Below are 72,089 nucleotides of genomic sequence, written 5' to 3' on the forward strand. Positions count from 1 at the left end.
GATATTAGTTTTATTGATATACGCATTTCCCCCCTGGTTTCGCGAAGTTACTTTAATTTATTTATGCTACATTTTGTACTGTGACCTCGCCCGTCTTGGTTTTTACAATATTGCATTTCATTAGTCCTTCTTTCCATGCACTTTCTGTTTCGTACTATGCCTTTTAACTAGTTTCATTTTTGTTTATAGTTGTGCCTTCCTTTTTACATGTGTTACATTTTATCTATTATCCACTGTTTTTTTTTAGTCGTTTTTAGATTCCTGACGAATATCCTTTGTGCAGGACCGAAACATAGAAATAAAAATGTTTTTAATTCAACCTCATTTGGAGTAAGTTCTTGTTATTTCATATCAAACTCGTATCTATCTCCTCAAAGTTTTAGTCTCCTCACGAAGTGTACATTCTCTGTAGTTAGACTGATTTTCGTTTGTTCAACAAACTCATGTATGTATACTTGATTAACATTTTAGCACCGGTCTATGATGCCTCTAACCCGACCAAAGCACACAACCTGGGAGACATACCTAACTACTTATGAGAAACACAGACACCGGAGTCTCGAAACAGCCCTAATCACTCTATGTGAACGAATCAGACTGGAATTCAAGGGTGTACATGTACCATGATTGCTTTCATAATGATCATTTTAAAACACTTCGCGTTATTACGCACCTTTTATCGGGCACATGGATACATTACCTACGCGTGGATATCGAATAAGCGAACAATATCAGCGGAACTATATCCCCTCAATACAAAACAACGTGTTGTCTGCCTTGACCAACCAAAAAAGTGTTACTCGCTAATAATTGAAAAACAAACATGTAGAAAACTAATATAAAGGAGCTCAATCGGTTGAAATTTAACGAGACGATAATTGCAGTCACTATTGGTATATCATTCAGGGGATATTTATATATAATCTCCCGGTATTTCGAATGAGTGCTACGTCATCGATGACGAATGATTCCCCTCCCCTCGCCCGTATCCCTCCGAGCCGATAGGTGACGAGGGATACATACATAGGGGAATCATTAGTCCGAGATGACGTAGCACGAATGAAAAATACCGGGAGAGTATTTATTTACTACAAACATAGACCCATTATTTTTTTCTATTATAATGACAATTTCAAACTAAAATATTATCAAACGTACGCTGAACGCGCATTAATTTTATGAAGTGGTGGGGCTACAGCGCAGCGCTCAGCTCTTATGTACATCCGATTTTCAGAATGTAGTCGCCATTGCGACAGCTGCCGTACGTACGCGTCGCTAAACTACGTACTACTAACGTATATATTGAGATCAGTAAAATTACACCACAGACTTTCAGGTAGGGAACATTTTGCCAAAGGCGGGGCGTTTGTCAAGAGCAGTGATTAATTCTTTGACAAAATATAGACACTTTCATCGGAAGAAATGAAACACATCGAGAGACTGACTGACGAACGGATGCCTACACCGTTTACGCTTAGAACTCAGCTCAGAGTCATACGCTAAAAACATCAACACTGGCAAGTTAAAATGTCGAAAAAATTGTGAAAGTTTCAAAAACACATTGTCAAAATTTGTTCAGAAATTCTATCAATAATTGATGATGATGATCGATGTTCGGCAATTCATGAATAGCAAGGAAACTATATTTTCAAACAACAACACGGTAACTGTACAGGTTGATGATGTTTGCAAATAATTCAAAGTAGTTCTGACCATATTACTATACTGTGACATCAAAGTAGAGTAAAATGACATGCATGGATTTCATATTACTATACTTTGATGTCACACCCTGGGAATATGAGGGTCTATGTATATAATGACAGATGTTATCGTAGCTGGTTAGCCATATACACTGGTTCAAATGTTATCCGCATTGGCCAACCACAACTGTTAAGTCACCAATAATAAACTAAAACATATTATACAACTAGTAGAAAGGAGCTCAATCAGTCAAAATCTATTAAATGACGACAATAGGGAACTTGCAAACCCGCCATGTTTAATGTTGCATCGTGGGAAATGTGATAATAAATACTAATGAAACGGTATTGTAAACATAATGTTACATTGTTTTTAATCACAAATAGTCAATTCTTAGTCACCATGACCATTGTGGGAGGTTTATTTTATCGGTAGCCCCGATTAGGTATTACGATAACCACAAATAATATCCCATAGTCCATTGCGACTGAGCATGCTCAGTCTCGATTACAAGTTTCCTATTGCAGTCACAAGTGAAAAAATTATTATTGGTTTTATTGTTATGGCTGTATACTTTGGTTTGGGGTTCAAGGGTGACAAATTTTGTCCACCTTGACTGACCACACCCGTTAGTAGCTAACAATTGGCTAAATACATGTACACAACTAGTAGACACCTGGGTGAAATCAGTTGACAACAGTTGTACTCACTACACTATTGCTTGTCATATACTGTTGTTTACTTAAAGGGTGACAATTACATTTATATCGGTGATATTTTGAAGTGTGATTTGATTACCTTATGTTGTTTCTTGGAAATGGAAAATTATAATAACATAGAAATTAGTTATACGACATATATACAACGAGTACATACTTTCGTAAAAAAATCAATACTCTTTCAGACAATTATATGAAGTACCTTCTCGAATCGACTGTATTGTATGTACACAATAACAATATTTTTACACACACTTTAAAATCTTTTTACAACGGACCGGATTGAGTTACAAGTTACATACACAGACTTCGCCTAAGTTGCTTCATGTTGTTTTTTTCTAACAGAGCTCGAGAACCACAGTAAACATTTAGAACAAATACCCATTTTCCATTAGTGTGACCACTTTAAGGAGAGGGAAAGACAGAAAGAGAAGGGAAAGAACTGACCGACTAAAAGAGGTAATTTCGACCCATGTAGATATAACCTTCAACATGTCGATTGCACGAACTCGCTCACTAAAAGAAAACATTTTTACTCAGAATACATTATCTAATACTTTTTGAGATGTGTTGACTTCTCAAGCTGATTAACCGGGTTTATACATTTTGTCCTGTGCGTTCATATATTTACAAAACTAACTTCGAATTCATGCAATGTTCAAGTTTAACCTGAGATAAGTGCTTCAAAAGGGCTAAACATATGAAACATGTGTGCTATCTACTATCAACGTTTGATGTTTGAGGACAAAGAATTTATCGCCGGTGAAGTCGAACATATTCTTTATATTTTATACTAGCACCTATTAATCGTGTTATCAGTTTACGACCGACTGACATTCATAGAAATCGTCGTTACACTGACCTAATTTCAAATTGTTACCAATAAAGTTATAATGAGATGTCTCGCTGATAATAATCAGCCAAACTAGATGAACAATTTGCACCATATGAACCAGAATCGAGAATATATGAGTGTAGCGACATTACGCTCTGCGACTTTCACACTTTACACACACAAAAAAAAACGTTAGGAATTCCGCGTGTGGTGGCGCTCTTACCATTGATTCTGACACCGATTTTGTCCTCACTCTCGTTCGACATCATTTTATGCCATATTTGTGAAACATTTGAACAAAGGGGAGGTTTATATTTTAGAGAAAGAAAAATGCTGGACTGCCAATTGTTTAGAAAATTGAATGGGTAACATTTAAGAAAACAGAACGGGCTTCACCCCCCGCCTTTTTGTAATTACTGACGTCTCCCTAATCTTGGGTGAAATGAATAGTTGTTCTTCATAGTGAACGGGTTCTTTTTTGTTTGAGAGCGTGTCTGGATTCCTAACAATCTCGCTTTCAGGGTCACTATGACGAGTTTCACCGGGACAAGAACCGTAGATATATCGGTTGATAATGACAATCCAAAGGTTGGGGCCTTGGCTATCATGAAACATATCAGACCAGACTGGAAGACTGATAGTATCCAATTTAAGGTGGGTCAGTGTTGGTGACGTGGCGTAGGTAACTGACTAATAAGTTGTTAGCACGACTGTATATGTATGTGCTGTGAACCGTTGGATATAGTTATGCCTTATACTATAGCATAGTATTCGGGAATATGTGGAAGTTTGCTATACACTACTTTAAAGATTTAGCTGTGGTCACACTACCTTAAAGATTTAGCTGTGATTACAAATTCAGTGAGTGAAATGATTGTGCAAAACGCTTCAAAAACTAGGTAGCTTAATGTTACTCTAGATCTGCACCTCACAATAGCTGTGACCTTAACCATAGTATGTCGAAACGACGCAAAGCAGAAGGCGTGACACGAAGGCATTCGGATACAAACCGTCATGCATTACAGCTGAAACAAAACGTATTTTCCACTGTCTATGATATTTCCGTTAATACACAGGTTTCATGTTTGTCGCTGATAGACAACGCCGACCATGATTTCAACGAATTACGCGATAAGAAAGGACGGTGTTTTATCGGACACACCGCGACAGACTATATAAATAATGTTGTACACTCAACGTGCATAATGTTAAGAAAGAACGAGGTCATTCGTATAAAAACACCCTCATTGAAAGCCAGACAACAACTGCGCTTACAGTGGGGACATATTAGACAGTCACACACCGTGAAAGAACGAATGTTTGTTATCGTCATTAGACACAAACTAACAATTAGAATATATATGCATCAGAGTACATGCCTAAAAAATCACGACCGTAAAGTTCAACACATGCACACTCGCATATTACCTACGATTACTAGTTATTCATCATTTTATGACAATTGCACTGTTTTAATCTACAAAAATGTAAACAATGAGGTTCCGAAACTTAATTTCATGGCATATGTTTTTTTTTTTACAATAAGTGTTATGATGAGGCTTCACCAGGCCAGGCATTTTTTTTTTAAATTCGCAACTTCAATGATTTGTAACATTGTTGCATATATTAGCAGTGTATAAAAAGGCTTCAAGATGTGATTGGTATTTCTATTCTCATCAAGCCATCTGAATCAATTGTCACAGATGATATATTCATATTTTCAGTAAACTGAATATTTTAACAACATCGCATGTCCTAGTTTGATTGAAAGGTCAACAGACTGTCTCAAGGATATCGGATTCAGACCGCACAAAATTCCAAGCGTACTCGAGTACATGAGACGACAGTCTACATTTCATAAATAGCTAGGATTCATAGTGATCATTCATCAATGTTTTGAGAGTACTTTTAGGGCATGTTAACGCCTTTTAAAAGTGTAATATGGATTGCATTCATTATTTGGTCATTAATTGGCCATGCGTTATGTAAATTTAGACTTTAAGGACGTCACAATAAAGAACACTTGGGACGGAGAGGCACTCACTTCGCAGGGACACTTGGCTTCGGGGGAAGTCAATGAACGAGGCACTTGCTTGGTGCTTGCCTTGGTTTCCGGTGTAGACTAAGCTTTTAAACACAAACTGTGTGTAGTCTGAGCTAATTCCCTTTAAAGTTCAAGTGAGATCCTGGTACGTACATACATAAGTTGAGTCGGATATGAGATATGAGAGTGATTCGAGTGTTGTTTCTTGGTCTGTCAGCTGTGTGCGAAGATCGAAAGTAACACAATATCTAAATAACATATGTATATATATTATGTATACAATACATAATGTGTGATATAAGCAATTTATAGTATATAAGGGTGTTTAACTTTTATCAGAAACTAACGAATCTTTTTTTAATGTGTTTTGGTCTGTATTGTGTAATGTATTTATATTTCTTTTAATTTCTACACATATTGTTTTAGATTATGTTATTCACTGTACACATTTTATTGTTTTTTTATAATTTTTTTGTAGCAGGTAACTCAATTACCCTAAAAGGGACTCAATAAAATTGTATCTTATGTTATCTTATCTTAATAATGTCAATATGCATGTTTCCCATCAAACCGCTGTCTTTAGCAAGTGACGTCATAGTCAAATATGAAAACGTACGCATGCGCATCCGATGTCATTTTGAGTTGCGCGAAAACGGTCACTACCACTCATTAATCACACATATACCAATTACAAGACAGGAAAAGTATTAGGTTTGCTACAAATATGTTAGTCTAATTGAACCATGTTGTCTTCCTACCAAGGTATTCACTGGGGGTATCACAAATAGAATGTATGGCTGTCACTTACCTGCCGATGAATGCAATATGGTCTTACTCCGAGTGAATGGAGAAGGGAGTGAATTGACGATAGACAGAGCCAAGGAGATTGAAACATTTCAAATTTTATTTAAAGCTAAATGTGGTGCTGAATTATATTGTATCTTTAACAATGGATTATGTTATCAATTCATGCCAGGAAATATCGTTGATTCAGACTCAGTCAGAGCTGACTTTATATTTCCGTGAGTATATCTTTCATATCTTATTACATAATTATGCACTTATTGCTTGAATATGAGGGCATTAGTAAATGACTATTGCCCCGATGGTTGGTATGGAGCAAGGCTGCTTTCCTAAGGCTGAGTGCAGAATAGATAACAGCAGGAGGGTTAATATGGCATCTACTAGTACCCATATAAGGTCAGGTAATAAGTGTTTTATAACACATCATATGCTACCATAGTCTCAGTCAGAGCTGACTTCATATTTCCGTGCGTATATGATATGATATGATATGGTATGATATGATATGATACGATATGATATAACATGATGTGTTTTATTGTCATATGTGTGTGTATGTATGTATGTATGTATGTATATATATATATATATATATATGTATATATATATATATACATACATACATACATATATATATAACTATATGTATATATATATATATATATATATACATACATATATATATATAACTATATGTATATATATATATATATATATATATATATATATATATATATATATATATATATATATACATATAGTTTTGGTAGTACTGGAACTTTGGTAGTACTGGTTGTAACTCGCATTCACGCATTGTGCGATCATCAGACAACTATGATCGCACAATGCGTGAAACTCCGAGTTACAATCAAGAAAGAGTTCCAGTACTACCAAAACTATTACGCTCTGCCACTGCGGTATAGAGCACTGTCTTAGCAGATTGATATTCATCGAGTTATATTGAACACATATTGCCTGGCCATGAGGGCTATAGCACCCGTTTATTACACCCGAGGGACTGTGAGTTACCAGAATCACATGCTATTTCCCGAGGCCAAAGGCCGAGGGAGATAGCATGTGATTCTGGTAACTCACAGTTACGAGGGGGTAATGAACGGGTGCTATAGCCCGAATATAGGCCAGGCAATATGTGTTTTATAATATACCTCATGCTGTGAATTCGCGGTGGCAGATGACATCGTCAGAAGCTGCCATTATGACCTGCTGTGAACGCGCGGTGGTCACGTGACCATGTAAAAGTTGATGGAACTATTTCCCTAGGGAAATAGTCATTCTATCTTCCTATCATGTGACTGATTCTAGCGAATCATGGCACAGCATTATCACTAGGTATATTATATATATATATATATATATATATATATATATATATATATATATATATATATATTTATAACTCGGTGAGTATCAATCTGCTATAAGACAGTGCTCTATACCGCAGTGGCAGAGCGTAATAGTTTTGTATATATATATATTTATATATATATATATATATATACAAAATGAAATGTGCATTGATTTTGCGTGTAATGAAAATTTACAAAAAAAACATTCTGTAGATGACTCCTAATACGAGATTGATGCGTTAACAGAGAACTTAAATATCTCACATATAGTATGCACCTTTTGTCTAGATATGAGGGCATTAGTAAGGTATATTGACCCGATGGTTGGTATGGAACAAGGCTGCTTTCCTAAGGCTGAGTGCAGAATATTTAGCAGCAGGAGGGTTAATATGACATCTACTAGTACCCGTATAAGGTCAGGCCATAAGTGTTTTATAACACATCATATGCTATTTAACGAGGCACATATTCTTTTTCAATAGTCAAAGTAAATCACCAACAGGACTCCCGTGCTACATGAATAGTGTCCTTGGGAAAATAGAATCTGAATAATGCCCAACGTTATGCAAATTGAGGTAACTATGTGTAAGTACCCTTACCACGTGACTCTAAGCCAATCACCAAAGCTGTAAGATACAACGGTGTGTTATAGAACATGCTATCGCCATAGCACAGTCATTTTGTGTGGCTGTGAAATTGAAAGCTTAAAAAATATGTATAAAGATTCAAAAGTGTATACATAAATTATACTTTGAATTAGCTATTACTCTATAACTCTTTACGTTTACAGAATGATAGCACACAAGATGGCAAAGATGCACGTTATGAAACCAATGGATAACAGACCAATACCAGAACCAAATATCTTTCCAACTCTCAGGGGATGGCTAGAAAATGTGCCGAAGAAATTGGAAGACGCTGAGAAAAATGCCAGGTAATGTTTTGTATGTTAAGTTTGAATATTAATTATCTATGATAAAGATTTATGATTTGTAATACAGCTGTAGGATATAGAAATAGCTTTAGGGAATAATTGTACTGGCAAGAAAGACGAAAAAATTGGTACATGATACTGGATTTGGAGCAAACTGATAAAGTTGAAGGTACTGTTTATATAGTCTCGGGAGAGAGAGTGACGGTAGGATGCTGGAGATGCAAGAGTGTTGGAGATTGAAAGAAAGGTTGTTCCAAGATATAGGGCTAATATGAGAGAAATAGCTATTACCAAAGGTCTTTGTAGTTACTATAGGAATACAAAAAAAGTTGAAAATAACAGAGGGACGAAGTTGTCTTTGTGGAGTATATTGTTGAAGAAAGTGAGTGAGGTATTATGATTTAGACCGAAATTGTACCAGATGAACGGAACGAGAACTAATAGGTAGACATATCTAGATGAGAAGGAAATAATACTTAAGAATTAAATAATTATATTTTACTTGTTCTGGGTTATGTGTACTGTAAGGTGTTCATAAATATGGCTAAACTGTGAGACAAACTTTTAGGATATTTTATTAACGACATAATTTACATATCACCGATCCTATTTACATAATACAATGTTTTCATACAAAATGAGGTAATTCGCCATCCGAAATATTTGTCATTTTTGACTATTTCATAGGTTTCAACATGATATGCCAACTCATGAACAACTTGGCAAAGAAATTGACCAATTAGAAAGAGTTCTCAAACCACTGAATTCTCCTGTAGTTTTTTGTCACAACGACTTATGCCTAGGTAATATCATTTATGATAAAGAAGGAGGTAAGTGACACCAAACAACTATATGTATAGTTTGATGGACAAGCCAATTTATCATTTTATGATGGTTTACCCAGTTCTCGTGATCATTAACAGTGCGAAAGGTTCTATAAACCCGATCAATGTATATGACGTCGACGTATATATCGTGTCATCACATAAAATGTTAGATGTCCAAACAATTTAGTACACAATATTGGAAATTAATGTTATCTATTCTTTCAAAATATTTCAGTTTTTAGTAATTCTGTTATTGCTTGTTTTTCAGATACTATATCATTCATTGACTACGAGTATAGTGCATATAACTACCAGGCCTACGACATAGGAAACCATTTTGCAAACTATGCGGGTAAGATGACCACTTTTACGAGAAGGAAACATATCATGCTATTTTAATGTGTCAAAATTGTTATGTCTCATGGATCTATGTATGTATGTATGTATGTATGTATGTATGTATGTATGTATGTATGTATGTATGTATGTATGTATGTATGTATGTATGCATGCATGCATGCATGCATGCATGCATGCATGTATGTATGTATGTATGTATGTATGTATGTATGTATGTATGTACTGATTGAATATGAATACACGCATTTGTGTTGTGTCTGTTTTTGTGTGGTGTGTGTACATGTTTGCGTGTGTATGTTAATGGCTTTAATATATTAACTTTATATGTTATCTCATTCATATTATTGTCTATATTTAGGAATTCACACAAATGATTATTCTCTATATCCTGACAAAGAATACCAAATAAAATGGTTGAAGACGTATTTTACAGCATACTATGCAATGGCAGGAATTGACAAACAATTATCAAGTACAGATTTGGATAATTACTACGCACACGTCAACAAATTTTCTTTGGCAAGTTTTAATGTATTGTCAACATTTGTTATCTAATTGATGTGCTAGAATACCTTTTATATCGCCAACTTTGCATGGCGAGTTAAAGTTACCAACGTCTGTGCTGTCTTCAGCTGGTGAGTTAGGATAAGGAGGTACACTATAACTACTAACTCTGTTTGGTGATTTTAGACTAAAGACTCTTTGGTGATCCTGTCAGTTGAAACTACTAGATTTTAGACTAGTGCCAACTTCAAAACGTTTGCTTGGTGAGCTTTGAAACCCATCATTATTGCTAAATTTGCCTTGTGAGTTGATATATAACTGTCACAGTTTACAGACTTTTCCACGTACGTTCAGACTACTGCAACTATTTTTAACATCACCTGCCAATCTTGCATCACTTTGAATAATATCTCACGTAATGCTCTCCATTGCTTAGAATTCATCATTCCAAATATATTGACACCATTTGTTTTTATCACAGGCAGCACATTTAAACAAGGGAATATGGGCACTTATTCAGTCCGCACTTTCCAAACATGAATTTGACTTTCTTGGGTAAGTACGTACAAGTTATACTCGGACCCATTGTTTCAACTGTGCTCTCAATTTCATTTAGCGTATGTATGTATGTATGTATGTATGTATGTATGTATGTATGTATGTATGTATGTATGTATGTATGTATGTATGTATGTATGTCTGTCTGTCTGTCTGTCTGTCTGTCTGTCTGTCTGTCTGTCTGTCTGTCTGGACATGATATCTCAAAATCTACTGCACCGATTCTAATGGAAATATATATCTTCCATATGCTAACCCCAAGAACTGGTTATATTTTGGTAATATACAACGAACATTAATTAGTAATTTGCTGTTGTTTAATAAGAATGTATATTTCAAATTCAACATAATTTGGTAAATGCATTAACAGTAACAAGCCTCATATGTCATACATAATTTGTTGGTGTACAATACAGTTGATATGAATAATTTGCATAATTAGGTTATATGTCAAGCTATATACATGTGTACTCACTTTCATTAAATTCTGTAACATTTGGTACATACATAAACCATAATATGGGCACATGTCCTATAATGTCTGTTGGCATAATATTAAGTTTTAATTAGTAAATTGCATGATTGGTAATTAGTCATACCTATAAAATACAACCTACAAATTTCATATAATTTGGTACATATATCAACCATAACAATGTACACATATCCTGTAAAGTTCCTTGACATGGCTTTGAAATGTTAATGCGTTATTTCCATAATTAATGAGTTTCAGTAATTAAGCTATATGTTAACAATATACTTCAAATTGCAGACAATATGGTACACTTATCCTAAAAAGACTCATCGTAAAGGTCTTAGTTTTAAAGAGTATTTTACATTAATTAATGATTTTCGCTAATTACGCTATATCTTAAGAATGCAAACTTAACAATTTCATTTAATTTGGTATGTATATCAACTGTATCAAATTATGAGTGTTCGATGTACTTTTTTGTAGGTTTTCATTGTGATGTGTAATTTGCATATAAAATAATTTTTGATAAAATTAAGTAATACATATAGCATGTTATCACAACGTTAAGATAATTTAGTATATGCTAGACATTAATATTGATGTTGAAGAAGTGCATGTCGTGAATTGTCCTTTAAAGCCTGTTGGTGTAGCTTGGATAATTTGCATAATTAAAGTATTTTCGATAATTAGGCAATATGTTAACTATACAAGCTCCACATTTCATATGGTTTCATATGATTGATTTTCTAATTATGGGGTACATCGTGTATAATAGCTATAACTCATACTTTTGTATTCAAATAATGTGTGTATGACTAAAAATCTATACAAATGTAGGTTTGTTTTTAAGGCATGTTCAACTCTCCGTTTGCGGTACAACACCATTGACACACTTTTATGTGTTTTTTTAATATATAGATATGGTAAAAATTGCTTTGATGAATATTTTAGAAGGAAAGAAGAATTTCTGGTGCTGTAGATCACGACTCATTTTATTGAAATCAAACCAACATGAAATAACGACAAACTCCAACAATAGGTCATCTGAGGACAGAAGACTGGATAGTGTCTCTATATTACTTAATTATGCTGGCTAGTGTCCAAAATTGAAATCGAAACTATACGCTAAGGCAAGGTAAAGGCTGTTTTGCTGAGCAAAGCTTTGCTATTAGTCCCAAACGAGGAATAATGGGTAATGGGCTTTGTCTGTACGAGTGTGCATGCATGTATGCATACATACATACATACATACATACATACACACACATACATACATTACATTACATTACATTGCATACATACATACATACATACATACATACATACTCATACATACATACATACATACATACATACTCATACATACATACTTATACATACATACATACATACATACATACATACATACATACGCACGCACGCACGCACGCACACACACACACACACACATACATACATACATACATACATACATACATACATACATACATACATACAAATCAAAACAGTAAAATATATTCATGAAAGTAGATGACATAATATCATGTCCGGTGTGATAATCACCCAGTAGATAAGAGATAAAGTAAATTGTCGAGGTAACTAATCGCTGCTAATTGTGAAGAGGTGTTTTAATTTAGAAAAGAGGAGCAGAATAGACAAGGTGTTATTATTTAGTAAATAAAGAGAGAATTATATAAAGTTGAAAGTAGCCAGGGAAATAAGAATTTTTTTAATATCACCACAAAAATAATTGAAGTGCACCATGTGTCGAACAAAATGAATTTACTTTCGATTCGATAAAAATAACTAAATACAAAAATAAATAATATACAATGAAACCAAATTTATAAATACTAAAGCCTAAGCACGCAATTATTCTGCTTGGTAGAGAGCCCACATAATTTAATGGCTGAGAGTGATTATAGATTTCGGTGTAGAAGTAACTTGAATGAAGTGAGATAGTCTGCAGTACTTCAGTTTATGCAACAGACGAAGTCCGAGCATTGCCTACATTAGAGTTTGACGGAGTTCAACTTGAATTTCAATGCCGTGAAGTTTAATACACAGACATGGCAAAATGCAAACACAATGACGTGGCAGATACCTTAAACTACTCACAGTAATTCGGCAGCACACGCACAGATTTGAACATCTATCACTTTTCATTACGTCACAATATTTCATTCCGCTGCTTGTGAATTAATGTGTGCACTCATACTCTTCGTATATTTTTGACGGCCTTCATCCATAATCACCACTCAAGATCTCCCTTCCAGCTGGATAGCAGTGATCACCACACGGTCGTTCAACAGCCTCTCCGGAAATCTCGAAGTACATTCATTTTATTATAGGCAACTTGACATCATATGTGTAATATTGACCTACATTCCAGGAACATCGCTTTTCACCTGGGCTAACAAGGGCGCTCTCCAATATGACCCACATCGCATGCAACAATGTCCCCGTCTATTGAAAAATGTATGTCTTTTAGTTTTGACCTTATGAATAAATAAATACATAACACCTTTGGACTTGAGAGCAATTTCTTGCATATTACATACACGGTAGTATTTACTCGAATCATACCAACATTGTCACATACAAGTAAAGTATTTGAGGAGGTGTTTCGTCTTCGAAGACTTGTTCCTATCTGTCTATTGCAGACGTTCAGGTTCAGAGTGGTACCAGTCCCTTGGGAGCTGAGGTGTTTTAGTGTCAGCATCAACAAATGGTTGGAGTGTGTTATTCGTTTTAAAGCAATATGTTCTCAACTTTTAGTTTTCATTTTTGATGGCGCCTTATATGGACATCCCGTTATTACTTTGAATGGCTTTCGTTAGCCATATAAGTAATTAGTACCGATTCCCAAATACACATAAAATACAATCGTCTTTAACTTACTAACATATTTTGTCCACATTTATCTTATTTTGAGCAACGAGTAGTAATGTACAAAACGAAAGTTAACTTCTTTGTCGTAGAGGGCGTGGCTTACTGTCACATTTAGCTAACATTGTGGATTGTGATGATGGCGACCTTGACCGGGCTGAGGACTGAACTTATATCAGTGGACAATGATAATCCAAAGATTGGGGCCTTGGCTATCATGAAACATGTGAGACCAGACTGGAAGACTGATAGTATCCAATTTAAGGTGGGTCAGTGCTGATGATGTGGTATAGATAACTGGGTGTCGAAAATGTAAACTTTTTGGGGAGAGAGACTTTAGAGAAAGGAAGTTAAGGGAGGTTCACTTTTTAGCACGACGGAACCGGGGGGAGAGTATAATTTATGCAAAAGCTTGTACCTAATTTTCCCTTGCCCTCCTCCTTGCATTTACTGAAGGTTCCCTTATGCCTTTATTATGCATGGTTTGTACAAGTGGTGTGACCATATATATATATAATTTATATATATATATATATATTATATATATATATATATATATATATATATATATATATATATACACACACATATACTATGTGAATCATTATGGATAAAAATAACTAGACACACTCACCAATGGCATCAATAGAAAACAGTAACATAGCAACCAGTAGTCACCAGTACTCCACGGCTGGCTGAGTATAATATTCATACCATTCCAAGACAAGAACACTATTTTGCATGACAATAACCACTGTCTTCAGTATTTAAAGTGTAACAGAACTTGACTTGCTTGACAGAACTGGAGATCCACCGATGAAGAGGAGCTCAGTCTCTTCAAAATATTTGAGTTATAACTGTATGGTTCATGATATTATTTATATACAGAAACTCAGTGTTAAGTTATATATATATGTGTGTGTGTGTGTGTGTGTGTGTGTGTGTGTGTGTGTGTTTAACATTTACTTGAATTGATAAAATGAAATTGACTTTACACATGGTGTATTCAGTACATATACAACCCATAGCACCAAAATAAAGCGTTTTCTGTATGTACCACAGCTGTTTATAACATCCATATCAAGTGTAAAATTATATTGTTTCATTTGCTAATTGACCACATTAGAAAAGCCACATGCTAGGCTTGTAAATAAACCAATTGAAACAGTATACTTTTACACTTGATATGGATGCTATAAACGAGAGTAGCACATAGAGAAAGTGCTTTACTTCAGTGTTACTGGTTGTATATACAAACTTAGTCAGACATCCTATGGTTTATGTCGTGCCGTTTTTTTACAATGTAAAAGTTGTATTCGCGGGCTTCTTGGCTAATCAGCAAACACACGAGCTAAATGCCTAAAATGGCGTATAAACATTCAGTTTAAATCTGGATTATGGTACTTGACCAAACCACGTATATAGTATATATTGTGACGAGAAACAAATGAAGTGAATCACCAAGTGATTACTTAGTGAGAAGTAGTTGTTCCACTATAGCTCCTACACGTGTAGTATGTATGGTTCCACATGATGACACTAACATAACAAGCTATAAGAGGGTGATATAATATGATATTGACTAAGTGTTTGTAAGCCGTTTATTTTCAAAAGAAAGTTGTTTACATTATTCTACTCTCTCAAAGAAGCCAGTCACCAAGGACGTACACTTGTAGAGTTCTATGCGAGCATTTAAGTATAGCAACACATGTTATAATAAAGGGGTGCCATACGATTTTCTTAAATTTGAAACGTGTTCACTTTTGTTCACCGATCATTGCTCGCTAATCTAGTCTCTCATTCATGTTACCTAAGACTGACTGTGTACCCATGACATGATGCATTCGATTACAACCTTTTAATATCGGGGAAAGTAGATGTCGATGTATTTAGCAACATGTCTGTAGATTGTTTCTAGTAGTATGTGTTATATGTCAATATTGACAAATTCTCTCAGAATGTTAAGATGCGAGCAAACACCATCTTGAAAACGTGTCCCATTAAGAGTTGTCATTGTAACTGTGTATCGTAGTAATTCATCTTCATTTTGGGGAGGGGTGGACCTATGCGATTTAGTAGTATTTCTGAGCAACGCATATTGTCGAAGCATAGACGTTGGAAAGACACTCTCCTCAACGTCTATGGTCTAAGTACTAGGCATATAAACACACCATTGACGTATTTTGGGGTAGGAAGCCATCATGTTTTTAATGACTATAGGGAGACAGGCGTCTCCGAGGCATTACGTCATCAGTTTTGCAGTCATTGTATTGATTTGAGTCACATGGATTCCACACGTATTTAGCGAAAAACAATACAAAATCAGTGACGTAGGCAGATTTCAAAAGAATGCGTCATTGACTTCAGTGTAAAGAAGTGATGTTCCATGCTCGAGTTTTCTACACGCCTCAAAAGAAATAGAGTAATACGAAAGATATTCTCTGTTCATGTTCATTCAGTGTGCCTGGATAGAATGACAAATTCGTTATACAGCCACGTAACTCTCACACACAAGTTCCTCACTTGCTATCGTAAAATGTGTATTAGTTGTCGGTGGTCTGCAATTCCAACTCTCCCCTTGACATTGTTGCGATATGCGTGTTGAAAAACTGTCGCCAAAATTAAATTAAAGAGGAACGCACGACAGTACCATAGCTGTATTAACACGAGGATTTCATCGTGCTATTAGTATTATAATACCTTCTGAGATAATCCGACATATCCGTATGGGATACTCGCGAATCGTAAACACGTCACCTTTTCTTCTCCCTTCCTTCTCTTTCAGTTTAAATACGTCATCAGTCGTTTTTGTCACGCACAGACGTACTAGGATTATCTAATAACAGGGGGCTAAACGTACATGACCAAGTAAGTTCGCTTTCACAGACTGTGAAGCAACTTTTTCTAATCTTAGCACCCGGAATGTAATTTCACAGAATATATCCGGGTTGTACATTAATAATTATTAGCTATATAATTTTAAGCATCGGTATTTAAAAATAATAACTGATAATTAGACAAATATTCTCATTACAAATATGATAGTCGGAATGAGGACAGGGATGTGACAACCACCTGTCTGTTTTTGAATGGGGAGTGGACCCCCTGTCAGCGTTACTCCTCATAACACTATTTAAGGGCTGCAATTCATCAGTGACGTTAGACAATATGACGGGTCCCACTGTCCTAACGTTAATTGTGTGCTGTCTACTTTTCGTAATAACCAGCAGTCGAAGTATTGACAAGGTAAGCTCAATCGTGTAGACACATTAATTGCGCAACTCTCAAAGTTTTAGTCAATTGATAGATATACTGTAAATGTATACTAGGGATTTGTTAAATGACTCCATGTATATAGGTACCGTGTTAAACTTATTGCACAAACCAAGGAGATTACACCTCCATGCACAAACTCTGACCCGGAATCATTCCAAGGTGTATATGGCCACGGTATGTTTTACTTACTAGGCAAAATCGCTGGTCTATAACTAGAGATTATTTATACCATAGACAAAATTGGTGGAGGGTCTATGTTTATATCATACACTGTGTTAAGATTTAGACAGACAGATATATCATTGTTATGAGTAAGGTGGAGTGCGTGTGAATGTGTACTCGGCAGACACACAATGCTAGATTTTGACGTTGTTATGCAAAGTCTACCAATGTAAACTGCATACAAGGAGTTGACGCTTTTGCTCTTTGATTGTGGGTGGAGGGTCTATGGATTGTCCGAGTGATCTGTGACAAAGGGCTGGTGAAAATATTGACTTAATTGTACAACACCGCATTGAAATGTCGATAGCCTTTGCCACCGTTTTACGTAAACTCTCAGATTAGTGGTCTGAGGTAAACTGTACTGCACCCACAACTTGAGTTTCTTGTTCTGATCGCTTTCTCCTGATAGCTTCTGAACCAATGTGATATGGTGAATACGGCTCGGCTGTTTGATTTACACACAGTACCTGTATACATTAAAGTCCTTCCTACTTTACTTCTATATCTTACATGGACTGTGATTTACATTTAAGTCCTTTTCATGTTGTCGTATATTTGTTGTCATCGGCTGTTAGTATCCATGGACATTTAATCTCGAGTAGATGAATCACAGTCCATATCACGTGATAGAAGGACTGTGATTGGAGTAAACTTAACTACTAGTATTTCCTTGAAGCACTTAATCACGAAATGTTACTTTTTTGCAGGTCCACTTGTCAATGTCTGAACATGAATTGAAATATCACTTTGGAGTGACGTCACATGCTGATGGTAGGTGTATCGCCAGGGTACTATACAACATCGTTAGCATCTAATGACATCACGATCAAGTGCTGATTTTTTTTGTGACGTAGTTTTTTTTGTCACTGACTACGCATGCATGGTAACCTTCAGTCCAAACATGGATGCATTAATACATAATACATCCATGTAATGGGTCAAGCAACACAAAGAGGTATACAGCCATGACTACATTGGATAGTAGGTGCAAACGAGATAGGGTCGCAGCATTTACACATGAATGGGTCTACAAGACTAGATTTGTATGGTCAGTGAATAGTCCTCTGGTTATGATTGTCTATGTACGTAATTGCTAATAAATTACTAGGTTTGTACATTGTATATATCCTAAATGCCCCTATACACTGTATGCATCATGAGGTAGGGTATTCTCTATGAGATGTATGTATTGGAATCCATGGTTTCACACCAGAGTCTAGAGACGTGGACAGTGGCTATTCATGTCAAGCGTCGACCATAGCAATTGAACTCTACTCTAACGAGAGATGCATGTATACATACTTGCTAGTTTGACCTTAAAGTGGGTGGAGGGTCTATATGGTTTGACGATGGATGTATCACCGATGATCATTTATTCGCCAGAAAACAAAATTGACACATCAAGTGAGGAAAATGAATTAGCTAAGTGAACACATCGGCAATGAAAAAAATAACTGTAAACGTCTGGCTGGACCACAAAAATAGTTTGTTCAAAGTATTTGAGTTTGTGGCCCAAGTAAAATGTATACAGTGATATATATATATAACATAAAAACAACAAACAAAAAAATACACAAAAAAACAAAACACATGCATGAATATATACAAGGGGCAAACGAGGGCTTTTAACAATTTTTTTTTTCAAAACAATGTTGTTGGCATCATACCAACATGAGACTACATTGTTAGCTATAGATATACAGGACAGGGGCCTATAAACCATTCCGGGTTCATCACCAAAAAAAAACGGATGTTGATACGTCACTCTAGGCGCTATTTATAGATATGCCCACGATCAATCCGTCCCTCTACAAAACGAATGTAACTTTTATACGATTAGTATCTGTCGTTAAGAAATTTCCCAAATTTTCTCAGTATCAAAACATCTACTAATAATTGGTTGCCATCACTTCAAACAAGGATCTCTCCTAATACACCCATGCTCCAGTTCTCGTACAAACCTTAATTACCAGTAGTTAATCCGAGTGGCGACTTTTTGTAAATGAAGTTGTTTTAACGAGTTTATTAAATCTGTGATTTGAATAGTGTCTTACTAATTCACCATTTTAAAGTTAATTGTGTAGTAGTGTCTTCACAATCGGCTTAGCAATTTCTTTGGATTCAGTCTCTTTATTTTGGATAATTCTTTTACAGTTCCCGAGTATTACGTAACAAGTCCCAAAGAGCTAAAGTCAGACATTACCAAGCGATCAATTGGTATTCAAACCTTTGATGTACAATTCTCAGTGGATATATTTGGCGACTCACTCCAATTACAGCTGATGAAGAACATCGGTAAGTGACATTAAATTGATTAGAATGACGTCGCGACTTAAGATGACGTAACCTTCTGAACAATGAATCATTGTATTTAAGACCTTTCACCACATTCACAAATTTACATGTTTTTAGCGAAGAATTTCAAAAGGGTGTGTGAAGGTAAACAGAAGCCCTAAGATTGACGGTTCTCGATCTGTTCCATACTTGGTTAGTACTCGGTCACTTGGCTGATCGATCCAACTGACTTGGTGCTTTTAAAGCCCAGGTTGGATTATATAGACAGTATTGTCAACTCCTACTAAATTAGCTATCAGCCAAGATTCGTTTTCATTCAAATAAGTAGTGATAGTGTTAGAAGTGACTCAAGTAAAAAAGAGCTAACATTTTCAAATCTTTATCAATTGTCAAAGATAAGAATGAAAACGAAGAAGCTGTTGGTATGTGGCTGAAGCAGGACTTTGAATAAATGAATAAATATACCGCGGGGTGAGAATCACAAACTAGACATCCAAATAATTGGCATTTACATGTATATATATATATATATATATATATATATATATATATATATATATATATATATATATATATATATATATATATATATATATATATATATATTCACAAATATGGCAGTATTTATGACACATTTGCTACTTGTTGGGTCACCATGCCACATGATAGTTGAACTTATGAACGTAGGCATCAACGTTTGTCGGGAACGGTAAGATCACCGTTTACCAACTGACATATATATTTTACCTAGCTACTGTTGCTCTATAGGCCACTTTAAAGTCTCCTACTACGTTTGCAAATATTGGGATCTAAACTAGAGTTTCCTACAGACAGGGAACTATTTCATGTAGTGCGCCCTCCCCGATAGGTTTGTAGTCCAGTACGGTATAGTACTATTTTCCGGGTCAATCACATAATAACACATATCAGTGAGGGCAAAAACACAATGTAGTACCTGCCTGAGTGTTGATACACTTTACCTCAGACCACTTTTAGTGGACTGAGTTTTTACCAAACTTTTGATGATACCAAAGTCAAGTGTGAAGGGAGTATCAAAATTTTGGTAAAGGGTGCCAGCCGGAGGGCAGGTGTTACATTGTGATTTTGCCTGAGCGCACGTGTAATTGATTTTATTACACCGTACTCTCAATTGTCCAACCATTCACATGTCTACCCATCGTTCATCACCATTTGGACATGGCATTACGTGTAGGAGTCCGAGTGCCCTCACAGCTCATTTGAAATCATATTTATTCAAATTTCTGCAAGAATTAAACTCGCGTGTTTCACTTTAGTGATTTTGTCATCTCGAGCGCGCAACACGGGTAAACATAATTTTTGCAGAATAGATGTGCAACTGTCGAATACTAGTAACTCCAGCGGGTAATAATGCCGGGCAATAGTCTCTGCACGCGCGGATATATCACCGCGCGGGCAATATCTAAGGAAGGCCGTGTGATTCAATTCTGACCATGACAGCTTGTGTATGAATTTTGAGATGTATACACGTTAATTTTTTAAAAAGATGTTTGAAAATAACACCCGATTAGAAGTTTTTCTTCACACCAATAATCAGAATTTTCTTGACCCTGCGACATCTATTTCAGATCTCCTTGTGCCAAATTTTGTTGTCCAGCGTATCGGTGCCAATTACACATCAACATATTCGTTTCCGAGAGACCATTGCTGTTACCATGGTGATGTCAAGAACAATGAAGCATCGAACGTGGCCGTGTGTACTTGCGATGGATTGGTGAGTATCAGCAGACTAGAGAAGCCATCTTAGGTCTGACACAAGTTTTTTTGGTTTCAAATGTATACATAAACACAATACATACACTGATAGCGCATGCATATAAAGTGATATATTTAATCGCTGTGAAGACGAATCAAAATCATTGTCGGAAGAGACTGACTCAGAAGATTCAAATACAACACCATTTATCTGTGTTCAAAGTGAGATAATTTTGTGGGTACGTACACGCTATTGGTGTCTCTATTTTGATTGTGTAATTCGTACCAAAAAATGTGTATACCATCATAAAAATCATAAACCGAATTAAAACTCCATACTCTCTTGATTTTGGTAGTACCTCCACCATTGTTATAATGGGTGTTTTTTTGTTGGTTTGACTGTCTTTCTTTCTGTATTGCTCTTGTAAATTAAATTCTGGAGTTTAAAGTCCATGTTGTGATATTATCCCTAGAATGGCATCATCAAACACAACGGTGACGATTTCATGATTCAACCCCTTCACGAACACGATGGACAGCGCATGCGCCGCAGTGCTGGCAATGTACATATTGTAACGAAACGTAGTGTAGATGAAAACACGAATGTCTGCGGAACCAGAGATGTGGGTAGGTGAAGATTTATTATCAGATAACTGGACAGAAGTCAATTGAAGTCAATTCATGGCGTGACTCATGAGTAAAGCAGTAAATATACACCATGTCTTTGCTAATATTTGTATGGGTATTTTTTAGGGGGGAGTCTAGGAAAACCTTCATACCAAATTTAATGAAGTGTCTCGTGAGTAAAGAAGTAAACGTACACCATGATTTTGATAAAGTTATGAAACCATTGTAAAGGGGGTAGAGAGAATCTGACAAAATTTGCATATATTTACATACCCGCATACAATCATTTTGGTGAGGAGACTGGCAAATAACTTCGGAATTTTGAGTAGATGTTACATACTTGCCAATATTAACAAAGTCAGTGTTATACTTATCGCCAAACTCTGACAATAGTAACCCTCTTACGCTTCAACGATGCTTACGATTTCACCTTGCCACCATTCGTCTTCACAATATTACATCGTTTACTGAATCATCCCTCGAATATCAGAAGAGCGCCACCCAGCGAGAGAATTACATATGCAATTTAACTGCGAACGGATTTCTAGTACAAAACGCAAATTTGTTAACATGTATTACTGTGTAACTCAACAACTGCATTTGATAAAGCATACAATGTGTTTTTGTCCCCATACTATACAGCAAGATCGTCCCTCCAGGATAACGTTATACGCAACTTACAAGTTCGTCAAGACATCGATTCACCAAAACATATGGAGACCCTTGTTGTGACAGAAAAATCAATGCATGAATACCATGGAGATGCATTGGAACAATATATTCTGACATTGATGAATGTGGTAAGTTTATTCTACTCTAACAGTCAGTGATTAGTACAAATAGCTTCAAATATCTTTTTTCACACGTCGGTTGGTTTTCCTAAAAAGATGAAAGGGGGAATCAAGAAGGTATAACCACACGAGAAATATTTTATGATTCTGAATCAGTGCACAGATCTAGAATACAACAAATCATAAATGTTGCAATCGCGTTATTACAATTATATCTCTGTGGTTTGCTCAGCCTAGTAAATAACTATATTAATGTATCCAGTCAATTTATTCTACCTTTTCATCGTTGGAGGAGAGGAAAACGACGACCTTACATTTCCCAGTTATGATTGTAATAAGTTACTGTAAACATGGACTTTTTTCATTTTTTTCACTTATTTCCCTGGATAACTAAAACGCAAAAATAAAATATTGACTAAATGCCTTCTTGAATGTACATGAACACAATGTACCAGTCTGGTAATTAGTAGAAGTTAGTCTTTAAGAACTAGATGAAGACTGAAAAACTGTCTAATGACGAAAATATTTTGGTTTGCAGTATATAAGAATGAAAGGAAACCATGTACAATTCACACTATAGACTCTTTTTTTACATAATAAAGTGATATTTTCACAAAGATCCCTGGGGTATAACTCAGAATGCAAAGTTTCCATTGATAATTAGTGGGTGTATAGCAAGTACATCATATATGGATAAGCATATGTCCATTTATTTGATATATTCAACAAAATATAACTTCAGATTTGATTATTTACCATAGTGATAAATTATGATAAGTTTTTATTATCACTGAATTATGAAATATGACCACGACCTTGTATTTTATTTTATTTTATTCTCTCAAAGGTTGCTGGTCGATTCAAAGATGGCAGCCTTGGTGCAGATTTCACCGTTCATCTCGCGAGACTTATGATCCTCGAGACTTCACAAGTAAGTTCATATCCCTTAAGCTCTAGTATGCTTTTCTAACTAGAGGATTCGAATCGATTTAGGGAGCTAAGGTGGGTTCATTTCAGGTCGAAGTAAGCAAAAGGCAAAATCGTACATGATATATAGTATGATACATGTTGTGTCTGATTAGAAGATCTGGTACAAAAATGAGAATTATAACAATATTTAACAGTTTCTGGAACGAATAGATATTGCCAAATGCTTTCAAAAGACACACAGAACTAAGTTGAGTACATTTCATTTTTCTTTTTCTCTAACTGTTTTTGGCCATACATATTTTTGTTTTAAAGACCGACTTGGTGGTAACCACGGATTCAACCGCTACTTTGTCATCGTTTTGTTCCTGGCAACGAGGAGTTAATGTAGACGATGACACAGATCCGTTACACCATGACGAAGCTCTTCTGATTACCAGGTAGAACATCCTGTAAAACTCCAAATATGTTGAAATCTTAAAAAAAGGAGGGGTGGGGGATGACACCACTCCAGAACATAAAGACCATTTAAGTAATCATGATTTCGTGAGAGTCATTTAATAATTTTACAGCAGTAATTAAGTACAAACGTGGCTTAAATATTCGAATGGTTCTCACCTTAGTGGGCTTTTCAAGAGGTTTGAAAAAAATAAAGTTTCATGATTTTTGCATTGCTAATATTACAATCCAGAGGAAAGTGTTGAAACTTGTTCCTCGTCCACTGTTCACTTTAGGTTCTTGCCATGGAAAGGTAATTATAATTTCCATCAGGATGAACCATACATATACCCAAAGTAAAATACTGATTGAATTTAACACAATTTTGAAATAGCATTTCTTGCTAAATAGATAAAAATAAACATTAAATACATCTTTGGTTTTCTCAGTTGTAACTTATTTGTACATGATCACAAGTCATGCTAGGTTATTATAATAGAGCTTCAATAGACTATAATTAAGATGGGGCCATTCTGTTTGTGTGGAGAGTATTTTTTACTATGCATAGGTTTTCCGGACGACGTTCTCTGCAAACAAATATTAATTCAATATCTACATAAACCTTTGTTATGGTTTGTATGTAATATTAGCACCATGTTTGATGATTTCAGACGAACATGGATAACTACCGGTTCCTTTGGACATTGTTTTGTTTTTGTTTCGATAAACCTAATTAAAGAAGGGAGTGGACACCAAAAGAATCTTCATATACATGGTCAAATATAAGTAATATGACTGATACTGGATAAATTAATAGCAGCCATGTTATCAATTGGTTGAAGTTGAAAGCAATCCACAATACTGCATACACAAGCCCAATTGTTTGTTATGATTTCTTGTGGTGTACCACAACTTACCCTCCAATATACACCCCTTTTCCCTAATATGAAATGTACACTTTTTAGTTTACATTGGAACCCAACGGAAAAATATAAAAAAAGAGACGATGAAATGAAAGAGAGCGTACTAATCAATGTTCCTTCTTCGCCAGACATGATCTTCACTCCGAAGGAAACTCTGGTGTGATAGGGAAAGCCTACATTGGTGGTACCTGTAACCCTGGTCTGCAGTGTGCTATCAACGAAGACACTGGTTTTGGCACGGCCCTCACCATAACCCACGAGGTGGGACACAAGTAAGTATAGGAATAAATGAGATCATGCTTGTTCAAGACCATTTTTTATAGCTCTGCTAGACATTGTTCTTTACATCTCTTAACCTAATTGGACTTTTAAACATTTTTGATATCAGTTTTATATTGTGTAATTTGAAAATGTAACTTTGATGGTTCAATTGAGGGAACATGGACACATCTTTAATGCATAGGACATGAATTGTGAAGATTCCTGATAACGCATTGTTTGTATGAGAGTGCAAGTGCAAGTTTTATAACTAAAAGTTTGGACAGCGTAGTTCACAAATTACCGATTTTGAATTTTTCCCGAGATTTGTTACTTCTGTTTTCTGGTTGCATTTATAAATTTGCCCCTTACTTTGTGGCTTAAATGAAGACTCTTGATCCCCGTTTTGTATATATTTGTAGCCTTTCTGCTTATAACATGAATCCTCCGTTGTACACGTTTACCTATTACCTAGCAAAACATTCCCTAATACCCCATACCCGGGTTACATTTCTTGTATTGTATACCACACTGTCTGACGGCATTTCGTTTTTAGTAACTAAAGAATTGGTTGATTGACTAATTGATTATTGCATGTATCTACATTGAGAAGGAGGAAGGCGCCATCATCAAACTTACGTTCGTTTTTTTTACATCCCTTCGTTTTTAGTCTAGGCATAAACCATGATAACTATGGAAACAGTTGTCCAAACGGTGTTAATATTATGGCAACATCAAGCGTACAGGGTTCTGGTGCTTTTGAGTGGTCAACATGCAGTGCCCAGCAACTCGACGATTTTTTGAAGTAAGTCTATTAGCCTCTTTGTGTTTATTCACGTATTTTTATACCATAAACATTAAATAGCATGGAACAGAAAAATCTGCACTGCTACAAATCGTGCTGGTAGTATTATTATTTATACATTTTATCGTCCAACTCTTACTAATACCATTACCGTTAAATGTTTACATTTTCGTTTGGCGCACTAATAACTTATCGAAATATTGCTTCGTTTGTTTGAGCGAGCTATTTTCGGTGACCGGTTCTGCTAGAAAGATTAAGGTGTTACAATAACTGCAGTTTTTAATGTGAATTATTGACGTATCGGGTCATACAGTACAGCAATTTTTAAAAAAAATGTGCCAGAACTTCGTTATGTTTCAGTTTAAATGGTTTTTTTTACATTGCATATCTTCTACCCATATTATTCCACTTTACACTCGTCTTCTAATTATATCTAAGGCACTACAAACTATTTCATCCATTTCTCGGTGCCAGATTCAATACGAAGTTCTTTCCGTTATTTAGATACCAGTTCACGTTTTCACAAATCACACACCCATCTAGAGAGTTTTACTCACAAGGGCGCCGAAGAGAGGGTGGATAAGTCCTGTTCATTTGTTTCAAATTTTGTTCTCAATCTTTGTTTTTCTTAACAGCACTGTTGGTTCGTCTTGCCTTGATGACAACCCGTCAGCTAATGACGTTATCGACATTGATAGTGATTTCCATCCCGGGGAGATCTATTCTGCCGATCAGCAATGTAAATTAGCGTATGGAGGGGAGTCAGTTGCTTGTACCTTTAAAGTGGTGAGTTTTGGTTACATCATTACTCTTATCTAAATTTGTCACTATTTTGTATATGTAATACACGTGCGTTGAGGCAGCTGCGGTCAATGTAACTTAATTGGAGGAAAGAAATAGTGAATAATCAAATATGAAATCTCATGTTGAGCGGTGATTCCGTATGAGAAGTCGCCATGATGTTTTGCGTATTTTCCTCACCGCCTGCATTCGATGTCAAATGTTATAAACGTGCAATCATAACAGGACCACATGCCGAATGAGTGTCAGTGCTAGTGAGGGTACTCGAGGGTATTTGCATGCTGACAATATTGTTTTTTTATTGCACTTTCATTCGCTATCATGCTCATGGAAGTATGGCCACATAGAACACTGTGAACACTCGTGCAAACAGCCAAAGTACACCGCACCTTCACTCAAATGTCATGGGGCGCTGTCATATGTAAATTTGCCATACTATACCTTGTTCCATTCTCTGATAGAACTAAGGTGAATGTATACTACAGTAACCTACCTGCAAATAGAATTTTAATTAATTTAGTTAGCAGATAGCATCTTAATTAATTTAGTACTATTTCAGAATGCAACCATTTATAAATAACCCACAAGGACCACAATCCTTTCCAACACCTTCATTAAAAATTGTCTCCTACTGTGATCAGAAATTCGGTGTTACATAACAGCTGATGTAATTAAGGTTGACAGAAAGGCCAAATTTGTACGCACACATTGTAATGATTCTTCTGAGATGCAACAGAAAGTACATGTATTAAATTTACTGTTATAACTTTTGTTTGTTGTACCTTGTCATGTCTAGTTAAATGTTTCTTATTTGTGATAGTTCCTATGGCAACCTGGAATGTTGTATATATACACCTACAAGTACATGTATGTTTGTTAGTCACTAAGGGATACAAACTCGACTAGCTTTGCTATTTCTTGATCCATTTTTGCCATGTATTCTGTAGATGTATCTATTTTGAGGTTAATTTGTATTATTATATTGGTGAATATACATTACTATTATCATTATTATTACATTTTATTTCAACAGGATGTTTGCGAGGCATTGTGGTGTCAAGCAAGTGCGACATCTGGAGGTTGTAGTACACAATACACTCCCAAAATGGATGGAACAGAGTGTGGCACTGGAATGGTAAGGAAGTGATCAGTCGTGTGATGTTTTTTAGCTAATATCATAAAAATGTGTTTTATTTGTGATAGTTCCTATGGCAATTTGTAATGTTGTATATACACACCTACAAGTACTAGTTTGGTTGTTAGTCACTAAGGGGATACACGCTTGACTAACTTTGCTATTTCTTGATCCTTTTTGCCATACACTCTGTTTATCAGTTCTGCTGAAAGATGCATATTTGGTGTGGCTGTGCTGGATGTAGAGTTGTGCATGATGTGCATATCATTCCAAGGATTTGGAGACTGCTCAAAGTTTGAAAATACACCTACCACAAATAATGCTACAACAAATAATACAGGAATGATATTTTCCAGTATTTCCATTCATTCATTTTATGTAGCAGCTGCAGTATGGATAAGAAATTAGTTTTTTTGTAGGTTTTAATGAATATAACAATGTTACTGTGTTTTTCTACTTGAAAAACAAATTCTTATATTGTTTTCATTCTTTGAATGTAATCACACTTAGTGGTGCATGCGTGCAACATGTGTAGAGTATGGTGATGAAGGTCCAGACGCAATCGACGGTGGTTTTTCTGCTTGGGATACCACGTGGTCGGAGTGTTCAAGAACGTGTGGGGGCGGTGTTGCCATCAAGAGAAGATATTGTACTAACCCAGAGTGAGTTATAAATTTAACATTTTCTGAATGTCACGGGGTGCATTCTATTAACTGGTTTGTGTGAGTAATATTTTAAAAAGAATAAATAAACTTGATTGTTATTTATTGTACTCAGTTTGTAAAACAGAACATCATGATGGTAAATTATATTTTGAAAAGTTATCTCACGTAATCTTTTTTTTTTTTAAATTCATGATAAAAAATAGCATACCTGTTTAGTCTTGAAGGGATTACGATACAAAACTGTTTCAGCTATCTTAGCTGTCATTTTGGGTTTGCGAATTTTCGCATATAAACATGGGAGTGTCAGAAAATGTCTGATCATAGTAAAGAGTTAAGCCAAAATCTCACCATTCTCTTATTTTCTCAACAGACCGATGTTTGGAGGAGCACCATGTAGTGGACCTGATGCACAATACCAACTTTGTAATACGGAGGTGGGTTACTAGTCTGTATTCAGACGCGGATTATGTGTTGTCGTATTCCTGGTTAAAAAGGCCCCTGAAATGTTATTTTATTTATTGCTAATCGGGTGTGCATATGTAACCTATAACATGCAGTAAATAATATAATTCAGATGCAATCTACCGGTACACGTATACACATAGTACAGCAAAGTTCCATGTAGGCCTATATTTTTCAACTCATCATCTAGTATAATTGTATTTAGAGTTACTAAGAAGTCATGACAGTTGTTGGCAGCCTTCCATTCGTTATTATTACATACCTCCCCAATTCACTAATAAATATATTACATATGTTTGTTACATTTGGTGTCTGTGAGACTCTCCTACTTGAAACGTTGTGTATGTAAGCCTCAATACGTTGGCATTGAAGGTAGTTTGAAGGACTAATCTTATCAAATCAGACAGCTTTGTACACCAATCCAATGAAAGCTGTTGCATTTCTGTTGACGTTGTAGTTATGTAATTGTTTTCTTTCTACAATAGGACTGTTCAGCTTCACAGGCTGACTTCATCGCACAACAATGCGCACAGTTTGATTCGCAACCATTCAATGGCGCCCTCTACACGTGGGTACCGTACTATAACGTTGGTGGTAAGTCACTTTACATATATATATATATATATAGTAATGTCACTACTACAGTACGACTATATATATCTCCACCTATTCATTCATTCGTTCATTCTATCATATACACACTCCTATTAATCCTTTTAAAGTGACAATTGCCCTCATTAGTGTTTACAATGTTGAACCATTCCAGAGGACGATCTCTGTCGCCTGCCATGTTATGCAGAAAGTGGAAACTTCTACGTGTATTACAATCAGATGGTAGACGGCAGTCGGTGTTCATTTGGTGTGAATCAGAAAGTATGCATTGACCAATCTTGTGAGGTATGTTTTATCATTTTCTGCTTATCTGCATATTTATTCATTGTAGTAAGGGTATATGCGCAATGAACTGATAACAGTTAATATGTCACACGCAGATAGTAAAGTCCGAAGCCACGCTTTCGTCCCATATCTCTGTTTTTAGACTTATTTGCTTAAAAAAGTATGTATAATCACTTCTCTGTAGTTGACCTTTAACCTAGTGGATACCAGTTGTACAGTTATTTTGCGAAGTATGGTAACGCTTCTGTGTAGCGCAAAATAAGATACAGTAATCAATGTTGCCATTCTTCCTCGATTATCCAGACTCACACACTACCACTAGGCCACCCTGCAGATGTAATGCCCGCCCTCAGCGGCGAGAGTCTGGATAAACCGATACTAGCCTTTCTCATCTATATAGTATTGATTTTTGACCCAGATAGCCATGACATAGTAGATAGTAACATATAAGTTCTTTGTTCTACATTGATTTCTTATAAACAGAGTTTTGGATGTGATAATGTGCATAATTCCGAAGCTATTTTAGACCGTTGCGGTGTTTGCGATGGGGATGGCGACACGTGTGAAATTGTATCCGGATCATACAGCGACGGGACGACACAACGTGAGTAAGCCTATATGGTATCAATTGAACACTGGTACATTGCGGCCATGGGAACAAAATGTACAGAAATAATTGAAAAAATTATGTTGTTTCAGTTTTGCTTCTGCTTTTCATAATTGTATGAACAATAGCAACTGGGCCAACTACGATTCATGTATTTAATATTTTCGAGCAAAGGTGCACGTATTATTGCTTAGATTGCCGTTTTCTTAGGAAAATATCATACGAATCCTGCTGCTACAAATGTATCAATCTCTATACTACGTAGAAATATTTTCCTTATATGTAGGAATATACAGTCAAAAGGTTGTTATATTTTGTCTGTAGGCCAGGAAAACAACAATAATTTAATCTAAGAAATATTACACGCCCCTATGTTTTCGAAGTGTTTCAAAGTTGTGAACTCTTGAAAAAAACCATCCCAGCCATTTTCTCTTAATTCACTATACTCTCCTAAATGTCAATGTTCTTTTATCTTGTTTTCTCTCGCAGAGTATTCAACAGTTGTAACGATACCTGTTGGTGCTACTTCTGTGACCGTTACGGAATCAAATTACTGGTGTCACTTGGGTAAGTAGTGTGAAATATATCACACGCATGCGCAAGCAAAGTTATATTGAATGCTTTAAACATTCGAACGAAACAAAGTGTTGTAGTTCTATAGCCACCAATGAATTCTTCATATTCAGTGGGGAAATACTAATGACATAATGGATTTGTCAGTTTTTGTCTTCAACTTCAACTTTGCCATACTCTGTCTGTCTGTCTGTCTGTCTGTCTGTCTGTCTGTCTGTCTGTCTGTCTGTCTGTCTGTCTGTCTCTCACTCTCTGTCTGTCTGTCTGTCTGTCTCTGTCTGTCTCTGTCTGTCTATCTGTCTGTGTCTTTCTCTCTCTCTCTCTCTCTCTCTCTCTCTCTCTCTCTCTCTCTCTCTCAAAGCTGCAAAATAGGACAGGGAAATAGAAAACCACCAATGTCACAATAACGTGCAAATTGGAACACATCTTATGAATGCATATCTATTCATCTGGCGTTGTATTCTTCTCCTTTTACAGCTGTAAAAGTTGATGGCAACTATGTCATCAGCGGAGACGGAAACAGAGCTTCTACAGGACAATATTCTCACAATGGCAATACAATGGAATTACAAAGTACTGGTCAACTTGAAACTCTCACGGTTGGGGGTCCACTGACATTTGAGATAGAATTACTGGTACGGTAAACAATTTAATTGAATCGCATATTAACAATAATACGCGGAATTCTGTAAAAAAAAAAACATCTCACGGTGATGGTGTTCCACGTCACAGTGTTTATAGTAATACTCGTATAGTGTATGCGCATCTTCAGATTAAGTTTAAAAAGTAGCGATATATTCAGATATGATATTTGGAAAGAAAGAGTGATACTAGAGATTTATGGCATATGGTGTCTAGTTTTAAACACCCCATATAGTGTGAATAGTTTTATAATTACATTTGTTCTGCATGTTATCTTATTCCATAGGTATATCGTCAGTATAGCAGCACTCAGTACTCAGGAGTCGACCCTGACCTCTACTATGAATATTATATCCCAACATCTGGGCAAGTAACATCAACACCTGTCACTTTCAGTTGGTCTATCGTACAAGGGGCCTGTAGTACTACATGTGGAACTGGTAAGTTAAGTGCGATTACATAACATAACGTACTATGCAGGGTAGCTATCTTGGGGTACTTCACACTCTCGGTCATTCACCTGCCATACTTACAGCTGCCGACATCAGACCGTGGACAAACGGAAACTGTAACAAACAGGGAAAGTAAACATATAAAGTGGAATAATAACACTTGGTTCAGCATGTTGGAATAGCAGAGATTTGTATTACATACACACCAAGGGTTGGTGAGAACAGTTTTATGAAAACGATACGCCAGGGGAACTAGAAATTTGTTTGTGAACATAAGTGGCAATAAAACAGTTCTTATCGAATGATGGAATGTAATACAAGTCTCCGTACTTCCAACATACTGTGCCAAGTGTTTTTAATCCAATTCACAGGTTCAATTTTCCCAGTTTGTAACATGGTCCGTTCATCCACGGTCTGATGTCGGCAGTTGTAACTGAGATTCTTCATAGAACAAATTTCAATGCATGCAATAATATCGTGATATTGCTTGGCAATGACGTTTGCATCTGAAGTTATTAAGCTGGCATTAATATTATCAAAATGTTTTGCTTCAAAGTGACCTTTACACAAAATCAGCAAAATAATATTACTGACCTTAGGGAGATATGTCTATAGCTAATATTATTTCGATATCCAGGTACCAAGCAAAATGTCGTCGTATGTCTGAGGGATGATGATGATACTCAAGTAGATGTATTATACTGTGACGGAAACACAAGACCTACTGACCCACAGCCTGTAACTTGTAACCTCCAGGACTGCACACCATAGTAAGTAAACATACTACGTGTCACGCATAATGTACAGCTTCAACCCAATGTAAATTGAAGACATATCCATTCCGTAATAGGGAATGGCATATCCAACTTACCTGACACATTAATTAGTCATTTTGTCTTTTCAAAATTTCTACCACACCACACTCTCTGGTAGTGTGTGTTGTGTAATAGAGATTGATTTGATTAATAATTCGACCAGAAAAATGCAGTATAAAAGTTTCACAAATGCATTCCAGTGCACATCTACTTCACAAGTGCAATTTTATCATTTTAATTGGCAAACCAGCTCACATTTTGAACAGCATTTTCTATATTTGATTGGCATGACAACAGTTTTCAATCACTGATAGTAGACCAATCACATTGTATTATAGCAATATTAGTGTACACAATTTACATCACGTGATCAGATAAGGTAAAATTCAAAGGGATTTGTGTTACAAGCTGACTAGTGATTTTGCATTGATTGACTGATACATCAGCTCCTTACAACGTGCTCCCCTAAACTCCTAAGATAGAATGCTCTGTTTGGATTCATTTTCGACAACATATTGTTAGTTTATGAATGTTAACATGGACATTTCTTCATATTGCCCCCTTGAACAATAACCCTCAATTTCGCTGTCGATGGGAAGGTACACATAAAATATATTGTGTTGCACACCCACATACAAATTAAGTGTATTCTGATATATTACAGTTGGTTAATTGGCGCATGGGGTGATTGTGACGTAGCTTGTGGTGGTGGTAGTAGACAAAGACAAGTGGCATGTGTTGTTGAAACAGAGCCTTTAGTACAAGAAGTGGTTGATGACAGTAACTGTGAAGATGACAAACCATCCACGGAAGAAGATTGTAACACCGAATCCTGTCCACCGAACTGGTCTGCTGGGCAGTGGTCCGAGGTAGGCGGAATGCGATAATAGATTAAATTTGAAAGCTTATAGATGGGTAATATGACAAGATATTGGTTATACAATACAAACTCCAGAAACAGGTTTTGAAATCGAAATGTGTTAGTTCATCAGAGGTTACTAGTATACTTGCCCATTGGCATAGGATCTCGTGTAGTGTGTGTTCTTTTATTGGCGCTGCTAAAATATGTTATTTCTTTGAAATCTTAGTGTCCAGTCACATGTGGCATCGGCCAGATAACACGAACAGTCGTCTGCGTTGCGGCCAACGACCCTAGTCAGACTGTCTCTGACGATGAATGTGATATCACTTCGAAGCCAACAACGTCTTCAAGCTGTGAGAGGGGAGAGTGTCCTGCTCCAGGTACAGTGATTGTTTTAAACATATTTTCTTTTCTGATTGTTTATTAACTGAAAGTTTGTATATTCAACATATCCCATAACATGTTCTTTGTAAACATGTTATATAGCGTATGTGAATCTCAAGCGATAAAAAAATCCAAATACATAAAGAAAATGTTTGGAAAAAGTTAATAATTAGATCCCAAGCTTAGGGATGTTTTAATAAACTTGTACCCTTATAATAATTAACTTTTTTCTATTCATTTTAAAGCACGTAGAATTTACTTTAATTATTCACCATAAACAGTTCTGTATGAACAATTGGTGATTACTAATGTTCCACGCAATACCAACACTAAAGAACACTTTAGAGTTCACAAATCACATAGAATGTTGCATTCCAAGCACATTGTCTGGAAATGTAGAATTCTATATTAAATAAATAATAACTTGTCCCTCTCGATATTTTTACATTCTAGTTTGTGATGCCACGTTAACAGAGGATGCTGGGATATTGTCATCACCAAATTATCCAGAGTTGTATCCTGCTAGCACAGACTGTACTATACAGATAACTGTCAGTCAGGGCAGCACCATTCGAATTACATTCACTGACTTTAATGTTGAAGACAGTAGTGATTGTGGTTACGATTATGTCAAGGTAAGTTTTCCCCTTATTGGAAAGTTTTCAAATATTTGTTTTCAATCCCTTGATATTTCTGTCAACTTAGCCGTGTACAAGGGTTCCTTTCCAGTAAAACCGAACAAAATGTTGGTGCTTATCGTTTTCAATGTGCATAACAACTGAGTAGATTTATTGTCCTACCCAAATAAGCACAGTTTTTAGTTGATTACATGCACTATATCTTTACTAAATTAAAGGTATAATCACATTGAGTATTCAGATAACGGGTAATCCCAATAAACATTACATCGGAATAAAATTACAAATGTCGTCATAACAGCTTCATTTGATCACTTTTGCAATGTACGGTATATACAGTGTAGGACAGGTCACATCATCACATACATAAAGAGGTTAAAACATACCTACCCACGTGCCCACCTACCTACCTACCTGTACCTACCTACCTACATACATACATACATACATACATACATACATACATACAAGTACTGCATGGTGTAAACATGTTATTTATACAACATATTCTGTTCTTTGTCCATAGATTTCCGAGACAGTAGATGGTACTACATCAACGAATACATATTGCGGTAATCAGAATGAGTTCTTTTGGGAATCCACAGGCAATTCTGTCACAGTCATCTTTCATAGCGATGGATCGCAGGGAATGACTGGATTTCATGCCGAGTATGAGGTCATTAGTGAAGAGCCTAGCGAAGCTCCTGGTATGTATGGGTTAATTAGCAGATATATCTATAGAATTATCATATTTTTGTTTTGTATCAACAACAACTGGCTCTCCTGGACAATTTGTTTGAAAACTGATATATCTGAACTACTGAAAACCTTGTCACATGAAATTTTGTCCGTGGTTTTTCTGGGACTGTCCTGGTCATGGAAGTACATGTATGCGAACAACTCCAGAATGCGATTTCAGAGGAAAGGAAGACATCATATAACATTATATACTACATTGTTGTATAGTGTAGTACAGTGGAGTGTGGTGTAGTGTAGTGTAGTGTAGTGTAGTGTAGTGTAGTGTAGTGTAGTGCGGTGCGGTAAAGTATAGTGTAGTGTAAGCTTAGTGTAGTGTATTGCAGTGCAGTGGAGGGTAGTGTAGTGTAGTGTAGTGAAGTGTAGAATAGAGTAGCACAGAGCATTGTATAGCTTTAAATGCAAGTCACATGAAAGGAGTCAAATGGCATATCAACACCTTTGTTCCTATTACCCTTCCGTATAGCCTGTGCTCATTTCATAATTACCTCTGATTTGTAGGATGTACCGGTGAAAAGCTGATCCTGACTGATGCCCGAGGTGAAGTGACGTCACCCCATCACCCTAACAACTACCCTGATAGTCAGGACTGTGAATATGAAATACGGGTTGAGGCTGGTAAACGAATATACTTGATATTCAGAACATTGGAACTCGAAGATTCTACAGACTGTGCTAAAGATTACTTAGAAGTAAGTTAAACAGCCTACGGTCATAGTGCTTGTGACTGTATGTATTAATTTGCCCGTACTGTTGTATCATGGAACTTCACTGAAAACTGCTGTACCCGCTAACTTGAATTTGGACATAACCGTCTTCGCCATAGCCTGTCTTCTGAGATAATCTGATCTGTGACTCAGAAAACTCTCGTAACTATCTGCTTGTTATAATATGTTTGATCTATCGGAGACACTGATCAGCGCAGTAGACAGTCGGCCAATTTTCTTTTGAAGAAATATTTGATGGCAATATATACTGCCTTGTACACAAAATTACTGTGTGTTAAAATATCATTATGCAAGGCGATGTGTTTTTACACGTCAGGTGGTAGAACTTCTGTTCTTTTGATACAGATTGGCGCATATATGATGACGTGACTTTTTTAAAGAGTAAACTGTTGCATGTCAAATATGAAGGACTTTGTCAACAAACAAAACATTCATGATCGTAATCCCAAACACTACGAGTCCATATCTACCCACCTACCTACTTACCTGCCTACCCACCCACCTATCTACCTAACTACCAACCAATCAACCGACCAATCAGCCTACCTACCTACCTACCTACCTACCTACCCACCTACCTACCTACCTACCTACCTACCTACCCACCCAGGTACCCAATTACACACAGGCAGACAGAGAGACAGACAGAGAGACAGACAGACACACACAGAGACACACACACACACACACACACACACATATTTACTGCTATATCATCACATTGGAATGGTAGTTTATAACCATTGTTACCAGTTGAAACTAATTCGAATTCAAAATGGATACAAATGTTTGCACAATTCACCATGTAACATTGTTTGTCATATTTCAGGAAAATAATTTATACCTATAGCTATGCTGTGTGATTGACAGGTGAATAGAGACTTGACAACGACTGCAATAAATATATTTTCATTTAACAGATCTTCGACCCTTTTAATGACAAGTCAAGAAAACTGTGTGGGAGCATTACTGATATGAAGTACAAGACCAGTGGAAGTCGAGTAATTCTTCGTTTCCATACCGACAGCTCTGGATCCGCCAGTGGTTACAAATTAGTGTATCGTACAATTAATAAAAAGATTCGAGGTAAAGGAAATTATTGTATTCTTCTTATCAACATTCAGGCACTTTAGGACTTTTCGTACGTTGTATACACTTTTCACGTACGTACGAAAGACACCGTGACTCTCCATGTGCATTCTATTATGTGATACGCTCTCTTTAAATGAACACCAACCTCTTATTTTTAGCATTCGCAATGTTCAATTAGTCGGGCTATACCTACTGCTGTTTCTTGACTTTCCTTTTACACTTCTCCCTCTTTGTTACCATAGTAATAATGACAGATGATGACTGCTCTCAAACTACCTCAATTGTTTTTCCAAATTTTAAGTAAGCGTGGGTTCCACGTCATGCGAAAATCTGGAGACAATCGGATTGGTAGAACCTGACAGTGCACTAATTTTTGAATGGTAGGCATTAAGAGTGCATATGATTGTGATTGGTACCTACAGACGTATATCTAATATTAATGTATATTTTATAATATAACCACTTCTGCTGGTGTTACACGGTCATCAAGACATATGACTGCAAACTCCCATTTTGTTTAATCCAGGTTGCCATGGCATTGTTAACACATCTCCAGCAACACTCGGTGCAGATAACTATCCAAACAGATATAGGAATCGTAAGAACTGTTTGCAGGAGATCAACGCCCCTGCTGGCCAAGTCATTAAAATTAGCTTCGAATACATCAGAATACAGAACTCCAACAACTGCTGGAAAGACTATCTGAAGGTAAATTGTTAACGTTTTTAAAATTATATCCTACATTTGGGAAAAAAAATCATTGAGAAATTTCGGTAGAAATGTGAGTCTTGATATTTCCATATATTTAAAAAGTACAGACAGACAGACAAAGACAAACTGACAGACATGCAGGAAGGCAGACAGACACAGATACAGACGAATGAATAGACAGGTGGACATAGAATGACCGACAAACCGATCGACAGACAGACAGACAGACAGACAGACAGACACAGACATACATACATACATACATACATACATACATACATACATACATACATACATACATACATACATACAGAGACAGGCAGACAGACAGACAGGGACGAACAGACGGATGCACTGACAGACTTAGACAAACAGGCAGGTAAATGGCTAGTCTTGCTGCTAGACGTTCGGGCTTTCTTTCGATGCTACAACTATAAGCGAACGAAGTTCGCATGTGAGGGCCTGCCGGATGTTCCATCCTCGATAGCGTTGTTCGGCTGTGTGTCGTATTTTATCGGAAGAACATCCGAGGGCTAGCTGATAGACTAGTAAATGGCTAGGTAGACAGATAGATAGACAGATAAACAGAGACATACATACATACATGCATGCATGCATGCATACATACATACATACATACATACATACATACATACATACATACAGACAGACAGACAGACAGACAGACAGACAGACGTGCAGACAGGCATATAGTCTATCTGCTAGACCTCGGATGTTCTTCCGATGCACTTTACGACACACGACCGAACATCGCTATCGAGGATGGAACATCCATGTTCATGCAAGCCCTCACTGCGAACTTCGTTCGCTTATCGTATCGGAAGAAAGCCCGAACGTCTAGCAGCAAGACTAACAGACATACATACAGACAGACAGACAGAGACATACATGCATACATCCATACAGACAGACAGACAGATAGATAGATAGATAGACAGACAGACAGACAGACAGACAGACAGACAGACAGAGACAGACATACAGACAGGCAGATAGACAGCGACAAACATATAGAGGGATAGTTGAATAAATATATAGCCCAGTTTATCTAACATCTTGATAGTCTATCTGCTAGACCTCGGATGTTCTTCCGATAAAATACGACACACGACCGAACATAATATTGCTTTCGAGGATGGAACGGGCAAGCCCTCACTGCGAACTTCGTTCGCTTATAGTATCGAAGGAAAGCCCGAACAAGCAGCTAGCAGCAAGACTAGCATCTTGATAAGTTAACCTATTTGCTTTCTTTTGGTTTACTTTTGTGATTACAACACATGACTAAACTCTGAGTTTCATGACTCGTCATTGTCAGTAATGTCATCTTTACATGACATTATATTGGTATATAAGTGTAAACGTGGGTGTACTGTGTTTGTTTGTTTGTTTGTCTGTGAGCGAGGGATTCTATGGAGACTAATTCTCGACTTCTCCTAGCCAGGGGATCTTGGTACACTCGAAAGACAGTTGCATGCATGCAGCGGAGAATCATTTAAGTTACACTGATTTACAACATCAACATGTAACATACACAGTACTAAATACTGTGTTTGCCGTCCTTGAATTTCCCCAAAACAAACCAGGCAAACAGGGGGAAAAACAAAGACCGGAGAAAACCCCCCATAATGCTAACATGTCATGTAAAATTCACTTCTCTGTTGCTTTATTTTCTGTTTGTACCTTTTAAAATCAACTACACTGGTGAAATATAAATGTCAAAATTCAAAGCTTGATTGTCTTAAACAACTATTTACTAGATATATGTATAGTTATTCTGAAAATATCTGACAACCTGTATTTGCAGTTACAAGAACGGTATGATATACGGCCTTCATCGGAAATTTTGAGCAAATGAACTGTGTTTGTCTTTTCAAAATCTGCCACAAACTTACCAGCACGCTGGCGACAAAGAAAGAATTTAACTGGTGGGGCGAATACAGACGTACAGAATACCACTGCCGTATTTGTCATTATATGTTATGAGTGGTGCATGCTGGTTGTCTTCTTTAATGTGTAGCGTTTTTACTATTTTTTGAGGATACATCATACGACGTTCTCTCTATGTTTCGAACTGTGGAATATTTTGAACAATGTTCGACTGATTGTGTTATGCTTCTCCTTCTTGTCCCCAGGTTAAAGATTTCCAAGATGATGGATCGGTTGCTGAGGTCACTTATTGCGGTGATTATGAAGCATTTGAATGGGTTTCTACTACCAACCTGGTTGTGCTTAAATTCCATAGCAACGGTAGTGTAAGAGATGATGGCTACGTCGCTAACATACAGTTTGCCAATCAGTGACCTCTCTGACGCATGACCTCACAGGACGAATGACGTCATGTTTGAACGCCTCGACCTCGTTGTAATCATTTATGTAGTGAAACTTATCTCTACTTTTTTAATTTGTGTATTTCATAATTTTTTTAAATTTGTCCTACATTTTGTACAATTTATATCGAATATGTCATTTTAATAAGATGTAACTGCAAGAAATAATTTGAGTGTTTATGTAACTATGTATGTATGTATGTATGTATGTGTGTGTGCGTGCGTGTCTGTGTGTGTATGTATGTATGTACAATGTATGTATGTATGTATGTATGTATGTATGTATGTATGTGTGTATGTATGTATGTAGATAGACAGACAGACACAAACAAACAAACAAACAAACAAACAAACAAACAAATACGAAACAATCAGCTGGGTGTAACACCTCGTTCATTCGCATCATCATTTCTGGCAGGTAATAATGACAAACAAGATGAAATTTCGGTCGTACCCAGATCTTTTTCAAGCGCATACATACAACGAACATGCACGGCTACACTAACAATATGTCCTGGAGAGCAAAACATACTTTCTCAGAATTTGTTTACACTGATACACCAGCTCTGAGACACTAATCCATAACTCAAGTGTGCATCTAATGAATAATGATATCAGTAAAAACCCACGAATGCCACGATGCTGTTAAATTTTCCGTTCCTGTAAAATACATTATCAATCTCTCATTACGTCTAAATACGCATCTCAGAGAAAAAATAAAACAGTCACTCATATCAAGAAACATCTCTTTCAATACGTTTGTCAGGATTTTCGGAGATTTGAGAGATTTAATCTCGAATGACTAGCTAGGGTTTCAATTTCTAATACTCCCAAATTAGCTATCTTATTATTGGAGCCGCATAACGATCATATGGCATTATTCTTTTGTTTTCGACGAACTTTTTTGTATCACTGCCAGAAAACTGTCTTTCACTGATTTCACACCTTTTTGTTTTAATCCCAATCCAAAGTAGACATTAACGAAACCATATTTTGCCCGATCAATGACCTTATATTAACTTTACACAGAGTCGGACGGTTTGCGATCGGTTGACCGGCCGATCGCGAGTTGACAAAAAGTCAAAGCAAGCGTACACGTGCTTCGTGTCTGGTAAGCAAACGTACACGGTTGAACCTGAAACCATGTCCATATAGTAAACAAAGTAATGAATACAACTTTCAAAGTATACGTTTGGTTCCGATCCTTGTACACACACATCTACACGATTGCATAAACAATCTCACTGCTTCGTGGCGTTGCGTTGATTCTGTCGGAACTCCAGTACCGATTTCGGGATCATACGACTTTCTTTCAAATCACGATGTATTTTTAGGAACACGCTGAATACCTGCGGAAGAAAGCGTGTTTTGTTAAGATTCTGTGACGTGACTGACGTCCTGAGTCATCGCGTACCTAGATGCGATTGTGTGTACAGTTGTGCTGACAGAAACCCGTGACGTCATAGCCGGTAACCGAAAACGGCGTTTATAGAATTACTGAAAGTGTACATCTTGTTTTAACGAGAATAGAGTCAAGTAACGGAACTACTCGATCGGGTGATGTATTAGGTAGTGGTAACCAGAGCTTGCGATTGTTCTTATCATTTTGTAAACTTCAATAGACCCGCACTTCGTTCTACGTGCGATACCTGTTGATAAGTGTGTATATATAATGAGTGTTTTCATGACATGGCCATTCCATTCGTAAGCCGTCTATCAGTAAACACAGCTTCGAATTCGTGTCCACATTTTGGAACTACAGCAGGGAAATTAGTCCGTGGTTTAGAAGACTGTACGCAATGAAAATGGTGAAGCAAAAGATGTCGACGAATGGAGTGACTTACACAAATATTCTTGACCTTGAGTCATCTGACCTTGCGCCAACGACCACTACAAATGGTCGTTCGACGTCTCTACCGCGTGTAAGACCAGATACAGCTCCTGCAATTACTTTGTCGTCAAGTCCACAAATAGTGCGAAGACGTTCAACTACCAACAAACAGCTCAGTTCTTCAAACATATCTCTCTCACCGAAGTACTCTCCCGGAAATTCACCACTCTCAAGCCCACGAGTTGGACGGAAGAGTTCATGCGTGGAAAAAATGAAACCACTTACACCTAAGACGTCGCCTATGTGTTCGCCACAATTACGAAGACTTAGGAAAATTTCAACTCCTTCTTTACCCGTAAGTTTTAGTCCAAAACTGGAACGGACAACGAAAGATATGAAACTTAGAAGAAAGTCTGAATTTCTCAGTCCGATAGTTTGTGTGTCTGAAAGTCAAACAAGAAAGATATCCATAGGATCAAGGCCGTTGACATCCTTTAAGAAACTACCAGAAACAAACTCGAATAGCTCCAGTATACCAAACTACCACGATGACTCGTCTTCTGACATGGCACAGACAATAAACTTTTCGAAAAAGAAGGAACTTCCGCATGCATCGTCCACATTTAGGAAAGCATTACATATGGAGAAGGACGCCAAGTTACAAGCAGCAGCAGCTCCTGGACAATGTACGAATAGCAACACTTTCGACGATCGCACGGTCAATGATATGAAACCAAGTCCAACAATAAAGCCAGTGGTGGAGGTGACGATAGAAGAAATACATAACAGTACGGAGAAGCGCACTTTCAATCGAACGCAAAATACAAGACGTCGAGGTCAGTTTAAAGCACCAGATATAAACGTGGACGTTGATGGCGGTAAACACAATCGTTCGAAATCGAGTTCTCATGAATCGTTGACTAGTGTGGGAAATCTTTCCACCTCTTTGCTACCGACACGTAGGATCTCAACAAGTTCAATGGGACTTTCACTTCGCGATATGAACGAGGTTACGGCCTTCATCACAAACAGCACCACCGCGGCAGAGAGTCTGTGTCTCAGCCCACGTTTGACTCGTAAAGGTGTCAACTATGTCATCGGCCTTCCTAAGAACAGTAAAAATAACTCCCACAAAAAATTATAGTAATATTGTTAATGCTTTGAGAGATACTCAACATTATAGACTATAAATAAAGTGGTAGCTGTCTTTACGCATTTTTATTCGGAGAGACAGGCAAGTTTAAGCAATAATTGTACTAGCACTTTTCCAAAGTGGCATAGGTTATAATTCTGGATATGTTCTTGACAAAAAAGCTACGTTTTAATTTTTTGTATCCTAGGCCTAATTTGAGTTTAAAATCCAATTGCTCAGTATATATATATATATATATATATATATATATATATATATATATATATATATATATATATGTTGAGGGTAGAAGAAAATCAAGTAGGGTTGATTTTCTTCTATCCTCAACATATACTCCGCTCTGCGTGCAGACGTATCGAGCACTGTGCTATGGATATATATATATATATATATATATATATATATATATATATATATATATATATATATATATCCAACCAATAAACCACATTAATCAGAAATTTATCTTAGGCATGGCTTCGTAGATGAAGTTTGAAACATTTTTTGAGACTTGGATTTAACATGTAACTTGAGTTATGAATAGACGTACAACTGATTGTAAGGATGATAGTTATTTATGAATCTTTTTGTACATAGATAAATAAATGACAAATTAATATAATTATAAAAATATTCTACATCGTTGTAGATAGAGCTTATATGAATGTTCACATTATATACATTACACTTAATGCGTATGTATGTATGTATGTATGTATGTATGTATGTATGTATGTATGTATGTATGTATGTATGTATGTATGTATGTATGTCTGTTTGTCTCTCTCTCTGTCTCTCTATCTGTCTGCCTGCTTGCGCGCGTGCATGTATGCATGTATGGATATATAATATTATGTAAAGCGATTTCAGAAAATCTATTTTAAAAAAGGGGAGGGAGGGGTGTTACATTCATGTAACTAGAACATGCTTATCATATGTTTCAATTAAAAAGTAATCCAGTGAAAATGAAATCACCTTCAGAAAAGAAGAAACAATGGCGCTCGAAGTACGCTTAGTATGGCAATTGTAAGACATTGTCCCATGTCATGACCATCAGAGTGATCCACTGGACAAATATACTATGCCATGGGGTTTGAATTTCTTGGTGGTGAGTCCCATTGTGCCAAAAAAAGAAAACATCCTTAGGTGTGAACCGCATCCAAACCCCGCCCCACCCCCTCACCCCGGCTTTTTCTGCGCTGAAATTTACATAATGTGTAGCAGTTCAGCCTTTCCGTCAAGTGACGGAAATAAACGACAGACAGACATATATATATACACACGTACGTGGGTACACACATTAAAGTGTACATGCAAAGGTACATACTTTTTTCGTAATTATGTTTATTTTGCCATAAAAATAAATGAAATTGCATTCATACCTCTAAATATTGCGCGCATTGGCAAGAAAGTCGCAAAAATACTTGCCCCCTTAATCCCCTGTGCTTCGACTAACTTCGGCACCGCAACCAGCTCACGAAAGGTGTCGATGTCCCACGTGTTACAAAAGCCTTCTAAGCCTTTGTGTAATGTTTACTTATGAATTACTAATTACGCTTGCCATATAGTATTATCTGTAACTGAACATATTGTGGTGTACCAGTACTGTATTGTGGTGTACCAGTTTAGTCTTCCGACAACAATGGTTCCTTGGTGTTTTGTCGGCAGCACCCGCAGTGAAACATCACCCTACACATATTTCCGAGTGATATAACTGAGTAGGTAATAATGGGTGAAGGCAGTTGAAATCACGTAAAAACTGGACAGTGACGCCATACAGTGAAAGTCGGTAAATGTTACCGGGGCCGGGGTACTCCACGCCACCGGTGTAGCCATGATCAAAGCGAAAAAAGGAAGACAAATAAAATAATTTGAAATGATGTTTTCAAGAAAGCAAGTTAGCTTTATAAAATATGTTCATTACCATAGCATTTGTTTTTAAACAATGATTGTATGTTTTGATTTCCATGTTGCTGGGAGTCGATCGTTTTCATTGTGATACATCACATACATCGTCGGAATCATATCAAAGTAAAAAGACGCAACGCTCATTATAATGTTGCTATTTTTGTTTCCATTGTTTTGTCTACATGAACAATTACTGTGTCATGCCAATCACATGTCAAAAGTGGATGGACACAGCAAAGTACAGTATAAGCTTCACGCTCCCAGGTCAAATAACTTCCACAACGTAAGACATGTCTATCCATAAAAAACTCACACAAAAATGGTCGGAGACAATACACCACAGTACGACCAGCTTCTGTGAACATGGGCCGTGCTTTGAAAGAAGATGAAACCACTTCATGTCACTGTGTGGATGGTAATGAACGCAGTAAAAAATGAAATAAAGTACGTACGTGTACACATAGCTTTCAAGAGGGACGGTTATCCAACAAAACGTTCTGCTCAAACGAATTTGTGGGTCTACTTTCGCGAAGATTTTGAATGGTCATATATTGAATGTACTGTTACGACACATGCTACATTTGAACAACTTGAGAGAATATTATCATGATTATGGGGAACTCTTGAAGCCATTCTCATTCTCTGTATGTTTGATGGGTATGGAAATATTACATAATTTTCGTTTCGATTACATTGATTGCAGGAGCTGTTTTCCACCCATTGAATAGTTATGTCAACAAAGGAGCTGATAACAGCATTCACTGTATGTAAACAACACGGCTTCACTAGGACATACTCATTCACTACCAGATGAACTATCGTTACTGCTAGCGGTCGGTTCGAATGAATTTGGCTAAATCACACCATCAGATGTTAATGCTGGAGTGTATTGCTCTACGCTTGAGGAATCTGATCAATATTCAACGTCGGGTTCTGGCGAAAACGGGTTTTGAAGTTGACCTTCTGGTTCGACCATAATGGCTTTACATGTAAAGATACACTGACGAATGCGTTTGTGTTCCCGAAGTGACGTCATAAAGTTCCAAATCCTGTCCTATCCATATGCAAATGAGAGGTACTTACCTGAAGGTGCTCTGTGGCTGAGCCAAGAGTGCCTCATTTTTCGCGCAATTTCTCGTGTTAGAATTATATTGTACTATTACAAACCCGATTTCCTTTATTTTTATGGCAAAATAAACATAATTACGAAAAAAAGTATGTACCTTTGCATGTACATTTTAAAATAAGCGAACTGTAACCTGTTTGTAACAGCTCAGGATAGCTACAGAGCTTTATTTCAGTGAAAGAGATGTGTGTTTGTATACAGTTGTGACTTGAACTTCATAACAATGTGGACTCAATTACAAATGAACGGTAACTGTTGGTGAGTTACAGAGACAACGTGAATGGTAATGACATCTTACCCATAATGTAGTACATGATAATTTTTAAATTGAACCCTACATTTACTCCTCAAATTTACCAATCTGAATGTATCACAAAAGCAAAGTTTATAATCACTTATGAAATGCAATACCTAATGGCTATGTGGCTAACATATAGTTTGCCAATCAGTGACCTCAAACTTCACCACACTGAAAGCATTCAATGCGGGATGCCTTATATATGAAAATTCTGAATAAGGAGTGAGAAGCTTGAAAATGATTTTTAATTATATAAAATAATAACATGTACATATTATGTAACTTTAATTCAAGGGAGAACAGTAGATACAAGAGGTTTTGTGACAGATGGCTTTTACAAGTAAACGTCCTTCTTTGTGCTGAGGGGGATGACACATGATATGCTGTGGTCATAAGGTGTTTACGTTTCCTTGCTACCCCTTAATTTGTGTATTTTTTCATTTTATTTCAACATTTCATGCAGGTTATAAAAATATACACAACCTTCCCCTGCTACTTTCAGAATGAAAAAGTACTGAGTGATTTCTGAATTTCCCTACAATATTTAATACGATTTGTTTTGTCTGACGACAGTTGCTGGAGCTACACAAGAACACGAATATAGTATGTCTGTAACTCTCAGCAATAATATAATACTCAAGGTTAAATCTATAGAAGAACACTGGAAGCTAGTTCATCACAGTAAACAAATCATCGAATCACACTAAAAAAATATTACACAGATTACTAAGTTTCTTTGCCTGACTCGACAGACGTGACAGAAGTCTAGCACTGCGTCTTTTCATCGGCTTGGTTGACAAAAATCTTTACAAACATTGCTATATTGATTAGTATGACGTATTTTAGTATTTCAGTATAATTACACACGTGAATTAAAGTCCATGACCTGTAATAATTTTTTTTTACAATATTCCCATCACTGACACAAATTTTTTGAGCATCCGCAAATACGTGGTTCGAATAGTTTCTATTTTAAAGGCCATACTCCGATATGGCACGCGCAGCAACATACATAAAACTGAAAGGGGCGCCAGATGGCAAACGTAAAGACTTAAAAGTGGACACCTGAAATGTGTTCAGGGTATTTCAAAGATATCTCAAACAAAATTTCAAGCGCTGAAACAAGGTGATTCTTGATTACTACAATATTTTGAAATAAATTGAATTTTTGTTGTTGTAAAAATACACAATTTCGTATATTCATTGTAATATAAAATTATGTCTGTGGAATTACTGTCAGAAAACGGATCCTCCAATAACTAACTAACAATGGTCTAGCATTCAACCCACCTTTAAAAAATACAGTTAATTATAAATTGCCTTTCACAACACAAATTTCCTGTTATAACTGATCGCCGATGCAAATCGCCGTGCAATGCATGTATGAGCACTGATCTGGCTTTGCACTTTAGGTGGCATATGACACCCGGCCTTAAGGTTGCGTTTGCAGCAGGTTGCCACAGATTAAAAAAACAACAACAACGAAATCATGCATCTCCTCTATAGTCATGACCATTATTAACGTAGGAAAAAGAGAAAAAATAATTGATGTCTTAATAAATTGATATAAATGTTAAAGAATAGACCAATGCATCCATGACAGACAGACAGACAGACAGACAGCCACGTTTACGTCACGCATCTACTGACGTCACATTAGAAAACACTAACGTGGTCCGGCATAGACATGACATCACAAGACGTGACCCAAAAATAAGCGTTCTGTAGTTTGCACATATTAATTAATTAAGTATAAGAAATTACATTATCCTTTGTAATCAGTAGGAAATGTATTTGTTACTAACAGGCCACATTATTCGAATAATATTTAAAATGTTACAGATTTAGCCAGGTCATTGAGGTGATTGCAGTTAGTCCTTGGAGATGTCAGTCTTTTACAGAATGACTTGCGTAGTAAAGACACTTACACGTTTGAGTGGCTCAAACGCTGCATGCACATATGAACATGTAAAAAGGTCCATACCGACGACGAGATGCTCTGTGCGGTGACCCTATGCAATTTGATAGTTTTGGCCGCAGTCTTGCAGAAACAGCTCGACAAATGTATGTGCGTCAAATTTGTAAACTCTTGGGAAGATTTGGAACGTGCCTACTTTTTCTGCTGTGAAAAACAATGGATGAAAACTGGCGTTGATGACCTGCTCGGGCTTGGCTTCTTTCTGTCGGGCAATGGCGAGACAGAATGTGATGTGTGCAAAACAACAGAAGAGGGCGCTCTTATGCGGCGAAAATACCACCCTTTGTCTTGCCAGATATAGTAGTCTTATAGTTTGTGGTAATATCAATTCGAATGAAAATTACAGAGCACCGTTCGTAATCTGTTGGTACTGTGGATGTCAGGAAACTCTTCTATTTTTTTGGCAAACAGTAAAACTATGAACATAACCACTTTTTGCTGTGTATCAAGACCGAAATGCCTCTGGGGTGGCTTTAAATATATTTTCTCTTACGGCGTGAGGAGTAACACAAATTTACTTTTGAGTGGCTCAGACGGCCCATTAAAACTTACAGGAATAGAAGTTGCCACACGCATGGCGCCATAAGAGCGAAATGCTCTATATATATTCCATGGATTTCCTTACATATCATGACAGTTTTGGCTAAAGTTTTGAAGAATCAGTGCGACAAACGTATCAGTTTTAACATGTAAGTTCGTGAGAAGATTTAGAACGTGATTTAACTTATATCTTCCCGAAGGACTTTTTTTCCAATTCTGTCAATAGTGCAGATGAAAAGATGGCGTCGATGGACTGTGCTGGTGCTAGTGATGGCTTATAGTAATATCAAAACGCAGAATATCACGCACAGAATTCGAAGTTGACGTTAGTTGGCATGGAGTTAATCGTTATAATTATTCTTTCCAGCGTACTCTGGGCACCGTGCTCCTTACGGGGCCTGATGCATTTTCTTCCGAAAACGCAGCAGGTCAGTACGCTGAAGGAAACTGACAGGTCAAAGGTCAGTCGGCTTCACGCTTTATATGCGTAGCCATTTGGAAACAACAACATTCGAGATATTTAGAGATTCTCTAACCGGGGTAGTCTTTTGGTAATTTATGTCAGTTGTGATTGATTGATTGATTGATTGATTGATTGATTGATTGATTGATTGATTGATTGATTGATTGATTGATTGATTGATTGATTGATTGATTGATTGATTGATTGATTGATTGATTGATTGATTGATTGATTGATTGATTGATTGATTGATTGATTGATTGATTGATTGATTGATTGACACATTCATGGCTTTCATCCAGTAGCACATTATGACATTATATCGTCATTCAAACTAACAGGAAATTTTCCATCTTTAATTTTTTTTCCAATGTGAGTAGTGCGCATAAATTACAAATATCAATGAGTGGAAACTAGTTTCTTATACTTGCATCTTGAGTAAGCAGGAAATAGATGGCATATAACTTTAATACAAGTACAATTGCCAGATTTTAATGCAATATGCATGACTATGTTAGCATTTAAGATAACTGAACATTCACATGGTCCTTGTACATATACACAAACTTGTCTGTCGATGTCAAGGGTCGAGATAACATTTTGATGGAGTTCACACTGCCTGCTACAGGTGATAACTTGATTCTTTCAATGCCTTTAAATGTAAGGCAATGATAAGTGATGACATTTTATCCTTGTGTGCATTCTTCTAAAAGTATTGATAGTTTATTGATGGCTCATTCCACATAATTGTGGATGTAACTAAAAGGCTGGGTAACTATAATTATTTACAGTATAACTTCTGTAGTTCTGAACGATATGCAATGGGTTCATTTTTTCTTTTAGATTTTTCAGAAGCACAGTAACGTTTGTTCTAACTTTTTTGGGAGAGACGGCCACATTTTAGACTTTTGCTTCTGTCCATGTTCTCTCTACAGATCTAGCAAACTCACAGTCACAACCTTTTGTTGAAAATAACAGCTTATCTTCCTTATCACCACTTCGAGTTTTGTGCTACACATCCAACGGACAGACATTGGTAAGACTGTGGAGATGATGCAAAAAATAGTCTTTCAGGGCCAGCATGTACAGCAATGTTGTTAGATGGTGTAGTGTGACATCTGTGGTCAATCCTGATTCATACACAACATATGCCACCACTTCATTTTGCATTGTATATCATTTGGTGAACTAAAATATAATCTCAAACAAAGAAGTGTTTCTTTGTCACCAACACAATATTGAAAGTTAACAATACTTTTTGTCACAGTTTCTGTAACATTGAGCTTGGGGGCATGAGACAAACCCATACACGGTACTGTCCCAAAATGTCTTCTGAATGAAATCATGCACTGACACTAGTGACAGCTACATGTTGATTGTTGTGTTAATAAGGCTAATAAGAATTTTTTTAAAAAACCAAACCAAAATTTGAAAATATAAAATTGCTCCAAGTGTGCCTGTGTTGAAAAGCCATACATATGACAGCAATGCTTTGCCCAATTGACTTGCATATTCTTCATTTCTGATGGCAAATGTCTATCGCAACTATGGAGCTTGTACTTACTGTGAATATGTTCCGTATATCAACCGATAGCCATATTATACAGGAAACACAAAAAGTCAGTATGCTCGGGTGTTTCTAAGATTGAAATTATGATACAGAGTGTATTTGCCATAGAAAAGCCATACAAATGTGAATTGTGGAAGTCAGTATGCTAGGGTGTACAGAGTGTATTTGCCATAGAAAAGCCATACAAATGTGAAGTGTGGGGGTCAGTAGGCTAGGGTGTTTCTAAGATTGAAGTTATGATACAGCGTGTATTTGCCATAGAAAAGCCATACAAATGTGAATTGTGGAAGTCAGTATGCTAGGGTGTTTCTAAGATTGAAATTATGATACAGAGTGTATTTGCCATAGAAAAGCCATACAAATGTAAAGTGTGCGGGTCAGTATGCTAGGGTGTTTCTAAGATTAAAATTATGATACAGAGTGTATTTGCCATAGTAAAGCCATACAAATGTGAAGTGTGTGGGTCAGTATGCTAGGGTGTTTCTAATATTGAAATTATGATACAGAGTGTATTTGCCATAGAAAAGCCATACAAATGTGAAGTGTGGGGGTCAGTATGCTAGGGTGTTTCTAAGATTGAAATTATGATACAGAGTGTATTTACTATAGAAAAGCCATACAAATGTTAAATGTGTGGTGTTTATCAACTTCAAAGAAAATACCGGACGTTAACCTTCTGGTGTCTAGTGTTTGCACATTATGCTAAATCACTCTGTTCTGTGTTTTTCAACTTTTTTTTCCACAAATTCATGTACAGTGACACTATATGGTGCCACTTGCCAGGCTACACCTTTGACATTGCTTCTTTGTACGAATGTAAACTTCCAGGGCATTGTTTAATTTTGATTTGGGTGGCATGGAAAATATATGCAGGGTAGAGATATTGCTTTATTTCTCGATTGGTAAGTCCCCATATGTAGTCATTTACATCTATTGGAAATTGTGGTGATCCAGCTTTAAGTTGTGGCTCCATGTCTTTACTAGCTATTATGTACAGTTCGTTCAAATGATGGTATATTAGCCGCCCCATTTCATGTTCCATTAGGATACCACTGTCCAAACCAAGTTTGTCTTTTAACTACATTTGTAGTTGTTCAAGCACGGTTGGTGTGTTTTCGAAGCCACACCATTGAGTACGTCGCCGATTTCTGGTCCTTCTCCAAAATCACGAGGATCTGCTATGATGACTCTGGCATCCGATTTGTTGAAGGACAAAGGCTGGACCAAATTTCCCTTTGAATCTATCAGGATATCAAAATGATCACTCTTAAAGCCTCTCCTATGAAGACTTTCCACATGATGTTGTAGGCTGGCATTTCTTCTGTCGTTTCCATCATGTCTTGGGATTTCTGATGACAAACGAGATGACCTTACTATTCGTAGTGTCATTATTTTTTCAACAATTCTAGTAATGGCATGGTCTATGTAAATCAAATTGAGTTTTCCTTAATCCTGAAAGAAGTCTGCTCGAAGGACATACGTCAGCTTTGAACTGTGCGTCTTAATTCATGAATATGTTAAAGCTATCGTCTGTTAGTGGTCCAAGTCCTTTACTTGCCACTATATTATCTATGAATGTAGAGTCACTACACATGAATACTTTATGCCCTTTAGATTGTAGCAAGGCAACGAGATATACAAGGAATCCAGATTTGCAGAAACCAATGCCAATATTGCATTCAAGGTTATGTGTGCTGTCTTTTCCATAAAAGACTGCCACTGGCCAATATTCATCAGTACTGTGGAACTTGTGTTCATGTAAATTGTTTTCATTGTTGATACAATTAATACTAATGACCATTGATGTCTTCGCCCATAGTGACGAGCATCACCGTGCAACTGCCACAGTTCTTTTTTCGGAATATCACCGATTTGTTTTATGTAGAAAAGACACACATATGAGATAGATTAGCATGGTGTTTTTAATAGCACATGTACTCAGCATGTTTCCCATAGAAAAGCCAAACAATGCACCGTATGTAGGAGTGCTTTCAATTAGAAATTTGTTTCATAGTGTTTGATGATCTGTGTGATGGTGCTTTCAATTATGAATTGATATTTTACTAATTGTTTGCCATAGAGAAGCCATACAACTGTAAAGTGTGTGCCGTTTTCAATACGAGTCTAATATTATAACAATTGTACTGTAGGAGTACAAACGTTAGTAGTATTATAGTCCCTAACAGAATGTAAAATCACAAACATTTCGAGCGAAAATTATTTATCACAAGTAGAGACGACATAATCGAGGAGAAACTATCCAATGAAAACCTCCATATTGTAAAAGTGACACTGAAAAGCTCAATGACTGGTGCATCCCGTCTTCCCAAACGTAGCAATACTATATTTGACGGCCAAATGATTTTATTGTCTTCTAAGAAGCTTAGAATAGGCTTCATCAGCAAACTCTGAGGCAAGTGATGGTTTCGATTGTCAGATTTTATGAAGATGTCGCAGCTATAAATACATGTACAACTCTTGAACATGGTGCAATCTCTTTTTGGACACTGGTTTTGAAAGACCATTGCCTAGAGTGGTGACATAATTTACACCGTTATCATGTGTAACAACTTTAATCTCCTTGCCCTTTTTTTAAGTTTGCCATTTACTTAACCAAATTGATGAATATGGCGTCGAATTAAGAAAGATTTTCATTTTCCTTCTTTCAACTAGTGAGCAAAGTATGCAGCATATGACTTCAGTCTACACCAACTTACATTGGTAAACTCTTCTGTCTGCCTTCTGCCTTAAGTAAGGTACTTAGAATTCATGCAACCACATCCAACAATAGTGGGAGCCAAATACATCGAGAATCGAATCATTATAATGTCTTGATACTGCAGGAATGCAGAATCTGATATTATTACAGTATCAAAAAATTAAATCACAAATAATGTTTTAAAGAAAAATATTTTTAATTAGGTGGCTATGGAGGTAAAGATAATTTAGTCAAATTACCCAATTGAAACATGTATGGTGTAACAGTGAACTGAAACATTGAATGGCTGGGCCACATTTTCTTCCCAAATGTAACTCTTACAATAATTAGAAGCCAATGATTTTATTGTCATCACAGAAGTGTAGTATAGTCTTCATCAACAAACCAAGAGTCCAGTGATGAAAGTGGTTGTCAGAGTCTGTGAAGATGTTGCAGCTATAGATACAACTCTTGTAATAAAGTATGCAATTGAAATACTAGTACTTTGTTGGTCGTATGATACCTACTTTAATTAATCAATTTATTACATAACAAATTAGTTGTCCAACACCAAATTTAAACGACATAAGACACCGTATTATCAACCCAGTTAAATAGTTGACGTAAGTTAATAGAGACATTAGTTTATGTACGTGTTTAGCTAACATATACATGCACCCCCTCTTTACATACAAATGGTCTTTCAAAATCAGTGCAGAAATAAAATCTTATACCATAACCATATACATGAATAGTCTAGTTCCTATATGATGCGTTACAATTACTACTATCATATCCACTCGCATTTAGGGGGAATGTCCTTAACCTATTCTAGCCTAGAAGTCTTTGCTACCCTCTCGGCGATGGGTAAACGACATGTCAATAGTAACCCATCATGAATTGACAGTCAGTTGCAATTTGTTAGTTCCTTTGGACAATTGCTCATTGAATATTCAATTAGCATAGCTGTTTTGCCTTGTTGACCTTTCTGGGACCGATAACCTAAAGCCATAACGTCAACACATTTACCTGAACACAGACGATGGCAGCACACATTTCTGTTCTAGAATAAGGACTTTCCCTTTACATGAGTGGAGATGATTCTAGTATTGTTATATTGACTCTAATTTTGTAATTGGTATCCAGTGAATCTGGTGAATAGACTGACCTCATAAAATAAAATTGAGAAATATGTATATTTCACCATTATTTACCTCAAAGGTTTAACAATTCGATCCTGAAAAAAAATTGTTTTCTTATTTGTTACCACAGAAACCATACATGATATTAATGGTAGTATCATTTAATTTGTGCCTTGTAAGAGGAGCCAAATTAAAGGAGTAACATGAAATTAATATACAACCTAGCCTAACTGTAGTAAACTCTATTAAGCCCTGGTCTCTCTTTCCCAACTTGGTATCTGGCAACAATTCTTTTTCCTTCCAATATATTATTCATCTTAGGAGTACATGTACTCACATCACATAGCTCTTGAAATTCGATGACATCATGTAAATCAATATTGTTTGTTAAATTTGCCTTCAAATATGAGTGGTATCCAGCCCTTTCGTACTACTCGCGAGTAGAATTCCATGATTCAATTCAAGCTGAGAGATCAGGTTTCACTGGCACTAGTGTCTGGTCAAAGGTGACAACAATTGCAATCTTCCCTTCTATCTTACTCTTTCCGTCCAGTGAAGTATGCAACATGCAACATCAATCCACACCAATGTACATGTACACAAAACAACTCTTTTTCAGAAGGCACACAACGATATTTACAGGGAACCCATCTCTTTTTTTTATGTTGGAGGTGTAGACTGTTTGAAAATGGTAGTTGTACTCAAATCCAGATGTTATACTCAAATTAAGAATGATGTAGCAATCATGTGTAAAGGAAAACAAACACGAAATAAGATATGCAAATAACACAAATGTTTGTGCTGAAAAATAGAAAGGTGTATGATTATAAAGTAAACTATACGTTATTGTGAATATGATTTTACACTGAGGTTCTATATATAAATAATATCATGAATCATACAGTTCTGGCCCAAATATTTCAAAGAGACTGAGCTCCTCTTCATCGGTGGGTCTCCAGTTCTGTCAAACAGATCAAGTTCTGTTCCACTTTAAATACTGACGACAGTGGTTATTGTCATGCAAAATAGTGTTCTCGTCTATTGTTTTCTCAATGTGTCAAACTCCTCAAAATAAGGAGTCTCCATGAATACGTCAGCCTTGCACGCCATTGTTGACTTTACTTTCACTTACGAGTTTCCCCTTATTTTTTTTTTAAACTCAACTGTCAAACTTCGTTCGAAATCAGAACAAACATCTAAATTATACTTGTTCTATTTTCTGCCTTTTCCCCAGAAGAGCTCTGTTCCATTCCCGGAGTAGCCACCATTTTCTGTTATGGTAGAAATAACCTAATTAGTGAAATAAATGAAGTTAAACATATAGTTGAACGAAAGGAAGTTACTTTAAAAACAATTCAATTAACAAAATATACACATGAGAAATACACATAAAAAATTCGAATAAATACCAATTTCTCATCCATATTGTCACATTAACAAAATGTTATAAGCTGGTACCTGTTCTGTGAAACTGAGTAGTCTTGCATAATCTTTCAGAGGACATCCTTGGGATGTATTTCTAGGACATTCTCAGAATTCACAGCTACATTAACTTTGTCCACCTTAATTCAGCATAATGGCAATTCAGATAAGTCAGAGGACTGGTGGTAGGTAAAACTGCGGTGATAGTTGTTATGATCTCTAAAGTTGCCATACATAACCATTGTTATAATCTAGTAAAAGAATAGTATTTTCAATTGGAGCCTAGTATGTTCTTATTTACCCAGCAATTTGACTGAGCAAGTCAATGGATGCAACTGAAGAATTTCATACATGCATTTGATCAGCATATTTATAGATTCAATGAAATATCTTACAACTCACAATATTTACAATAATTGCACACAAATATTGGTGTTAATAAAATCCATTTAGTCACTAAATTTCAAACATTTTCACTAAATTATAAATAATTTTCAAAACCATAATACAATTCATACAGATCAATATAATATTGACGTTAATTACATGCTATTTACATGTAGATTATTACTAAATAAAATGTATAAACAACCCCCCCCCCAAAAAAAAAAATGAAAAAAATGGCCATACGGTGCAATACATGGACATTCAAAAGTAAACACCTAGTTGTATAAATGTTGCATACAGAACTTATCGTAAATATCGCAACATAATGACAAACACTATTAAATATCTAGCACCACATACTTACACGTTAGAATATGAATGTATGTCTTACAAATAATTTAAGTTGTTATTTAATAATCTTAACCATAGATGTAATATTATTAAACCAAGTGATATTAACATTCAATGATGAGCAGTAAATTGCAATGAGTGACTGTCCAAAGGCTTACTATTAACCTCTTTATTTCCCTAGTATATAATTACAGCAAACCATATTGTACACATCACGTGTTGTAAATCAATATGAATTCAGAGATGGGATATATTGAATTAATCAACAGCTAATTGAATGATTAACGAATTGATATTACTATTCTGACAATTACGTTTATTTAATTTATCATGGCTTAATTTCTCGCCATTTTGTAACGAGTATTTTCACATGTGTGCTTAGACTGGCAATTATTGTATGAATACTGGTACATGCAATTAATTATAGGAGTTTTGTCTTTGGATATGGGTTATTATTGCAATGCGTTGTGTTTTCAATTACTGGTATTTTGGTTGTCTGTTGACTTTTCAGATGATTTCCCAGGTTTTGTGTCCTCTGTTATTTCTCCTTGTATTTGTTCACCAGTTTTACTGCCCAGTGTCGATATTTTGGTTGTGGTGTCTTTATAGTCTGTGTCCGCTGATGACAATACTGTAACGTTTGTAGGCGGAATGTTCTCAGCTGTCATTTCCTGTGATATTTCCTCCAAATTGATGTTCTTTGTTGAAATTTCAGATGATTCTCGATCACCTTCATTATTTCCTTTCGGCTCGCCAGGTACAACGTCAAAAATTGCATTTTTGTTCGCTGACATTTCAGGACTTTCATTAATTTGTGACATTTCGCCATCATCATGGTGTTCGGCTACAGGTGTACTGTTGTTTGTGTTTGTCTTTGTGCTGTCAATTTGTGATGGAAATTTTGATGTAGATGCAATTGGCGTTGCAGGTTCTTTATCACTGGTGTTATTTGCTTCCGATGACATATTAGAATCTCCATCCCTGGGTTTACTTTCAGTTTTATTTCCTGCTGATTTAGGATGTTTCGGCTGCACTCGTTTTTCGACTGGTCCACGCATCTTATCTGTCAAGAGGAAGGCACCCGAGCAACATCCCTGGAATAGAAGGTGAATTTCTGAATATTCATATGCACTATATATATATATATATATATATATATATATATATCTTTTAATATACCTCAAATTATTAAAGCATTCTACTGTCACTAATCACTTCGTAGTCGTTCGTCACATGTTATTGTGTAATGCACCTTATGATACCGATTCGAAAAAGTTGCTCGTATCGTTTGAAAAAAAATCATTATGAATAGCCTTACAGGTCCTTTTGATGAATATATTGTAGGTTCCCAGTACAATGATTCAATGCAGAAGATGATACAAATGTGTTTGTGGAAATTCTGAAGTTCATGATAGTGCTGTGATCACCCCTTTTTGAATCCTAATGACAGTTATCAATGTTATTACTTGCTTATTAGAAAAGTTTCCAATTGTATTGGTATCATCACCTTATTTACGGTGTTCTAATCGCAAACACAATAAGATATGTTTAACACTTTAAGTTATCAGACACATGATGAAACCTACTTTAACATTGTCAGTCAAGATATGGTCGCCATCTATATCACCATGGAAACATTTGAAGCCATGAATAGTTTCAACAGCAACTAATAGATCTTGTTTCACATTATGGTCATCTTCTGTTGTCAATGACTGCCAGTCTATCACATTTAACCTGATGAGTGACATTTCAGAGATATCCTTAAATATTGGAGACCAGCAGATTCGTGATTTCCGCAACATGCTGATTTGCTGACATTTAAATATCTCCGGTAAATCTACAAAGAATTATAATTTAAACACGAATATTATAATACACATGTATGCAATGTTGGTTTGCTTCTAATAGGAGAACGAATACTGTATCATTCATGAGTAATTAGAGAGGTTTAGTTACATGTTAGAAAACGTACGTGTACGGAGCATTATCGTCCCTGCGTACATGTAATGACGTGTATAGGGTTGATATAGCTACGCATTCAGAACCCAAACTAACTGTCTTCAGACGCGGATTATATTAAAACCTTCTGAAATTTTTTTTTTCAATTTGAATACTAATTGTGTGCGCATACATAACCTATAACATGCGATATAATAATCAGCATGTACAGTACATATTCTCTTTTCTATACAAATGAAATAGAACTCACTGAGGATTCGAACACATATTTAATTGATATAATCTGACGTCTGTACTAACCCGGAAGCGCTCCTAGTGGTTAACTAAGCATCTAATTTTGAACATTCCATTGACAAATTAGCATAATATTTACATAATCATGGTGGACGACCTAACAACTTGGACGCGCAATCATGCATGTGAAGTGAATTTTTAAATTTCCACGGAGAATCCTAACCTGATCCATGAACTGAACTGAGCGTGCTTTACCGAGAGTATAAACCGTATATTTATTTGTGAGATAAATCCATGCTATAAATGTGCGTTGGTCGTCCATATGGGCTGCATCACAATATGTGAGTCTCTTGCAAGCAAATATGCTACATTTGTTATGTTATGCAAATACATGATGGCGCTCATGAATAATTCATAGGAATGAAAGATGGGTGAGAACAGTCGTTTTGTCTTCAATGGACGTCCAATGCACACAATGTTTTCATTCTATTAATTTATACAGCAAAAATAGTATTAAAGATAAATTACAAAGAAGTCAAGACGACTGTTGACAGTCTAAACACAAACATGAAAGAGATTGTTATATGTGCAAGCGTGCGTTGACGTCTTCTGTCCAGAAGGCCAAACACATCAGTGACTTTGTATCCTAAACATGTTGGTATTTGTCGGTATGTTTGCCATTTTTCTCGCAACTACGCAAATGAAGAACGTAACCATAAGTTTACCAGTAGTGCTGCCGAACTTTGATTTAAAAAATACGGCATTTAATAGAAGCAAAATGGCCAAACTTAACGTATATTTACAGCTACATATAGACCGCCATTTTGACGTAGCATCTGATACAGAATGCCTTGGTTGAATTGTTTCGAATCACGTGACTATGACGTACGCGTATAGAATACACGTAAATACACGCATCTAAACCTCTCCAATCAGTAAAACTAATCATGTGCAATAACTGTTATGGTGATGATACTCAATATGATAGTTTTTTTTATATAACACTCTGCAACACAACTCAAAGTGCTTTATAATGTTACCACTGGCAGGACCGATTGCTGTTGAATGAAACGTGTTATACTTAATCAACTCCCTGGCTAGCATATAATCCATTACACCGCATATAATTAAAAAATTGCTTTGCTGCCTATACTACCAAATCTCTACGTATACAGCTAGGTTTATTGAATGAATGAATGAATGAATGAATGAATGGTTAAAAACCTTTAGCCGTTCAGAAAAAAACAGCACTGTAACCTGTAGATTTCGAATCTAAGCCGTTCACTCTAACCATCATTACTATACGAAAAGTCATATCTGACCATGTTGTTCCATCGGTAAATCTTGAGCAGAGGATGTGTAAATGAGGTGAGTATTTGACTTAATTTACCCCCGGTGATCTCTCCCCTGGGGGCTGTAGACAACCAAAAATTGTACTACGTCTCATACTACCCCTGGACAGAGATGGTGGTTAGGTGTGAAAGAGGTAGGACAAAGGTTCAGTAAAGGTGAGTAAATTGGACTTTTCGTTTAGTGATGATTCCACAACAGTGCAGTGATATATAAAAAAACAACATTTTTTAAACTTTCCACACTGCCATAGTCTATGGGTGTATAGATCATTAGCACTGTAAACAACAACGAAAAAGTAAAAAACAAGGTCTACGTTGCCTGATAATAACTTGCAGGAGCATGTTTTAAAAAATGAATGTATTGATCATTCTAATATTTCATTTTAAACACAATGAAACTGTATTTTATACATAAAGAAATACACATAGAATCACGGCGCGCGAGTGTATAAAATGTTTAAAAAACGAGTACATTACTCTGGTCATGAAAGACTATAAAAACTTCATTAACTCTGTACACTGTATAGGAAACTATTTCAGACAATATTGAAGTGGTTCTGTTCTCTTCTAATATTTTCGCAATAAGCTTTCAGGTAAAGCTCATTCTTTTGTACTCCTGAAATAGTTTTTCGTTGTTTAAGAGAGAAAATGTTATCTAAACATTATGAAATTTCGTCTCAACACTTTATGTACATTGTAAGTAACTGCTACTTCCTGGTGAGGCTCACCTTTCTTGTCCTTGTCAGGTTCAGGTATGTGTAAAAGAAATCTCCAGACCACGGTAACATCAATGAACTTGAATTCACTCGTCCAGAAGTAATAGATACATGGGTTGGTAACAGAGTTCAATGGTAGGATAATAACCGCAATCACTGGATAGACAACACTGTTTAACTCAACTCCAGTCACACCAACAAAACTGATTATGACAATTGGTATCCAGAAAACCACGTTTGTGATAATAATGACCATAACTCTAAATAGAATTGTATAGTCTTCGCGAGATTTACGGCTTGTCTGAAGGGCACCACGAGTTTTATTTGTGGCTCTTATAATAACAATGTAACATACAGTTGTCAAAAGTATGAAAAGCAGATTCAAAATCGTGAACATTGTAATCGAATATTCCCAACCTGGCGGTCTATCATGGCGAAAGTGTAACGGTAAACAGACTTTGTTTTTACCATAAAAGGAGTCGCCAAAATATGATATACCTGTAACAGGTAGTATGATGATAAACATCAAGAGAAGGATCCAAATTGAAAGAATGAGAGATACAAACTTTCGGCTTACGCGAATAAGCTTCATTGGATTTGAAATGACTATTGAGCGTATCATAGTCATAAGAGCCACAATGAACAAGGACATTTGACTGGAAAATGACACCAGGATGCCAATAGTAGTACAGAAAGGACTTGCCCGCCATTGCTGATCATGTGCAATGTAATCATTAATAAAGTACAGGTCAACACTCGCCAACGTTATCACATATACACCCATCAACAAATCAGCTATTGATAAAATAAGAATCAAGAACACATCACATGACTTCAGAGCTTTTCTGTTCTGTTTCTGCAATCTCCAAATAATACATGATAGGTTTAAACAAAATGACACCAGACCTATTATCCATCCTATAACACGTATTGCTGTATTTGATAGAATGTCATCACATGATGACAATACGTCAGCTTTAGGCAGACAAGTGTGTTTACTATCTTCTTGTATCCCAGCGATACAACAAAACGAATAATGATCCGAGTACCTGTGGAAGAGCATAGACAAACAAGTTATTAGTATTAAAGCAACGTAGCTCTTTGTCTTGGACACAAACTAAAAGCAGTAAAATTCTTCAAAAAAATTCATGAATGCCAACACAAACTTACAAGATACGCAGCTCATCCAATCCATCAAATATGTTGTCTCCAAACTGAATGATTTCATTATGGCGAATATCCCTGTAAAAATCCAGAACTTACATTCCTAATTTAAATGGGAATTAACAACACAGCACTTCCTTTAGTAGTTGGTCTGTTATAATTAGACAACCAATACAACCGACACATACACAATGTATGATACAGGATATTAAAGATTCACTAGCTGCAACCCCCACGTCTTTTGTAACTGTAAATATACGTACGATGTACAATATTTTGAGAAAGTCATTAATATATATGTATAATGACTTTCTCAAAATATCGTACACTATGAATAGTATTGTGTCATCTGTGGATAAACGTTCTTTTTGTAGCTGTACACATGATACGGTATAATATATCCAACGAGTTTTCAGTCCGCACCCAAAAAATATTGGTTGGTTGACTGATTCATTGATTGACTGACTGACTGACTGACTGACTGACTGATTGATTGATTGACTGACTGATTTGTTGATTGATTGATTGATTGATTGATTGATCGATCGATCGATTGATTGATTGACTGAATTAAAGAAAACTACTCTGGTTACAGCTAGAGACGCTTTAAGAATATCTTTACAGTAATAGCATCCAGTTCCACAGATAAACTTTGGCCCTTTGTCCTAAAGTCATATGGAATGAGACAAGACAAAACTGTATTTCCTTGTTTATGTTATAGGGCAAGTAGATTTTTCTTTTGAAAATCTAATTTGCTCACCTAATCAGAATGCAAAATAATCATTATTATGTGCAATAGATATAATATTGTGAAATGGTACTTATTGTAATATGTTTAAGCTAGTGAACATATTCAATTATACAGGTAAATTGTATGTTTATTTTATATATACGTATTACAGTAACAACTGGACATCCTGATTAATTGGGAGGTAGATGTTTGATTGCGGACCCAAAAATTAAATTGATTGGATAAATTGCACCAAACTCTGTTTATTGTTGCTTACATATGTTAAACATCATGCGATTCAATACTGTTCAAAGTTTATGGCATGACGAGTAAAAATAAGTCATTGTATCTGTTAAAACAGCTTCATAAAAAAACCGTTTCAGTTGCTGCTGGTGTAACTGTCTATCTGTAAACTAACTAATTTTAGGGCAAGTAGTTGATCCAAGTACACCATGCTCCATGAGAAATAAGTCGAAAACTGATTTGTAGCGATTTAGTGAGTTGAAAGGCATGTACGCTTGGTGATCTAGACTGTTGTATTTTGGTGTACTTTTATGTCAAGTTTATAATACTATCATACTACCGGAATACTTTGTGAAAGTTGTTGCCAGAAACAATTTCATGTGTATTTTTTGGATTAGTCTACTTAAATACAAAACCAAAGTAACCGTCAAGACCCATAAAGTTACAGACTATAGCAATCATACTAAAACTTACAAAAATGACAACTGCTCCATTCCTGAGAAAGCGTTTTCTGCTAAACCAGATAGACGATTGTTCGACATGTTCCTAAGTAAAACACAAAGGAAATGTTAAATAATTTACATAGAGGTTTGATGAGATTCATTTTATATAATATTTGCCACAATTCTATGTATTATATGCCATATTCCCATAGGGTAATAAGATTATATTGTATAGTGGTAATAGTTTGTTTTATTTTGGACCCATTTCATATGCAGAACTAGTGTTTTTATGTTGCATTCACATCTAGAAAGAATCCATACTTCCTCTGATGTTATCCAATGCATATTAGTGTTACATGACGTATTTGTCTGTTATTTACCTACCCTCTCATCATAAATGTGTTAAATGCATTAACAAAAAAGGAATGACTTACAAGAAACGTAATCTCTGCAGACCTGAAAATGTTGAATCTTCCAAATAAGTTAGGGTGTTACTCATCAAGTGTCTGAAAAATAAATAGGTGTATAACTATATGTTGTTTATACTATTGAACACAATTAATACTTTATATCTTTAAACTGTATTACAGTACAGTGCACGACAGATGCAATGGTTTACAAACTCGACATTACACTTCACACAACTAAGCTGTTAGGAATGCCAGGAAATTTGATAACATAAGGTCCGTTAATGTGTTTTATTATATTAGGCTGGGCGTGAACCCATCATGGGATGTTAGCTTTAATAACATAGGTATATATGGTAAACCTGAAAAAAGTATTAATACGTTTATTGAATAAGAAATATTATGCACTGAATTTACATTGAGTGCAATGAAGTACTTACAATTTAAGTAGATTTATCAAACCATAAAACATCTTTGGATAAAGTTTACTGATACCATTGTTGGAAATATTTCTGTAAATGTGGCAGTAGAAATATTAAAAAAATGTAAAACCATGGAATTGTGTGGAGGGCATGTACATGACTCAAATGTTATAATGACATAGTTGTCTTAAGGTATAACATGAAATGTTTACTTACAGTTCCCCCATCCAATTAAAGCTAGTGAATGTCTCACTCCAATTGTATGAACTTGAAAAGTTCATTTCAGTTGATATTCTGCGATATAACGAAACAACAGATAGAAAATATCCAGTACAGTATTTAACTTTTTAAATAAGTGTTTGACGGCACTGGAATGACTCCCCCTGCTAGTTACATAATTTGGTATTTTAGAACATGCAGTAACACATAAGGTTATATCCTGTCACACCTCATTTCTTTCAACAAAGTCGCTAGCCATTCAGCTCATACTACTTGTTCCGAACACAACCAAGGTTAAATGGTTGGTATAACTATTATAGAAAAATGCCTGTTAACAGCTTAGCAAATGTACATGTGTTGTGGTCCAAGTAGGGTAAACAAAACTGTTAAAATATAAAGTGTTAACAGAACTGTTAGATGAATATTATATTGCCTAAAATTGCAGAGTCTCATTATTTGATAAGAATCTGCTGAATGCAGTTAGACACAAATTCAATAACTCAAACATAATTCCTTTCATACTTACAAACGTCTTGTGTTGACAGTCAAATCATTAATAACAACGACCTCAATTCCTTCACAGATTACATCGTATGCTTTACATACACATCCTGGAGGACAAATTCTATCTGGAATATACGAAAAATAGAGGTTACTATCATAATCCAAGAAACAATATAACATTAGATTTAATGTTTAACCAAATCAATTGATCATGTCGATTACAAGACCTGTCTAAATATCTCCATTGTGTTTAAGTGACAACTTACCACAATACAATTCATCATACCCATCTTTACATTGATGGATGCCGTCACATATGTTTTCTCGTCCGACACATTTATCTTCAGCTGGGCAGTGTATAACTCCTGGGGGGCATTTGAACACGTCTACAATAATCAAAACAATACACAAATACTACCATTAACCCAGTGTAACTAATAAAGTTATACTCCTTTCTGATCCTTCCCCATTGTTTCGACTGTTCCATCAATTTCATTTGGCGGACAATTGTTCAGTTAACGGGATGCTTTTTACACAAAGAAAATATCTGCATACTGTTAAACCATGAAAGGAACTGTCCTCTAACGCTTTAAACCCACAAATGAAACTATCCTCAGCTTGTTAATCATTTCTATAGTACGGTCTCAAACTTGTCAATTGTTACAGTGCAACCAACGTGAACTGCCCTGCCTAACACCATGTTCTACCATGCCTAATGCTGCACCTGTCATTCTGTAAAGAGTGTACAAATCGACCTTACCTTTGTGGGTCCTTAAAATAGATCTGTACCTGTTCATCCAAAGACATGCTCTATAAACACTTTACTACAAAGTGACTTGTGGAGAAAGCAGTATTCCATATAGAATTTGGTCATTTACATGGCAATACGTACAGCACCAGGGTTAGTAACACAGCCATGGGTGGGTAAGAAATTGAAATACTGTTCGAATGTGGACTGTAAATTTGTTGCAGTACAAGTCTTTGCCAAGTTAATGGAGTTTGCACTGAACGTTTTGAGAAAACATTGTATATTTGGCTGTGATATGCGGGATGGGATTTTTATCCTTTAGTGAATTCTGTAATTAACATGATAATGGGTAAGAGGATGTAACGAGGCTGCAGATAACAAGGTTTACTCTCTGGCTAATATCTGAAATAATCGGCTGTACTTCGGACAAAATAATGGAGCTTTCCCCAAGAGCGTCCGATTATTTTCAGTTAAAGGCCTCTGACCTATAACTATACGTTGTCCTTGGTTTGAACACACATATAGATCATGACAATTAGTTTTGTAATAAACCTAGTCTCTTGATTTGTCAAAACGTGGAATGTGTGATGTGTACACCCATTCAACACAAATCACGATCCTCTCTTGTTTTTTTTTTAGGTATCTTCACTGTTGTCATAGGGAACCCTACAATGAACGTACAGTGTGGTAAATGTGATGTGTTAAAAAATACATATGCACACATCATAGGCCAGTCTCCCTCGGGCCTTTGGATCACCCCAACATGCACTTTTTCCGGAGAGGCCAGCCCACACACAGTACCTCGACTAAATAAAGGTATAATTTTTGCCCTCGTTATCAGTCAACATGTGCATTATGTTTCATATATTGATAAAACTCGACCCTATAGTTCTGTTGATCTTAGATTTTGAACAGTTTGGAGAGAAACAATTCTGACTCACCACAGAGTGCAGCATGTTCGTCTTCTTTTCTAATACAATCTGGCACCCCATCACATAGTCTGTGCAACGGAATGCAGTAACTACCAGGACATCTGTATGTTGATGGTGGACAGGTAATGTTATCTGTTTTGATGGATGATTTGAAATCAACATATCATTATGTCTGTTCTTCCTTTTAGCATCATGATGATAAAGATAATGATTTGGCAATAGTTGATTAAGACTACATGAATACGAACTATAACATCTCTTAGATATACACAATAACACACATATACACACAGAAGTGTGTCAGATTTTGCGTTTCAACTGAAGCTGTATTCATTGTGTACCCTAGGAAAAATATGTAAACATTTAAACCACATACTTTCTTCGAATGTTTGTAGTCTCTGTGTTGACAACCATACTTACTAATACAGTCCTGTAGATGTGACATATCTCGGCAGCCAAGTGGATATCCTTGAGCATCAATATCGTAAACACAACGCCATTTTTCATCAATGCAGATGATGTTCTCACAGAGAAAATTGCCTTGGCGACATTCTTCCGATTCTGTTAAGATTAGCGTATTACGAAAGGCATATTACTGTAATATGATTCTATACCTTGTAAAATTTTGACTGTCTCTAAAATTTGATTATAAACTGAAATAAAAGGAAACAAAATGAATGCTTGGTAATTTTACTTTTTTTTTAAATTCAGAGAGATTCAACAGAATCCCAGCATAAAAAGATTCATCATATATAGTGAATAGCAGAAATATCAAAGGTATCAAATTTTCTTTTGATACAGCTATGTGAATTGCTTACAAATGCTCACGATAATACATATAATTTTATCCAATAACACCTACTGCAATTATCTCCTTCATCAGGAACAGTACTTGCATCACAAAATGCACAATCAGATATACCATCACAATGCAAAGATCTTGGTAAACAGGAACTATCAGGGCATAATTGTCCATTGCAAATTCCTGTACAGAAGAATTTAGGGATTGGAATATCAAGACAAACATGTTGACAAAAACACGACCTCGGATAAATGGGTGGTTAGACTTACAAGACGGCGCAATGAAAACACGAAAGGAACTAAGTAAGACAGTCTTTAAAGAAAATTGGAGATTGTTATCCACTTTAGCATTGTGACAATGTGGCAATATTACGAACATAAGAAGTACATCTATATGGCATTGGTTTTGTGTTAAGAAATAATGTCTCAAACTAATAGTGCCATTTACATGCTTCGTATAGTTTGGTTTCCGAAGATGTTGAATCTTCTTTCATTATGCGATATTCACACCTTGAAAGGGATTGTCGCAAACCTAATTCCAGTTTCTGACAATTTTAACCAGATGTAACATTTGTTCAATCTTTGTCTGATACCATCAATATTTCATACATGCATGTATATGTTGTAGATTTACTGTTTCAAAAGTTTGGCTAACCATTACAATTTATTTCATCGGTACCATCAATACAGTCCACAACTATATCACAACGTTGTTGTTTTCCAATACACTGTCCATTCTGACAAGCAAACCTGTTATTTTCTCTACTGCATGTCGGAGTACCTAACGAAAAGAACACATATTTGACCATGTATTTCCACCGGGGTAAATTTTTAGCAGAGGATGTGTAAATGTGTTTAATGTGTGTTTTGTCTTAATTTACCCTCGGTGATTTCTCCCCTGGGGGTTGTAGGCAGTCAGAAGTGTCAGTTCGTCCCGTACTGCCCCTTGACATATATGGTAGTTAGGTGGATCACAGGTGGGGTAAAGGTGGGTGAATTTGACTTTTCGTATAGTGTTTAACACCAAGAAACACTTCCAATGCTAACGCTAATAGTTATTGTTGATATCTACGCTTGATTAAAATTGATTAAATTATTGTAACTGCAGTGATATCATATATATATTATTGAAAGGAAACAATGAAAAATCTAAAGTACTTTCTGACATTTAATACTATATAAGTAACTGTTGGTATGGTATGATAAAACGCATATGCAGTCTTGCCGCATTGTGAAGAATAAATAATTGGGTTAATTTAATATTTTAGGGGACACAGGGAATTGAACAAAACAAGTTAATCAATTTAAACAATGATCAACGAGATAGTCATCTAAGAAAGGTATATCATATGGGCAATTGAGATGCATACAACAGTCTCGTTCATCAGATGAATCAGCACAGTCCTGTCGATAATCACAGTACTTGGAATATGGAATACAGAAACCGTCTTGACATTCAAATCCATCACACATCAAGTTGTAGGTATCTAATATGCAAATGTTATGCAAATGTTATATGATATAATAAAAACAATAAACCAGCTTGAACTATGGTTAAGTTGATATTCCTAACTGTACATTTTATGTAGGCAGTCAGGGACAGTTTGTAACTCACACATTACAAACATTTGTAAAACTAACATACCAAGCCATTTCAGGCTGAGAGTGCCCCAGCTCCAACATTGTGTGCCGCCATAATGCATTATTCAGCTTGTACAAATGACGCCACTGTCTAAAGAAGTAAGTACTAGTGATAATAATGCTTTATCAGACAGTACACGTTTTGAACAAATTTATCTTGAATATAGTTTGCGAGATAACAAAAAAAACATATGAATGTCAGAATGTAGTCTAATGTCGATGAAAAATATATTAAAGGTGTAAAGCAAGTTAATTAAATGGAAATATAGATTTTACCTAAATGTATGAATAGGCTTGGTTTTGATAACAAGTTAAAGAATATTTCATGTAGCAAGATTTCTATTGATACATATGCAATATGCTTACCACACGAGTCCTCATCACTTCCGTCTTGGCAATCTGTCGATCCATCACAAACATCTGACCAGTGCAAACATTCCTCACTTCCACATTTAAACATTGAAATTGGGCAACCTTAGTAAGGGTAGATTGGTCATTACATATTAAAATCTGAAAGAGTTTATGAAACTTTACAGTTCGATAATCTCAATTCAGTTCATATATGGCTACAATATAAACCTATACAGACATAGAAGCATTTTTTTTTTAATTTATGAAACATAACACATGCATGCATGCATACATACATACATACATACATACATACATACATACATACATACATACATGCATGCATGCATTTAAAAGATTGCATAATTTGAGAGGTTTAGATAGACGTTAGAACGCATAAGCGAACGGGAGTATATTGCCGTGCATGCATACACGTAATGACGCGTACAGAGTTGTGTTTAGCTACACCTTTACTTAAACTTAGACAGTGCAATGTACACGCGCGCTTTGGCATCTTCTGTCCAGATGGCCAAACACATGACTTTGTTTTCCAAACTTGTGTGTACTTTAGACATTTCTCATGCAAAACCAACAATTAGTTTAGAGTTACATTTCCGATTATTAACAAAAGATTATGACATTTAATAGAAGAAAAATGACAAAAAATGAACACCTATATACACTTATATGTAGACAATCCTTTTGACGTAGCAAAGTCTGATACAGAACACATGTGTTGCCTTCGAATCACGTGACTATGAAGTTACTTATATATAACACACCCACACATAATTCTGTATAGTTGAGTTTATACATACGTTCAGAACACAATCGTGAAAGATAGTGGAATGACCATGCGCGCGTTGAGATTGCCTGTCAATAAGGCCCAACACACGCCTTTGGTTTCCAAACTTTAGACACATGCATAATTTTAGGTATGTAATTAGTTTCAACTTAGATGCTGTATGTCAGTACAAACCTGTAGAGTCACTGTATTGTGAAATGTTTAACATGTATACGATATCTGTGAATGACAATATTACAGTTACTTCTACAAAACATTAACTTGATATAACTTAATCAAAAAGTATTTAAATATGCTTTCTTTTTTTAAAAATCCGACGTTTATGTCATAAGAAGCATATACCGCAGACTAACTATTTGTTGTTTACGAGGAGCAACCAATTGTCAATGGTGTTATATATTATTATCTGCATTCACAATATATGCGATGAATTGTGCATTCAATATGTTGTTCTGTATAACATATCAAAGCGATTGATGTAAAAAGGCATAGTTCAAAAACTGAAGTTTGAGCATAATTATTCAGTACATAATTGTGTCATCAAACGCACCATTGCGAATTATGCAAGAACGTTGTTCAACTGTTTGCAGAGATCATAACGAAAGGCACTTGTTCTCGTGAAGGCAATCAGGTACAAGATATGACATGTAACATAGTAAGATGTGAT

At 36.1% G+C, this 72,089-nt stretch overlaps 3 protein-coding genes across 3 annotated transcripts; all 3 read left to right on the forward strand.

Annotated features, from left to right (window-relative positions):
* The first annotated feature begins 3,786 nt into the window (after nucleotides 1-3,786).
* LOC144448028 (ethanolamine kinase 1-like) lies at nucleotides 3,787-12,110 on the forward strand. Its single transcript, XM_078138177.1, has 8 exons — nucleotides 3,787-3,912; nucleotides 6,065-6,324; nucleotides 8,264-8,407; nucleotides 9,095-9,237; nucleotides 9,503-9,586; nucleotides 9,953-10,117; nucleotides 10,584-10,653; nucleotides 12,050-12,110. Exons 1-8 carry the CDS (start codon nucleotides 3,787-3,789, stop codon nucleotides 12,108-12,110), a joined length of 1,053 nt encoding a protein of 350 aa, XP_077994303.1.
* A 5,066-nt stretch (nucleotides 12,111-17,176) lies between these two features.
* Nucleotides 17,177-32,472, forward strand: LOC144448029 (A disintegrin and metalloproteinase with thrombospondin motifs 16-like). The gene is made up of 20 exons (XM_078138178.1): nucleotides 17,177-17,266; nucleotides 18,226-18,289; nucleotides 19,673-19,813; nucleotides 21,421-21,566; nucleotides 22,021-22,174; nucleotides 22,817-22,974; nucleotides 23,813-23,896; nucleotides 24,208-24,332; nucleotides 25,382-25,525; nucleotides 26,182-26,316; nucleotides 26,952-27,102; nucleotides 28,151-28,252; nucleotides 28,763-28,914; nucleotides 29,288-29,351; nucleotides 29,865-29,973; nucleotides 30,146-30,276; nucleotides 30,760-30,880; nucleotides 31,373-31,450; nucleotides 31,934-32,096; nucleotides 32,385-32,472. Exons 1-20 carry the CDS (start codon nucleotides 17,189-17,191, stop codon nucleotides 32,470-32,472), a joined length of 2,388 nt encoding a protein of 795 aa, XP_077994304.1. The 5' UTR covers nucleotides 17,177-17,188.
* A 3,416-nt stretch (nucleotides 32,473-35,888) lies between these two features.
* LOC144447932 (tolloid-like protein 1) lies at nucleotides 35,889-40,901 on the forward strand. Its single transcript, XM_078138034.1, has 5 exons — nucleotides 35,889-35,956; nucleotides 36,507-36,697; nucleotides 37,654-37,819; nucleotides 38,352-38,533; nucleotides 40,690-40,901. The coding sequence occupies exons 1-5, from the start codon at nucleotides 35,899-35,901 to the stop codon at nucleotides 40,855-40,857; spliced, it is 765 nt and encodes a 254-aa protein (XP_077994160.1). The 5' UTR covers nucleotides 35,889-35,898; the 3' UTR covers nucleotides 40,858-40,901.
* The last annotated feature ends 31,188 nt before the right edge of the window (nucleotides 40,902-72,089 follow it).

This window comes from Glandiceps talaboti, chromosome 17 (genome assembly GCF_964340395.1).
Source record: "Glandiceps talaboti chromosome 17, keGlaTala1.1, whole genome shotgun sequence".
Taxonomy (NCBI): Eukaryota; Metazoa; Hemichordata; class Enteropneusta; family Spengelidae; genus Glandiceps; species Glandiceps talaboti.

What these genes read in the sequence shown, in the direction of transcription:
- LOC144447932 (XM_078138034.1), top strand. Translation starts at nt 35,899, where the DNA reads ATGACTGGATTTCATGCCGAGTATGAGGTCATTAGTGAAGAGCCTAGC. An exon ending in AATTAATAAAAAGATTCGAG is followed by an intron (nt 37,820 to 38,351) that starts GTAAAGGAAATT and finishes TGTTTAATCCAG; the next exon opens with GTTGCCATGGCATTGTTAAC. An exon ending in GCTGGAAAGACTATCTGAAG is followed by an intron (nt 38,534 to 40,689) that starts GTAAATTGTTAA and finishes TCTTGTCCCCAG; the next exon opens with GTTAAAGATTTCCAAGATGA.
- LOC144448029 (XM_078138178.1), top strand. Translation starts at nt 17,189, where the DNA reads ATGACGGGTCCCACTGTCCTAACGTTAATTGTGTGCTGTCTACTTTTC. An exon ending in TTGCTTGTACCTTTAAAGTG is followed by an intron (nt 27,103 to 28,150) that starts GTGAGTTTTGGT and finishes TTATTTCAACAG; the next exon opens with GATGTTTGCGAGGCATTGTG. An exon ending in CAGAGTGTGGCACTGGAATG is followed by an intron (nt 28,253 to 28,762) that starts GTAAGGAAGTGA and finishes AATCACACTTAG; the next exon opens with TGGTGCATGCGTGCAACATG.
- LOC144448028 (XM_078138177.1), top strand. Translation starts at nt 3,787, where the DNA reads ATGACGAGTTTCACCGGGACAAGAACCGTAGATATATCGGTTGATAAT. An exon ending in AGAGCTGACTTTATATTTCC is followed by an intron (nt 6,325 to 8,263) that starts GTGAGTATATCT and finishes TTACGTTTACAG; the next exon opens with AATGATAGCACACAAGATGG. An exon ending in CCATTTTGCAAACTATGCGG is followed by an intron (nt 9,587 to 9,952) that starts GTAAGATGACCA and finishes GTCTATATTTAG; the next exon opens with GAATTCACACAAATGATTAT.